General features: G+C 39.3%; 1 protein-coding gene and 1 pseudogene across 1 annotated transcript; both read left to right on the forward strand.

The window, feature by feature from the left end:
• The first annotated feature begins 21243 nt into the window (after nucleotides 1-21243).
• On the forward strand, nucleotides 21244-45112 carry Lpl (lipoprotein lipase). The gene is made up of 10 exons (XM_074055121.1): nucleotides 21244-21531; nucleotides 28856-29016; nucleotides 32181-32360; nucleotides 33760-33871; nucleotides 34803-35036; nucleotides 36217-36459; nucleotides 39014-39134; nucleotides 40531-40713; nucleotides 41399-41503; nucleotides 43591-45112. Coding segments are annotated over exons 1-10 (1425 nt in total). The 5' UTR covers nucleotides 21244-21446; the 3' UTR covers nucleotides 43592-45112.
• Nucleotides 45113-50200: 5088 nt separating this feature from the next.
• Nucleotides 50201-51229, forward strand: LOC109695305 (T-complex protein 1 subunit zeta pseudogene; annotated as a pseudogene).
• The last annotated feature ends 20860 nt before the right edge of the window (nucleotides 51230-72089 follow it).

Raw genomic sequence — 72089 nt, forward strand, 5'->3', positions numbered from 1 at the left:
CATACGATTTTTGGTCTTTTGAGCCAGGCTAACCTCACTCAGAATGATGTTCTCCAATTCCATCCATTTACCAGCGAATGATAACATTTCGTTCTTCTTCATGGCTGCATAAAATTCCATTGTGTATAGATACCACATTTTCTTAATCCATTCGTCAGTGCTGGGGCATCTTGGCTGTTTCCATAACTTGGCTATTGTGAATAGTGCCGCAATAAACATGGGTGTGCAGGTGCCTCTGGAGTAACAGTCTTTTGGGTATATCCCCAAGAGTGGTATTGCTGGATCAAATGGTAGATCGATGTCCAGCTTTTTAAGTAGCCTCCAAATTTTTTTCCAGAGTGGTTGTACTAGTCTACATTCCCACCAACAGTGTAAGAGGGTTCCTTTTTCCCCGCATCCTCGCCAACACCTGTTGTTGGTGGTGTTGCTGATGATGGCTATTCTAACAGGGGTGAGGTGGAATCTTAGTGTGGTTTTAATTTGCATTTCCTTTATTGCTAGAGATGGTGAGCAGTTTTTCATGTGTTTTCTGGCCATTTGAATTTCTTCTTTTGAGAAAGTTCTGTTTAGTTCACCTGCCCATTTCTTTATTGGTTCATTAGTTTTGGGAGAATTTAGTTTTTTAAGTTCCCTGTATATTCTGGTTATCAGTCCTTTGTCTGATGTATAGTTGGCAAATATTTTCTCCCACTCTGTGGGTGTTCTCTTCAGTTTAGAGACCATTTCTTTTGATGAACAGAAGCTTTTTAGTTTTATGAGGTCCCATTTATCTATGCTATCTCTTAGTTGCTGTGCTGCTGGGGTTTCATTGAGAAAGTTCTTACCTATACCTACTAACTCCAGAGTATTTCCTACTCTTTCTTGTATCAACTTAAGAGTTTGGGGTCTGATATTAAGATCCTTGATCCATTTTGAGTTAATCTTGGTATAGGGTGATATACATGGATCTAGTTTCAGTTTTTTGCAGACTGCTAACCAGTTTTCCCAGCAGTTTTTGTTGAAGAGGCTGCTATTTCTCCATCGTATATTTTTAGCTCCTTTGTCAAAGATAAGTTGCTTATAGTTGTGTGGCTTCATATCTGGATCCTCTATTCTGTTCCACTGGTCTTCATGTCTGTTTTTGTGCCAGTACCATGCTGTTTTTATTATTATTGCTTTGTAATATAGTTTGAAGTCAGGTATTGTGATACCTCCTGCATTGTTCTTTTGACTGAGTATTGCCTTGGCTATTCGTGGCCTCTTGTGTTTCCATATAAATTTAACAGTAGATTTTTCAATCTCTTTGATGAATGTCATTGGAATTTTGATGGGAATTGCATTAAACATGTAGATTACTTTTGGGAGTATAGACATTTTTACTATGTTGATTCTACCAGTCCATGAGCATGGGAGATCTCTCCACTTTCTATAGTCTTCCTCAATCTCTTTCTTCAGAAGTGTATAGTTTTCCTTGTAGAGGTCTTTCACATCTTTTGTTAGGTTTACACCTAGGTATTTGGGTTTTTTTGAGGCTATTGTAAATGGAATTGTTTTCATACATTCTTTTTCCGTTTGCTCATTGTTAGTGTATAGAAATGCTAATGATTTTTCTATGTTGATTTTATATCCTGCTACCTTGCTATAGCTATTGAGGATGTCTAGAAGCTTCTGAGTAGAGTTTTTTGGGTCTTTAAGGTATAGGATCATGTCGTCTGCAAATAGGGATATTTTGACAGTTTCTTTACCTATTTGTATTCCTTTTATTCCTTCTTCTTGCCTAATTGCTCTGGCTAGGAATTCCAGTACTATGTTGAATAGGAGTGGAGCTAGTGGGCATCCTTGTCTGGTTCCTGATTTTAGAGGGAATGGTTTTAATTTTTCTCCGTTAAGTATAATGCTGGCTGTAGGTTTGTCATATATAGCTTTTATAATGTTGAGGAACTTTCCTTCTATTCCTAGTTTTCTTAGAGCTTTTATCATGAAATGATGTTGGATCTTATCAAAGGCTTTTTCTGCATCTATTGAGATGATCAAGTGGTTTTTGTCTTTGCTTCTGTTAATGTGGTTTATTACGTTTATTGATTTTCGTATGTTGAACCACCCCTGCATCCCTGGGATGAAGCCTACCTGGTCGTGGTGAATAATCTTTTTGATGTGTTGCTGAATTCGATTTGCCATTATTTTATTGAGGATTTTTGCATCAATGTTCATTAAGGAGATTGGCCTATAGTTCTCCTTTTTGGAGGAGTCTTTGCCTGGTTTTGGGATAAGTGTAATAGTGGCTTCATAAAATGTGTTTGGCAGTTTTCCTTCCCTTTCTATTTCATGGAACAGTTTAAGGAGGGTTGGTATCAGTTCTTCTTTAAAGGCCTGATAGAATTCAGCAGAGAATCCATCAGGTCCTGGACTTTTCTTTTTGGGGAGACTCTTGATTGCTGCTTCAATTTCATTTTGTGTTATAGGTCTATTCAGGTGATTAATTTCCTCTTGGTTCAGTTTTGGATGATCATATGTATCTAGAAATTTGTCCATTTCTTTTAGATTTTCAAATTTATTTGAATATAGGTTCTCAAAGTAGTCTCTGATGATTTCCTGGACTTCCATGGTGTTTGTTGTTATCTCCCCTTTTGCATTCCTGATTCTACTAATTTGGGTTTTTTCTCTCCTCATTTTAGTCAGGTTTGCCAGGGGTCTATCGATCTTGTTTATTTTTTCAAAGAACCAACTTTTTGTTTCATTAATTCTTTGTATGGTTTTTTTGGTTTCTATTTCGTTGATTTCAGCTCTTATTTTTATTATTTCTCTCCTTCTATTTGTTTTGGGATTTGCTTGTTCTTGTTTTTCTAGGAGTTTGAGATGTATCATTAGGTCATTGATTTGGGATCTTTCAATCTTTTTAATATATGCACTCATGGCTATAAACTTTCCTCTCAAGACTGCCTTAGCTGTGTCCCGTAGGTTCTGGTAGGTTGTGTTTTCATTTTCATTGACTTCTAGGAACTTTTTAATTTCCTCTTTTATTGCATTGATGATCCATTCTTCATTAAGTAATGAGTTATTTAGTTTCCAGCTGTTTGCATGTTTTTTGTCTTTACTTTTGTTGTTGAGTTCTACTTTTACTGCATTGTGGTCAGATAGTATGCATGGTATTATTTCTATTTTCTTATATTTGCTGAGGCTTGCTTTGTGCCCTAGGATATGATCTATTTTGGAGAAGGTTCCATGGGCTGCTGAGAAGAATGTATATTGTGTAGAGGTTGGATGAAATGTTCTGTAGACATCTACTAGGTCCACTTGATCTATTGCATATTTTAGATCTTGGATTTCTTTATTGAGTTTTTGTTTGGATGACCTATCTATTGATGATAATGGAGTGTTAAAGTCTCCCACAACCACTGTGTTGGCGTTTATATATGCTTTTAGGTCTTTCAGGGTATGTTTGATGAAATTGGGTGCGTTGACATTGGGTGCGTACAGATTGATGATTATTATTTCCTTTTGGTCTATTTCCCCTTTTATTAGTATGGAATGTCCTTCTTTATCTCGTTTGATCAATGTAGGTTTGAAGTCTACTTTGTCAGAGATAAGTATTGCTACTCCTGCTTGTTTTCGGGGGCCATTGGCTTGGTAAATCTTCTTCCAGCCTTTCATCCTAAGCATATGCTTATTTTTGTCGGTGAGATGAGTCTCCTGTAAGCAACAAATTGTTGGGTCTTCTTTTTTAATCCATTTTGTCAAACGGTGTCTTTTGATGGGTGAATTAAGTCCATTAACATTAAGTGTTAGTACTGATAGGTATGTGGTGATTCCTGCCATTTAGTTATCTTAGTTGTTTGAAGGTTTGATTGTGTGTACCTAACTTGATGTTACTCTCTACTGTCTTGCTTTTTCTTATCCTGTGGTTTGGTGCTGCCTGCCTTTTCATGGTTAAGTTGGGTGTCACTTTCTGTGTGCAGGATCCCTTGCAGAATCTTTTGTAATGGTGGCTTTGTGGTCACATATTGTTTTAGTTTCTGCTTATCATGGAAGACTTTTATTGCTCCATCTATTTTGAATGATAGCTTTGCTGGGTAGAGTATCCTGGGGTTGAAGTTATTTTCATTCAGTGCCCGGAAGATCTCACCCCACGCTCTTCTTGCTTTTAATGTTTCTGTTGAGAAGTCTGCTGTGATTTTGATGGGTTTACCTTAGTATGTTACTTGTTTTTTCTCTCTTGCAGCCTTCAATATTCTTTCCTTAGTTTCTGAACTTGTTGTTTTAATGATGATATGTCGTGGAGTAGTTCTATTTTGATCTGGTCTGTTTGGTGTCCTGGAGGCCTCTTGCATTTGTATGGGAATATCTTTCTCTAGATTTGGGAAATTTTCCGTTATTATTTTGTTGAATATATTACGCATTCCCTTTGCTTGCACCTCTTCTCCTTCTTCGATGCCCATGATTCTCAAGTTTGGTCTTTTGATGGAGTCGGTGAGTTCTTGCATTTTCTTTTCACAGGTCTTGAGTTGTTTAATTAGTAGTTCTTCAGTTTTTCCTTTAATTACCATTTCATCTTCAAGTTCTGAGATTCTGTCTTCTGTTTGTTCTATTCTGCTGGATTGGCCTTCTGTTTTGTTTTGCAGTTCTGTTTCGTTCTTTTTTCTGAGGTTTTCCATATCCTAGCTGTTTTCTTCTTTATTGTTGTCTATTTTTGTCCTGAGTTCATTTATCCATTTATTCATTGTGTTCTCTCTTTCATTTTGGTGTTTATACAGTGCTTCTATGGTTTCCTTTATTTCTTCTTTTGCTTTTTCAAATTCTCTATTTTTTTTGTCTTGGAATTTCTTGAGTGTCTCCTGTACATTTTGGTTGACCCTATCCAGTATCATCTCTATAAAGTTCTCATTGAGTACTTGTAGTATGTCTTCTTTTAAATTATTCTTGTAGGCTTCATTGGGTCCTTTGGCATAGTTTATCTTCATTTTGTTGGAGTCTGGCTCTGAGTTTCTGTTCTCTTCATTCCCCTCTGGTTCCTGTACTAATTTTTTGCTGTGGGGAAACTGGTTTCCTTGTTTTTTCTGTCTTCCTGTCATTGTCCTTGGTGTTGTTACTGTCCCTGTACTGTGTGTAATTGAGTATTTTCTAGCTTGTAATAATAACAATGGTAATATTGAGAATGGAAGAGTGAGCTGAGATGGAAAGCAAGAAGTTAAAGAAAAGGGGAAAACAAATATACAGACAAGAGGGAGAAAGCAGAACAAGGTATCAGACAAGAGAGTTTCAAAGGTATAAACAGGGAGTGTTAGTGTACTAATCGACAGTAAGCTGAACAGACAATAGAGTGACAGAGAGAGGATTGAAAATCAAAGATAAAAAAAATAAAAAATAAGTATATGAAAGTAATATCTATTTATAAAAATGAATTAAAATAAAATGGAAAATAGAAAATTAAAAAAAACAAAAAAACCCAAAAAACCAAAAAACTTCCAAGTTTATATGCAATGCAATTTCAGTCTTAATAATTTGGATGTCCGTCTCAATCTCCAGTCCTGGAGTTGATGCCTCAGATGTTGTTCTGTAGTTGTCTCATCAAAGGGGATGCATAAAGTAGAACAAAACTACACTCACACACACACAGAAGAAAAAAAAAAAAGCCCCACCAAGTGTCCCCAGTTCAAATGCAATACAGTTTCAGTAAGTTTTTCGGCTTGCAGGTGTAATTCGGTTGTTCTCTCATCAAAGGTAGGGAGAAAAAGAAAAAAAAAGCGTCTGGAGGCAGTTCTGAGAGTGGTATCTGCAACTGTGGCTTGCCTGCCTGCTGCTCTCAGCCTGTAGCTGGCGGCGTTATTTATGCAGATCTCTGGGGTGAGCTTAGCACTCACCTGGTCCCACAGGCTTTGTTTGCTCAGAGTTCTCCTGTGCGGGGGAGGGGGGCCTCTGCTACAGGCTTTTCCCTTTCCAAGCACTGGGAAAGGCGACACTGCCCCGCGTTGTCAGGCCTGCGTGTTTATTTACAGTTCACGTGGGAAGTGGGTCTTCCCTCCTCTCACAAGTGTCCCCGCTCCTGGTTGCTGGCGTGCCCCGCTCCCGCCAGAGCCTCTCTGGCCCGCCCGGCTCGTTTATTTACAGTCCCGGGAAGGATTCCCTTCCCCCAATCTTCAGCGCTCAGGGCGCCCCACCCTCTTTCCAGCGTGTCTTAACTGTTCTTATTGCTTAGTACTCAGTTTCTCTTTTTTTCCCAGGTGGAGGTCAGTCTGTCCAGGGGGCTATGCTGCTCTGGCCCAGGCTTGTCTGTGGGGGAACCGCGGTACCGCGAAGCTCACCTGGTCCGCGTCTTCCCAAGCCGTATGGGTGCCGGGCACTGGCGGCCCGGGGGCCTCCTCGGTTCTCCGTTTAACGTGAAGTGGAGATTCTCTGCGCCGGCTGGAGATGTGGAGGAGTCAAAGTTATGCCTTTTCTCGGTGATTATGCCTGCAAAGTGTGTCTCCAGCGTCTCTCCAAGATTTCACTATAGGAGGGTTGCTTTCTGCTTCCTACCTCTAGCCGCCATCTTGGAATTCTCCTAATAATTCTTTTATGAATCTATTTTTCCAATTTGCTAGTTTTTGTCATTTTCTTGCTATATCTGGCCAGCTGTTTATAACAAAGTGAAATTTTAACATTCCCTGTCCCAAAGGGTCTTCTAAGTCTAGCCCAGCATACTTTCTTCTCCAATCCTTGCAATGGCTCATGAACTCAGTCAGTCCCTCATCCTCCTTGTTGGACACTAAAGGCTTTAGAGAGGTTTTTTGACCTTGGCACTGATTCCTGAATTCCCTTTATTATTAAATCTCTTAAGTCCCTCATATTTTCTCAGTGTCCTGGGGTGTTGTTTTCCCATTGGGGATCTTGGTTAGGAAACTTAACATCAGCCGCCAGGACATTCTGTCCCAGGGGATGTTCATGTTCCCAGATAGCTATTGCTTCTCTACAGATCATGGCTCTTTTCTCCCCCAAGAAGAGAATTCCCAAAATGGACATTAACTCAGCCCAAGTATATATCTGTGGTCCCAAAGATTGATCTATCTGTTCTGAAACCCTGAAGGGATCCTCAAGAAGGGGTTGCAACTCCTTTTTAAAGTTTCAGACCTCAGAGCTGGTAAAAGAGGCATTTACAAACCCAATTTCACCCCCTCTGAGGGGGACCTCCCTGAGAGGAAGGAGAGAGTATGATCTTTCCCCTTGGGACAGATGGAAAGGTAGACTTTCACTGTCCTCACTGTCCCCACAACATTGCTCTAATCCTTTTGGAGTCATGGTAGGGACAGGTTTCGGATAAGGAGTGTGCGGGGAGAGCAGGGACTTGAAGGAGGGTGGAGGTGGAGAGGTGAAAGCCTGGAGGGCAGGGAGTTGAAAGAGGGCAAAGGTGAAAGAATTGGGAGGGGGAGGGGAGAGACAGAAGCCTGGGGTGGCAGCATGGGGGGGGGGCTACTCTGGCACCTGAGCTGGAGGAACAGCAGGGTTATAAGGGGGGGGAAGGGAGAACAGTAAATCCCAGTTAGAAGGGGTTTTGGGATTTTTTCTTTTTTGTCTTTTTTTTTCTTTTCTTTAACTGGAAACAGGACTACAGGACTCTGTCTCCAACAGAGGGCATATTCCATCTCCTCTTGAGTGACTGAGCTCTTGTCATTGACACGCACAATTAATAGTTGACAGACCCAGTCCTCATCAGACCCAAATTTTGGCCAAAAATCCTAAGGCTTTAAGATCGGTTCTTGAGTCTAGATAAAACAACAGTATTTAAACATTCTTTGTTTCTTTTTCCCTATAGTACAGGTGCTATCATCCCAATATTTTAACATCTTCCCTAGAGGGCTCCCAGAAGATATTTTATCCTGTGCCTTTGTTTTCTAGCCCAGCTCTTTGCTGCTTTTATTTCCCATTTCTCCCTTCTGACTGACTGTGCTCTATCAGGAGCTCAACCCCGCCCCCCCCCCCTTTGCCTTGGAGGTTTCTTGCACTCTGATTCTTTTCACTTTGTCTGTCTCCACCCACGTCCTTTGTTGGAGTTTGAAGCAACTTTTGGTAGCTTGCGAGTCAGTATAAACTCCTGACCTGGATTAGATTTAAAAATATAATCCACCTTAAATAGTATGAGGTCGCCTTGGAACTATGAATCAGGACTTCACTTTCTCCACATGTCACCCAACATGTCTCATACACACATCAGACAGCCTCAATATCCCGAACTCCAAGACATTACTTGGCCACCCCCATGACATTTCTTGTCTTGGTTTATGCACAAAACTCAGGTGGTCACCACAGTTCCTGTCTTCAGAGCTCTTTTACCTGCATTGTCAAGAAATTCTGTAATTCAAATTCATTCTCATATCTGGAAAATTGTCTCTGTTAGCCAAATCTCAGGGCTGCCGCAACCAGGCAGAAGGACGCATCTATCCGGGAAAAGACTGGGCCCACCGTCCCAGATGGAATGTAATATCCTGGACCAAACCCCAAATTGTTGGAATTAAAGGCCCTCCAGTGCAGACACACAAGAGACAGAAAATCTTGACAAGGCAATTTCTCTTGATCAAGAGGATGCAAGCATGTGCTCACTCCAGCTAAGCAAACACGCAAGCACAAAATGGCCAACCATGGCTCTTCCTTATATCCCTGACACAGTTGTACCTGCCCCTAACCCAGGATTTGTCCAGGTCAAAAGTTCACAATCTCCCTTGATTGGCTAAAAGGCCTGGGGGAGGGTTAGGGCATGCAGTGTTTTGGGCAATGGAGTCATACAGCAATCTGGAAGAAGAAGCAAGGACCCTTTAAACATGTAAGTCACTTATGATGGCAACCTGAGGAATTTTTAAGTAATCTAAGAGGGTAACAAATACTTTGATAGAAAAGATCATTTTTCTTACATAATAAATATTGGTATAAAACTTCAATAAATACTAGCAAACTGAATTTATCAGCACATTAAAAGGATTATACATCATGGCCAACTGGGATTGATCTTTGGGATCTAAGGATGGCTTAACATACACAAATCAACAAATGTGATACATTAGTAGAACAAATGATAGAAACCACAAGATCATCTCAATAGATGCAGGGAAAGAAAGCACTTGACAAAATTCAACAACCATTTGAAAACACTAAATAAAATAGGTACAGGAGAAACTTACCTTATCACTATATAAGCCATGTATGAAAAGCCTACAAATAACATCACAATCAGTGGGAAACCTGGAAACTTTTGCTCTAGGATCAAGCAAAGCAAAGATCTGACTTACCACTTCCATTCAACATAGTACTGGAAGGCTTATCCAGAGAAATTAGATAAGAAAAAGAAATAAAAGGCTTCCAAACAGAAGTAAATTATTTTTCTTTGCAGATAACATGAACAAATATATAGAAAACCTTACTTAAGAGCAGCAGCAGTAACAATGATGAACTGTTAAAATCATTAAACAAATTCAGTAATGTTCCAGAATAATGGAAATCAACATAAAAAATCAGTGGCATTTCTACCCATTAACAATGAGCTATCCAAAAATGAAACTAAGAAAACAATCCCATTTTTAATAACAACAAAAAAGAAGAAAATACTCAACCAAAGAATAAACTTAACCGAAGAAGTGAAACACTTGTATTCAGGGAACTATGAAACACTGATGAAGTAAAATAAGGAAGACATGGGTAAATGCAAAGACTTCTTGTGTTAATGAGTTGTTAAAACAATCATACAACTTGTGTTAGTTTGTCTTCTGTTGCTATAACAAAATACCTGATGCTAGGTTATATATAAAGAAAAGTTTATTTAGTTCACAACTTTGGAGGCTGAAAGTGCAAGATTATGTGGTCCCATCAGTTTGGCCTCTGGTAAGGGCTTCATTGTGGAGTAGTCTGTGCAGAAGAGATCACATGGTAAGAGAAGAAGCCAGAGGGATTCAGAGACCATGTTTGTTCTTTTCATAAGAACGCACTTTCACAGGAAATATCCAGGGTCCTGAAAGAACTAAACTAGTCCCTTCCGAGAGCAGCACAAAATGACCTAACCCTCTTCCACTGGACTCTTAAGGGTTCTAACACCATAACACCACCCCTCTGGGGACCAAGGTTCCAGCACATGAACCTGTAGGGAACCAATGAAACAATATCCACATAATAGCATCCTGCCCCAATGTTATGTCCATGTCAAAACACACTTAATCAATTCCCTATAATCCAAATGGATTGGGTGTCACCCAAAGTCTCACCTGGGATTCCAGGCAAACTCCTTTTAGCTGTCAGACTGTGAAAGTAAAAACTAGTTACTTAGTTCTAAAATTAAAATATTAGCAGAACAGAACAACGATAGGATGTGCGTTCCTGCTCCAAAAAGAGGAAACAGGAAGTTAGAAAAGGGTGAAAAGTGCAAAGAAAGACTGAAACCCAGCAAGGAAGACACTAATGCTAAAAGTTCCAAGCCTGGACTCCTGTGCACACTGTAGTGTGAGTGGACCCCAGGTCCTCAGGATGCTGCACACCCATGACCATTGGTTGTAGCCAACATGCTGTGGCATCCTTAGGCTGCACACTGATGCCTGTGACTTTCCCAGGCTGGCATTACACACTGCTGGCGGCTCTACCTTCCTGGGGTCTCAAGTGACAGTCCCACTCTCCTGGCTTCACATGGCACCCTAATGAAGAATTTACATACAGCTCTGCTCTTGCAACAGACCTCTGCCTATCCTTGTAGGCTTTCTTTTGAAATCTCCCTGGAAGTCACTCTGACCCCGTAACTCTTGCATTCTCTATGCCTGCAGCATCAGCATACCCAGATGCCAAAGTGTGGGGTCTATTCCCTTTGGAGCAGTAACTCCAGCCACCCTGGAGTAGCCATGCAGGGCTTTGCCTGAAAGAAAGCTGCTGACTAAATCCCCGGGTGGCCCTGGGCAGTGGGCTTGTGGAGAGTACCCCAGGTCTGAGATGGAAGAAGCAGCCTCATGGGTTTGGAGATGCTCTCTGGACCTCTTTTCCCTGAATTCTGAAGCATCTATTTAGCAAACAATGGCTGGGCTACACCTTTTTCTTCACAACTTATGTTTTTGCTCTTTTCTGGACGGACTGTGGATTTTCTAAGTCTTTGTGCTCAGCTTCCTTTTTAATGATGCATTCTGCCTTAGGGCATGCCATTACTCCAAACCCTACTGCACTAAAGAAAAAGTAAGTAGGAAGCCATTGAAATGCTTTGATGTCCAGAAATTTCATTCACTAGCATTTCATCATTCTTCAATTTTATCTTCTATGGGCATGTACAAACTCAGCTACATGTTTTGCTTCATTGTTACAAGGATTATTTTCCCTCCAATTTCTGTTCCATTACTAGTCTTTGTGCTGAATGGGTCAAGTGGTAAGAGTGCCTGCCTAGCAAGAAGCAAATGTGAGGCCCTGAGTTAAAACCCTAGAGCTACCAAAAAAAAAAAAGTTTTATCACCATTCCTACTTTTATCTTTCAAGCCTCCAACCAGAATCATCCATAAGGTTCCATTTATAGTAAATAATAGTACAGGCCTTTCAAAGCCTGCTTCTCCAAATTCTTCCAAACCCTGACCATTATCTAGCTCCCAAACTGCTTCTACCTTTTCAGGTATCACTACTGCAAAGATACCACTCTTGATATGAATGTTCTGTTTAATCCATTTCCTATTGCTCTAACAAAATATTTGATGCTGGGTAACATATAAAGGAGAAAGGTTTATTCAAGTCACAGTATTAGAGCCTAAAAGTCCAAGATTGGGCAGTCCCATTTGTAAGGCCTCTGGTGAAGTCTTTACGGCAGATAACATCACAGTGATGGAGTGTATGTGGTAGAGAACATATGCCCTCATAAAAACATTAATCTTTTGTGAGGGTGGCACTCCTAGTGACCCAATTACCTCTACTAGGCCTAACCTTTTAAAGGTTCTATGACTTCAACACTGCCACTTGGAAGAGTTTCTAGCACATGAACCTTTGGGGGACTGCACTCAAACCACATAACTAGACATAGTGACTTATATTTAGTGACTAGTCTATCAAAATCTCTATGGCATTCATAGAGAACCTGAAATTCATGTGGAGCCATAAATAACCCAAATGACCAAAGCAATCTTGAGAAATAACAAAGCTGGAGGCTATACACTTTCTGATTTCATAACATATTACAAAGCTATTAGATTCCAGAAGTATGGAACTGGAATAAAAACTGACAATGGACAGATCAATAGACCTGAACAGGGAGCCCAGAAAGAAATCCACACATTTACAGTCAACTGATCTTCAACAAGGGTGCTAAGAACACAGTGCAGAGAAACAGTCTCTTTAATAAATGGCATTGGAAAATTGGAGGTCCACATGTAGAAGGATGAAATTGAACCCTTATCTCATACCAAATGAAATTCAATTAAAAATAGATGAAAGAATTTCACTGTGAAGCCTGAGACTGTAAAACTACATATGGAAAACAAGTTTTTGAAATTGGTGTTGGCAAAGATTTTTGGTCCCCACACTAGAAGCATAGGTAATAGAAGTAAAAATGGACAGGTGGGCTTGCATCAAACTGAAGAGGTTCTGCACAGCAAAGAAAGCAACCAGCAGAATGAAAAGGCAACCTGTAGACAGGAGGAAAATTCAAAAACGTGTGCACAATGAGGAGTCAACAGCCAGAATAAATAAGGAATGCCTACAGCTCAATAACAAAAATCAGACAAACAAAAACAAAACAAGACAAAAAACTCTGTAACAAGTATGTAAAAGCTGCTTTTTTTTTTTTTTTTTGACTAATGATCTGGGCCCACAGAGTAACAAGAAGCGGAGTGAAAATTAGGCACCCAGCCTCCATGTTGTATCTTGTACTGTTCACCATTAAGAGTTCAGGTGTGAAGCACCTGCCAGGTTAACTTCTAACGACAGGAGCTTCAACAATGTTTGCAAAGTGGTCACCTGAGCATTTCATGGGGAAGGAGAGACTAATTAGAAGGACATCTTAGTCAGTCACTGGGAATCTGTTTTAGTCTTAATGAGTAAGGCCCATCAGGAAGCTTTCCTTTCTCCAGGATTACTCCAAAGTTTCTCAGCCTTAGTCCTGTGACATTTGGGACTGAATACTTCTTATTCTTTGTCATGTGGGGTTGTGGTGATGTTAGTGACATCTCTGCCCTGTGCCCTCCAGGTACCAGTAGCAATCCCTTCCCTCAATTTTGACCAAGAATTGTGTCTCCAGACATTGCAAAATGTCATCTGGGTTCCCAAATCACCTCTGGTTAAGAACCACTGGTTTATATCTAGGTTTTTATAAGCATGAATCAGTGGCTTACTGTAACATTTGAATAGCCAGTTGTCTTCGGGGAGAAAGTTTTTGTACTTTTTGTTGATTTCCATGGTGTAATTTCTCCCTCAGTGTCTTATTTCAAACTATCTATGCTGTCAACTTGCTTTCAAAATTCACAGAAATTTAACAATCAACTTGCGCCAGCAATATAAGCCAACTCCAGTACATTACAGATAAGGATTACAGCGCTTGAGTGGACAGGACGTTCCATCTTAAGGCATCTGAGACTGTTGATGTCAATGTGATCCCTACAGCCAGGATCCTGGAAGCCAGAAATAGGCCCAGAGCTCCAACCTCCATGGTCTCCATTCATTGTGCTCCTTGCCAGTGACTCTTAGCCTGCTTCTCTCACAGGTTCTAATGCGATTTGCTTTCATTGGAACTTTTCTCCACCAAAGCTGCCAGAGCTGAAGTTTAAGAAGGAAAAGTCCCTCATTTGGGCAGGACTGAGCTTCTGAGACTGCTTACTTTCTCCTGGCGAGTCAAGCAGACAAATTGGGTTCAAGGCCTCTAGAGAAAGCCCTTAATAATGTAGGTTCAAGGTCTGGCAGGCTTCTGTCCCTCTTACATGGCTATTAAGTAATGAGTCAACTGGGTTGACCTTCTGTAGCATGGAATGGCCCAAAGAATAGGTCCAGGGGAGAGTGTGAGCTGTAAGCTTGGGATGGCTTTGTTGAATTTTGGACCTGGGTCAATCTGATCCCTGAGTCCCAAGTGCAAATGTAGTGATTGATGTGCAAGTCACAGAGCCGAGGTTTTAGACTTAATTCTGAAAATCCATTTGTGAGGAGAATCAAGGTCGTCCCAGGTAAAGGTTCAGGTCTGAGCATGACATTGTCTTTGCAGCTGTGAGGCCTGCTCACCTGCAACACCATGTATTATTAGAATATTCAAATATCTTTCGTGAAAGGTTTTGGAATTGTGACTGAACAGCATAAAATATTTTTTGGTAAAACTGTATTCTATCAGTGATGACAAAAAATTCGTAAACATAGAAATGGCACTAGTTTTACACCAAAATACCAATTGAAGTAGGTGAAAAAAGGAACCTGTGCAACTATGTTAGTTGTAACTCATTCAAGTCACCTAATAAAAGTAAAATGTACCACCTGTATAGTCACAAATGTCTATAACCAGGTAAGGACCAGAGCAGAGTCCTTTTTATTTGGTTCTGTTTTTTATATTTTGTCATTATATTATTGTTGTATTGGTGGTACATTGTGACATGGACAAAAATTCTTACAATATGTCACCCTCTCCATCATTCTCCCTTATACTCCTTCCTCCATTCCTGGAATAGTTTCAACAGGTCTCATTTTTCCATTTTTAGATGAGTACATAGCATTTCCACTACATGCACCCCTTACACCTTTTCCTTACATCTCCTGCATTTGGTTCTGACTGCTCGCATTTGCTTGGTTTATAAATAAGGCCACTCTGTCAAGTTCACTCTTCTAAACTTTTTTTAGGCTACTAAGAGTTTAAGTTGTCCTTTTAATCCTACCTTTTTTATTTAACCATTTTGCCAAAGAAGCTAGATAGTACTTTTTAAAGATTATCTTGCAATGTATACCTATTTTCACCTTTTGAACTTTTACTTCTTTTCTCTATTCAATCATTTGTTCACATCAATGCTAAGTGAAAACAGTTATCTTACCCTGATTCCCTTACTTGGGTACCAGATCTATGGTGATAAGGATATGGGGGCTAAATGAAATTTCATCCACAACTTTTGGAAGGCTACAATTTCATGAAATAGAAATGCAAAAGATAATACTATATCTTAATAATCAAGAAATGAACACTACTTTGCAACACAAGGAGGTGATAACAAACTCTCAGAGGGAAATCCTGGAAATTCCATGGGGAAAGACACTTAAAGGTCTTAAACATGGAGTTAGTTTCCATATGGCACAGCAATTCCACGCTTACACATATACCCACAAGAAATGCAAACACATTGTTCACACCAAAACCTGTACACAAATAGCAGCATTACTCAAGCAGCCAAAACAGTGGGAACAACCCAATAGTTCATCAACTGATAAGCAAATAAATAAACTGTAGTAAACTCATACAATAATAGAGTATTATTTGGCAATAAAAAGGAATGAAGTACTGATACATGAAAATAACATGCTAAGTAAAAGAAGCCACTTACAAAGACCACATATTCTATGACTCCATGAGTATGAAGTGTCTAAAATAAGCAAATCCATAGAGACAATGTAGTTTACAGCTACAAGATAGGAACGGAGGGGTTGGGTGAAATGATAACTAAGGTGTATAGAGCTTTTTGGAAGTGTCTAATATCTGCTAAAGCTGGTGACAGTTACACATCTCTGTGAATATGCAGTATTTTTTGAGACAGGGTCTTGCTTAGTTGCCCAGGCAAGTCTCAAACTCACAGTCCTTCCACCTCAGCCTCCCAAGTTGTTGGGATTACAAACTCATGCCATCATGCCTAGTTCCTTAATTATACACTCTAAATGGGTGAATGGTATATGTGAATTATACCTTAATATATAAGCTATTGCATATTAAATTAGCTCATAAATATAAAATCTTGGAACAATGCCTGACACACAGGAAGTGCTGGGCAGTGGTTAGTTATTTTTATTGTTGTGTTATATAAAATACAAACCAAAGCAAGGGACCATTTTTCACTTGCAAAATTAGTAGAGATTAAATAGTTAAATAATATATGGTAATATATGAATGGCCAGAATGGTTATAATCACTCACTCTCTTACACTCTGGGTAGAAATATAAACTTATGCAACTTTATGGAAGGACAAGTGACTTTACTTTTTAAAGTAATAAATATTCACATTTTTATTTACTAATTTCAAAGATTCTATGTTTGCTTATTCTAGCATGGTCTATGTTGCCAAACGACAACTACTAATAAGCATCTGATTAAATAAATGATGGTATAGCCATATAAGGAAATCTTCTGAGACTGTAAAAAGAAAGAAAAAAGAGATAGTTCTGTAATGAGCTTATCTTAAGACATATTATTAAGGAAAAAAAAGCCTTGCAGAACAGAGCTCTTGGTGAGCTGACATTACTGTAAAAAACAAAGTATATATGTATAGACGAATGTGCGCGTACATGCACATGTTTACATACATATTAGTGCTGCACTTGCAAAGGCTTTTCTAGAAGGATACATAAGGGAGCTAGCTGCTCATGGAGAAGAACTAGGGGATTGGAAGTTTGAGGCCTGAGAAAAAGATTTGCTTGGTTGTACACACTTTTGTGTTACTTGAAATTTTACTTTTTGGTTTTGGTCAATAATAAATAACTTTTTAAACTGAAGAGTTAATTAGAAGAAAGGAGCGAAAGGGTTGAAGGCAGTAATGTTTCCAATCAATGAAGCTGGGCCTCCATTTCCCTGACCCAAATTTGACCTATGTAGTCTCGATTGTGGCAAGATACGTGTGTGCGTGCACACGCAGTGTGTCCTTAGTTGAAGTTTCATAATTAATAAATCTAGTGAATAGTTAAACTAAAGAATCCTGTTTTCTCCCCCTTTCACATTGATCACCTTTTTTTTCAATGTCACTGATTCACCCATTGACTAAGAAGCCCATAATTTCCCAACACCACTAGATGCTACAGAAGTACCCCACCAAAGGGGTTTCGCTTCATATTATTTGTCCCCTAACAAAAGGGACAAAAAGGCTCAAGTAATAATACCAGAGCCTAATAATCAATCAAGTCAATTCAGTTTCAAGTTTCTTAAAACTGCCTTTTTGAGATGTGACAGTATCACCAGGAAGTCAGCAGGGGGCACCTCAAATACATCCTGTGCTAAGTGGGGCTGAGCTCTGCCAGGCCAGGGCTTTGCTGTTGGGTCTGAAGTTATCTCTACTGTGAAATCCTCAGCAAAAAGGCATTCATGAATTTGCATATTCAAGTGATTGACTAGGTCTCACAGAAAGTCTTTTTTTATGTCCTATATGGACTTAAATTTTTGTTTTGTGTTTAACTTTTTTTGGAAAAGGGAAAACCTACTTATAAATGAACGTGGGTTCTAAACTTGGTGTGTAATTTGTGAGACATTCTTTTCAGTTTTTAGAGCTGTCTTCTAGGAAAGGCCTGTGTCCTGTCCCCTTGGCCCTACGGTCCTTTGTGACAGCATCTGTCTGGAATGTTCTGTCCTTTTCCCCTCACCATAAAGACTTGTTTTGGACATACCCTAGGAATGGGTTTTTGGGGCTTTTTTTTTTTAATGCTTTCTTTTTAAAAGCTGTCTTTTATTTTCTTAACTTTATTCAAACAAGTCTTAACACTTATATTCTTCACATATATTTATATATTCTCATATGTAAAAATACGTAAGCATACGTTGTTGTTGTTGTTGGCTTTTCATTGTTTTTGGAAGGGGAAAATTGCACGACTATCCCCAACTCAAGAAAAGTAAAATCCTTATATAACCTTATGATTTTCCTGATACCTCACAACCCTCACCCTGCCTCAAGGAAACAAAATAACCCTGATTACTTAATGCAGTCCTGGTGGGAGAAGAAATTGGTAGGAAATTGACCAAATACAATATTTACTTATATTTTTAACTTTTCCACGCTACAAGAAACTCTTCACTTTGCCAAAAGAACTGTATTTTATTTGAGTTAACTATTTCTGAAAAAGTCATTTGGCGTTCTTTAACACAGCTTTATTGGGTAGTGGATTAGAGAAGAGTTCTTGGAGTGAATAATATCGAGGTACATTTTGTCTACATGTGAAGATAGCGGAATGAATCCCACTAAAGACTGTTGAAAAGCAGGAGAAATAGGGAAAAGAAAGAATAATAAAGGATTAGTGTAGTCAAAGTACACCATATGCACTTATGGAATACCATGGTGAAATCCCTTTGTACATTTACTATGCAGTAATTAAAAGAAAAGTGTCTGCAATACCAGTATCCCTACTCATCAGCTGCTCAGTAGGGAGCTCCACCCTCAGCACCAGGTCCAGAGCTGCTGACCTCTCTTCACCCCACCCTTGCCAACATGTCATCCATCTTTGCAGCTCAGATCAGTTCATGTTCCTCTGTCTGCAATGCTACTTAGGACGTGGGTGGGCAGTGGTGGAAAAACCCTTAGGACAATGTTTAGTAAGCATCTTTGTTTGTTTTCTTATTTAAAAAAAATTAACAGACTTTAAAATATTTTTTACATTCATAATTTTTTATTTGTAAATTTTATGTGTATCAACCATTATTTTTTCCTACATAAAAATAGGAGTATTTTATGACAGAAACCAGATCCACCCCAAAACTTAGTTGTTCCATCATATTTTGTTTAGTAAAGAAGCCACAAAATAAAATCTACATGTACAAAAACATCTGCTTCCCAGCTCTTTCTGGTTTGCAATTACAGTTACATTAAAATTTAACACAGCAAATACATTTTTTTTCTCTCCTGAGATTGTCAAGGAAAAAACAATGATTTACGTTATTGCTATTTAATCTTTTTGAAGTTTCATGTTCCCTCATCTGCAGAATGGAAGTATTACTCAATTTTGAACAGTTTGTAATGGTTGAATGTACAAAGGAATTAGAACAACAGGCAGTCAAAAGTAATAGAGAGAAAGAAAGAAAGGAAGGAAGGAGGGAGAGATATAAGAAGGGACGGAGGGAGAGAGAGAGGAAAGGAAAGAAAGAAAAACAGAAGGAAAGAAAGGGATGGAAGAAGGAAAGAAAGAAAAAGAAAAGGGAAAGAAAAAAGAAAAGAAAGAAATGCTTCTGTACACCTGTAATTTCAGTTGTTTCTTAGGTATGCACATTTGGCCTTGTACGTTTTCTTCTGCAAGGTAGAAGAGTCCTGTCCTAAAGATGGCTTGGTTAAACATATGAAAAACGTTTAGCTTCTTTTAACCTAAAGCGTTTTTAGTTTGTCAAAAGGAAATGTCTATTCCAGAAAAGGCCAAGCCTCAAGCTATCCGTGGCCAAATAACCTTGTCGAAGCTTGGACACGAGGCGCTGGTCTAACGCATAGGCACCCGGCCCTGGTGCTCCTGTGAGCTGCTGCACCTGACCGCTCCCAGCGCAGCCAATCAGGACAGAGCGTGACCGCCACGCCCACCTACCCGACGCTTGTCTGCGGGAGAGGAGCCAATCAGTCTGCTTTGCTACCAGGCAGAGCTGTCGGTTCTTCCTGGTAATCTCTGCAACTCTAACAGACGTGGAGCAGAAGAGCACAGGCCAATCCAAAGCAGGATTCACATTTAACAGCAAAAAGTGTACCCCAACCCTTGAGTGCTTTGATTTTGTTATATGTTAACCTGGTAAATCATTTTAAAATGCACTATCAGAAGGCATGAGACTTCCTATAGTAACTTAGTACCCTGAGAGGCACAGAAGTGCAGTTTGGTTTGATTGTCTTACCAAACGACATTTATGCAGGAAAAATAGGCTTCCTGAGTAGTCTCTATAAGACAGTAGGCATTTTGCACTTCTGTGTGCATGTGTTTTAATACCATGGCACATTGTCACTTTTTAAAATTAGAGTTTATGATTTTTGGAAGATGGCCATGTCAGTTACCCATCCCTGATGTCTGTTCTGGCACTTCTAAAGTTGTTCTGTGGGGTTTCATTCTTGGCAGGGTTTAAGATTTTCTGCAGGCTTTATAGAATGGAGTGTGGGTAGAATGAATATGGACGATACATTGTTTCATATTTACAAGAGAGGATGCAGGTTGTGACATTGGTGCACTTAAAGATAGAACTCTTCCATAGAATAGCAAATTTCAGGCATTAGCAGCTTTTATTTATTTATTTTTTAAAGAAATTTTTTAAAGTGAGCCTAGTTTAAATTGTAAAATTTTTTGTTCCTCTAACTTACAAGTAAGTGTGTGTATTGTGAACAGAAGGACATATTAAAGATATTCAGACCAGTAAAGACAGCCAGTTGGAGGTTTGGATTTTGTGAGCCAGTTTCTCAGCAATAAGGCAGGAAGAATAGAGTTAATTGTCCTTCCTTGTTAATGTAAATAAGTTCCATTTTAAAAGATACTTGAAAGCATTCTGAGCATTTTGACAGAAAGGGACAGTATCCAATGGGATTTTGTTTTTCTTATTTTATGTGCATGCCCCAATCCACTTCTAAAAATAGCTTAGTGTACACTCATTTAAAGTGTACAATTCAGTATTTTTGTACTACATGGACAGAGTTGTGCAACCAACATCATCATAATCATTAATTTTAGAACATCTTCATCAACATTCCCCTCCCCACATCTCTCCAGTATTCCTTAGTCCCAGGCAACCACCAATCTACTTTATATATCAACTTGGGACCATATAATATATAGCTTTTGTAGCCGGCTTCTTTCACTTATAACTCAGTATAGTTTTACATTATTTTCCTCTGAAGATAAAAAGTTATTCTTGCATTTCTTGACGATTTTGAGGTTTGAGTATAATTTGCATGAGACAAAAATTAGAAAGTAGTTAGAGCAAGTGGGCTTTTCTCCACCACATAAACTACTCCATATTGCCAATGTTAAAATACCAGATTGTGCAAGCAAACACCAGCAGAGCAATTTGTGTCCTTGAGTCCCTACATCGACTTTTTTGGGGGAGGGGGCACTGCAGGTTAACAAACAGGACCCATCAAAAGTGTTTGGATCTGTGTTAACCAAATATAGTTTAAGAGCAACACTTCCTGTCCTTGGAAAACTGGTGATTGTGGGGTATTTAACATAAATTGATGCAAATCTGTGTTTGGTTGTCTATACAGGGGGCAGAGGGGAATAGACCCCTCAGATAAACAAACAGGAAAAGCAAATTTTCCCTTTTGCCCTTTCCCCCTCTTCTCGTTGGCAGAGTGGATTCTCGTTACAGTTTGCTCAAATATTTGGAAGTGAACTTAGGGCCCTCCCCCCAACTTATGATTTTATAGCCAATAGGTGATGAGGTTTATTTGCATATTTCCAGTCACAAAAGCAGCCGTGGAGTGGAAACAGTGTCAGACTCAATTCCTCCTCCTCTTCTCCACCTCCTGGAGGATATCTGCCACTTCTAGCTGCCCTGCCCTCCCTTTAAAGGGCGACCTGCCCAGCTCGCGACCGCGCTCCAGCCCTCTCCCGCCTACAGATCAGCCTCACCAGCCCGTGCAGTTACTACAGAGGGACGCGCCCTGAGATGGACAGCAGAGCCCTGCTCCTGGTGGTCCTGGGCGTGTGGCTCCAGAGTCTGACCGCCTCCCGCGGAGGGGTGGCCGCCGCCGGTATGTTTTGCGCTCAAACTCCCCTTCACCTGAGGAGTCGGCCCGGGGGCCATTGCCAAGCGATCTGAGGATGGGAAGGAGAAAGTTGGAAGGGGCTGCTGCGGACGCGCACTTGACTCCCACCCGGAGCGCTGGTCCGACAAGGGTTACCAGGGTGGGATTCTGGAGGCGCAGGGAAGCGGTCTGCCGCCTAGTTCCCGCTTTTTCTCTCCCGGGTTCCCGCGCTGTCCCCTGCACTCACTGCAGTCCTGGGCGCACCAGCTCACCCTGGGAGGATCTGGGGTGTGACGCGCGGATCCAGAGAGGCGGAGAGGAAGGACGCAGTGGCGGTGACCTGCAGTAACCTCTCCATGACGGTGGTGGAGTGAGGGGTTGGAATGAAAGGCACGCGGGCCAAGGTGACCCCGCGGGTCAGCCCTCGCCCAAGCCAGGCAGCACGAGCGGGCAGACAGTGGCCCCTTCTGGGGAGGCCGGCCAGGGTGGGGAGGCGATGTCCCGGTCTTGGCTGCACAGGGCGCTGTCGCTCGCGCTAGGCTGTGGGAGTGTGAGTACGGGTGGGAGCGGACAGGGACGCGTGGCGCAGAGTCGTGGGACCCTGGTCCTGCACGTGTTGGTGCCCGGGAGGAGCGCTCCACTTTTCTCAGTGCTGAGAAAACCTACCACAAGGCTGACCCTCCTGAAAACGTGGCGCAGCGACCAGCAATCTGTGGTCGCTGACTTGGGTTTGCCACCTCATACATTTGGCCACCTTTCTGCCTTTGGAACCCAGGCTCGCCCCGGGACGCCCGGCTGCAGGCACTTGGGGTTTGCAGGCGCCGAGGGAAGGTTGCCGGCAGAACCTCGGTCACCGCCAGGGCGACGAGCGCTCTCCAGAGTGAAGGAATCCCGAACCAAATGCGAATTCCCTTATTACAGACAAGCAGAGAGCCCGGTCCGAGACATGCCCACAAATGAGAGCATGTGTAACTTGAACCTGGGTTCAGCCAACACAGTGCAGCAACTCGAAAAGCACTGAAGCTGAAGCAAGCCATAAAAGGAAGCCACATTTCATTTCCCTTTTGCATGGGGTGGTGGAATTGTCACTAGGATAGTGTCCCTTTGGATGTGCTTTTAGGCGACCAGTTCCAGCCTGTCAGTGATTGTAGCCGAACGCTGGTTTTATTTCTGCACGAAGTTGTGAACATTTTTGTTAGGTTAAAAAAAAAAAACAAAACAGAGATGCCATCAAAACAGAATTTGATTTAAGAAAAAAAAAAAACTGTGCGACTCTGGCCAAGAAAACGGCAGTGATAAACTCCAAATTCTTATTTCAGAAAGTGCACTACAGCATGGTGTGACTTTTACTGTAAAACACGCACGGAAATGCGTCTTCCACATGTCAAATTTTTGCTGGGCTTCCTTAGAAATTCATGACCCTAATTGGTGGGCTAGTTGGTGTCAACCTCTATGGGTTTAGCTTCCTCAACTCTAAAATCAGGAGTTGGCAAGACTAAAAATTCTCCAGGCTTTCTCATTTTCATTCTTTGATTTCAATGGACACTTAAGCGATTACTTAATTGAATTGGATCTTAACCAACCTGTGCTTTTCTTAACTGTAAAGCGAATTAGGGAGGATAATTTCTAAGTTGACTTGAAATGAATCCCTGTCATCTTTTCCACTTTTGTTCTACCAACCCCTTATAAATGAAGTCTCTCTCATGACAGCACCTTCTAGCTCATTCTCTTCCAGGTGAATTCACCTAGAAATATAAGAATGTCTAGAAGAAAGGTGCAGCTTGGAACATCCATAGCTCTCCTCTGGGCTCTGGGTTTATTTATTAACTCTGGATTTCTTTCTAGGAACAATATGAGGCTAGAAGGCATTGACCTCAGGTCCTTTCTTCTTGGAGATATTACAGTCTCTGCATGACCCCAATCAGGACACCTGTTCAGCTAGAGAGGGATTCTGTGGGTGCTCCTACAGTGAATTTCCAGGCCGACATCTGAGTTAAACACGATCTGATGAGAGAAAACGAGCAAATGTCACAAGAGAGAGCTCAGCAAGAGAGAGATTGATTAATAGCTGCATTGAAAGGTGGGAGTAAGGTGGGGGAAGAGTTGCAACGGAAAATGTTCACTTTTTTTAAGCAGTGTATTTTTAGCTCAGCTCTCCACTCTTGCTTTATTATGGAGGAGAAATTGGGCTATACAGTTTGCGCTATCTGTTCTCAGATTCATTAAGAAAATCTCTGAAACATGCCACATTGGACTGTTCCTTTTTTTCTCTGACTACCATGTTTCCACATTATTACCACCAATGCTACATTGCCTTAGATGGGGGAGACATTCTGCCCATCTAACTGGTGGCCAATGATGACACGAGGTAGGGAAGACAGTATCATTTTTTTAGGTCTGGAGGGTGATACCATTTGAATTTATTCGTGTATTTTCCAACTTACGGCAACAATAACAACCATCATCAGAGTAAAATTGTGGTGTAGCTCTGTTCACTAAGTATAGTTTGTCACCACAGTGAACTAGATACTTTTTAAATCAAAAGTGAGTACTTTTAAAACTTTTGTCAAAAGTGAGTTTTGTCACATTTTTAATTTGCAAAAGCTGAAGGCTTTGTTAGTGTGTGAAGGAGTAATATAATCGGATTCAATCTTACTCAAACACTAAGAGTTTGAATTCTACTGTGAGGAGTGTCTGTGCACTGATGTGACCTCCCATTGCTACCTCAAGACCATTTTGAGAATGTCTGTCTGTATGGAGTGACACCACTGGAGTGCTCAACAAATTCTAGTTCATTCTTGTAGAGGAAATAAATAACCTACTAGGATGGGTTATCTCAGGCAATTTTATTTATCTAACATAATACTCTTATATTATGTATAATATAATATAATGTATATAATATAGAATTATATATAATTATTATATATATTATATAATCTTATATGATATACTTAAATTTCTACTGAAAATGTGCCTATTAAACTTGTGCCAACTTATTCTTTTTGCTTAGAATGATCAAATTCTATCCTAGGTAACTTAGTGATTTTGAGTTTTAAAGGAATAAAGAAGTGTCCCCTGTGCTAACAAAGATGGCCCAGTTGGCATGACACACTTGGTCTCATCCAGTCACCGTGTTCATGGCACACAATGCTTTAGAGTGTGCTTGTCTGTGTGTTTTTCTTAGATGGAGAGGTATATTTCTATGCAGTACCATTCTGGCTTGAGTTAATTTAAACTTGATATGCAAATTTACAGAAGCTTTTACATAGCATGAAAAGCCTGATTCTTAGAGGGATTGGAGGTAAATGGGTAAGAATCTAGTGTTTCTCTGTGGCCCACATTTTAGATACAGCTGGCTCAGAAGTTTACTTTTTTTTAAAGTTGGTTTATAAAGTTAATCATGATTTTTAAAAAGCAGGAGATAGCACTTACATTTTAATTAAAAGAATAGAGTCCTACCCTTTATCCAGCCTTCCTTCAAATGAAAAAATTTTTAACAAGATAATCACTGATTTTCACTGTGTTAGTTTGAGACAGTTGGATATTTCCACTTGCCATCTGTACCAACAAGGAGATTAATTTCAGATTTACAATGCAAGAAATTTGTATTTCGATTAAAAAATCTTGATTAAAATATGCCTTCTTGATGACACTCAACAAAAATATTTCATTAACCAGTCCACAAGACTGGGTTATAATGGCTTACAGTAAGACATACTGGATGGTCTAATTCAACTGGACACTTTTAACACACATCACTCAACCTCATTTGATTTGTCACTTTTCTTTTTGGTAGGTAGAAGTTTTATGCTAAGTTGGGAGAAAATTTAACACAAAATTCAGGTAGTAAGAGCAGGGTTCCTTTTTACAACTCAATTAATAAAGCAAGCATTTTTTTTGTAAAAAGGAAAAGTTGACTTGCTTATTAGATAAGTCAAGAATGGTGTCTACATTGGAATACCCTAACAGATCAAATAATTCAGTCACATGGAAATATTGATATTTCCTTTGCCAAACTGACCAATTCAGAAATTTAGATTTTTTTTGCATCCTATGTCAATAACTATGACCGTCTATCTTAGCGAAGAATTTACTGGTGAAGACCTGTAGGGGTGTATGTGTTTGTGTGTGTATGAGAGAAATTTCATCTGATAACCTGTTCATCGGATAACCCCAATCTGCCTTCAGAATGTCACCTGTTAATTCCTAGGATGCTCAGTGTCCCTCCTTTTCTAGCAACACTAATGTCCCCTCTCTTAAAACTTTACCTTTCTCTGAGTGCTTTGACTTAGCCTGATTTCACCTCTCTGAATTAGTATCCACGTTAAGATAAATTTCTTTGCTTTGTTTATACACTCAGATTTTGAGCTATCTATTTAGCAATAAAGATTATATAGTAAGGAAATTAACTTGTAACTTTCCTGGGACTCAAAATTCTCCCTTAGTGCTTAATAAGGACATGTCTGAGGGCCCTGGTTGGCAGGGTAGTGTTGATGTGCTAAGTCAAATTCAGGATGGAGGCTCTTACCAAGGGATTCACTCCAACTACCCCCTTCCTTCCTTTATTCAAAAATGGCCTGATTTCTAAGGAACTCAGTGAAAATGACCTTGTACTTAGATAAGTGCGGAGTCACTCGTGGTACTTGCACGTGTGGAAAACAGTAGTATCCTTAGTAACAGTCATATCAGATCAGCTTATCTGCCACCCCAGTAGCAATCAATCCCAGAGTTCCTGGGACACTCTGATGGAGCCACCTGGAGTCTATCCTGCCACCTGTCTCCATGGTTTCAGCCAGTTCCATGAGGGATGATGGAGGTTTGGAGAAGGTACATAGCCTCCCTGAGGTGTTTCAAACACAGGCAATGTGAAAAATTCCTATCAGAATACCAAAGAGAAGAGAAGATTGGCTAAGAGGCAGTAAGATTTATGACTCATGTCTGACATAGTTGAAACCATCACACAGCACATACAATGATATCATTTTCCTCCCAAAACTTGAAATGAAAAATCCTTTAAAAGTGAAATGAAAGTCTCCATGTGCAAACTTGCATGAGAGGGTGTGGATTTCCTGGTAGTTTTTTGTACCTACACTGAACCCGTTTTCTGAACCCAATAAATGAACGTTGTTGGTTGCAGGAAGCTGAAGCTGTCAGTGAGCCATAAGTACAATCTGGTACAGGATCTATAGACTGAACAGACCTTTTTTTCATGGAAATATACAAAGCCAACCTTAGTGATTTCAGAGAATATTCATGGTCATTTCAAAATCACCAGCAATACAAGGGCCACCAGGTTGCATAATTCTAGGAAAATGGACTAAAATGAGTGGCGTCCTGGGTGTTGTACAAGGCAATCGTCTCAAATGACAGTGTGACAAAACTAGATGGCAAGTGAGATCTGCCTGCTAGGTTGCTCAGATTCTCTGCTGTAAAAAGACAGATAATTGAATGTGTTAAAATAAGATTGTTAGCGAGGAAGTATGAGCTATTTCAGGTAGAGAGATGTGGGAGCAAGTGAAATTAATTTAGTTTTACATCTTCTAAAACACTTTCCAAAAATAAAAGGACTTCTTCTGCACTGAAGGCAGAATTAGATTAAAAATGTGCAATATTCTTTTTCACTGACTAATAAAGCGAGTATTGTTTTCTGGTTACAAAGGAAGATAGAGCCCTGGATCTTCAAATTAGATGAGGTGGGTGGAGGGATCCAGTGAGTTTACTATGTGGCAATAAAAAAAGCTATAAAGACCAGTAGTTTAAACCAGGTGTGCTAGTGCACACCTGCAATCCCAGCACTCAGGAGGATGAGAAAAGAGGATCCGTGTTAAGAGGCCAGCCTGGTCTACACAGAAAAACCCTGTACCCCTACCCCTCACACACACACACACACACACACACACACACACACACAAAAGAATCAGTGTTTTAGCACAGTCCATTATTTGAATAAATGGTGTTAGAGTGTTTAGAAACTGTTGCCAAAACTCACTTCTTTCTCATAAATATCATCATTAAGAAATTTATACTTTTGTTCTACAATAATGTCCTTGATTTTTCTGAGGAAAAGAATGTGCCAATGCATGCTATCTCAATTTTTGAAGCAATTTTTGACTCTAGCCTGTTCATCTAGTTCTATAATATACATCATCTTATATGTGATCAATAAATAATGGAGTGCTGTTAGGATAACATGAAAATAAAATTATTCATTCAATTATTCAAAAAAAGAAATGCATCCTATGTTTTAGGTAGTAGAAATGTGTGTGTGTTATCAAGTTATTGCATATAATGAATCACTTAGCAATAACCAGAATATTGCATGAGGAATTTTGGAAAGTAACCGTTCAAAAGGAAACATTGGCTTGTCCTTAGACAAGCCTGATTCAGTGTCTGTGTTTTCACTGCCCCTGTGTCATTCTTATTTTTCCTCCTGGCCTGATTTTTGCAATGTTATTTTGAAATTACAGGTTCCAAATCTTGAATTGTGAAAAAAAAAGAGTAAATTCAGATTAACAAGAAGTTTTCTTAGTAACTTCATTTATTTTTCACCTGAAAGTTTTGGATAACAAAATTGATGATCTAGGTTATAAATTTTTAGAGTAGCTAGGTAGGGTTTTCTTAAACTTTTATTTTACCTGATGAAGAATTAAATAATCTTCCCCAGTACAGGTTCCCTTTACCTGTTCTCTGCTTTGTGAAAAGAGTCTGCTTGTACTGGCAGTACAGTTTACTTCAAATGCCCTCTGAGATTAATACATATTGTGTGCAAGCACCCACAAAGACTGATCACCAGTTACGCTTTCTGCCCACAGTCTCAAAAGCAAGGTTCTTTTTCTGTCTTTATCTAGTTTGGGATTGACTATGAGGAATAGAAGTGGACTCCATCACAACCAGCATTGCTGTGGTTGGCAAGCTCGGCTTTGTGTGGAAGATTGTAAGGACACGAGTAGGAAAAGAACTGTCTAGGGAAGGTTCTAGCCATGGTTCATACAAAGCACGCTTGTATAACATTCTTTCTGAATAATCCATGAGTGATTTCTCAAAGCATTTTGAGCTAGTGAATCTTGGCAGGGGAGTGGGAACAATTCCATATCAAAACTTTCATATGTTTCCAACTTTTCTTCTTGCTAATATTTTTTAAACTTCTGCTAATGAGTAGCTGGGATTATAGACATATACTGCCACACCCTGCTCACACTGGTTCTTTAAAAAAAAACTTTAGGAGCAAAAATAGCATTGGTAGTGGTTGCTTATGAACTCAAAACCTACCCTCACAGCAAATAACCCTTGTAGCTCATCTCTGATTCAATTTTTCCTTTTCCTATAGGACGAAAGGATTTTATGGACATTGAAAGTAAATTTGCCCTCAGGACCCCTGAAGACACAGTTGAGGACACTTGTCTCCTCATTCCTGGAATAGCAGAATCTGTGGCTAACTGCCACTTCAACCACAGCAGCAAGACCTTTGTGGTGATCCATGGCTGGACGGTAAGAGTGGCTCTGTAGGAAATGGTAGTTTGGGGTAGACCAGACCCTTAGTTTTTTGGTATCCAGTGGTGGGTCCACATCACTTACTTCTGCTTGCTTTCTGAAGGCTTTGTTTTAAACTTGATTAAAGGCATTCTGGGCTTGGGGTGGCATTTGAAGTCCCAGGTTCTGGAGCATGCCTGTAATCCTAGGTACTTACTTGGGAGGATGAGGTAGGAGGATCACAGTCCAAAGTTAGCCTGTGACCCTATGAAAAAACTGAAGCCAAAAGGGCTGGGGTTCAAACTGGCTCAAGTGTGCAAACTGTGGTTAAATCTACTTATTTAAATATTAATAAAGTCGTGTGTTTCAAATATGCAAGAAACTTTCTATAAGGCAGTTCTTGCTTAAATATTTTAGTTTAGTCTGCTTTAACATTCTCCAATCCCTAGCAAGTAGATTATGTTAGTTATTTTTAAAGATTTATGTAAAACAAATTATTAAACCTGTATTTTCTTTCCATTATGTCAAAATTTGTGAATATTATAGCAGATGCTAAATTCCAATCAGAAGAATCAGCTTAAGAAAAGTAAAATACATCTAGTCCCAATTTCTTCTTTCTTTTTTTTAGATAGGGTCTCTCACTTTTGCCTAGGCCAGACTCAGACTGTGATCCTCCTACCTTCACCTCTGAAATAGCTGGGATTACAGGTATACACCACCACACCAGGCCTCTGGTCCAGACTTCTTTTTCTATAAACTAAAGTGGCATTGTTATTGACATTATAGGACAATTGCTCTAGCATTTATGGAGATAAAGGCAACTAGTAACAGAGCTCACACTGGTGTTTATTTTGATTCAACACATCCATTTCTGGAGTTAATACAGTAAAAAAAAAAAGAGTACATTATATGCCTTATGATAAAAGTTCAAATTTCTAACAAATCCTTTTATATTTTAAAAGGTTTAAATAGGACAAGGGTTTTGGCACTTTGGAGACATTTTGGACATATACAATGCGGCTTTTAATACTTTTCAAAAAGTTTAAGCTCATTAGCATATTTCTGGAACAAGAATAAACTGGATATCCAAGGAATCTCAGTTATAACTCTGAAAGAATTTTGTATTAGGAATTTTTGCAAATATATTTCCTTCTCATAGAGTCTTCACCATATGTCCTGATATTTTGAGGGCCTGGGCTCTGAGGCCATGAGGACTGAGTTTTGCTATCATTCGGGGCTCTTTGGTCTAGAATGATAACCAAGCCAGCCAGTCCTGGCTTACGGTCTCATCTTATCTCAGAACTCAGTGTCGGGTTCAGTTGGATCACCTGGTACAGGTTGCAGGGTGGACATTGGATCAGTAGTATGTCTGATAATCAAAGGCCTACAAAGTGATACTGACCTCAAGAAGCCCAGAAGAAAAACCTAGAAAATAAGACCTTTCCTGAGTTGAGGAAAGTGGAAGCTTGTGTTTCTTACTCCCTTTTATATGTATTTTATATTTAATCAAAAAGGAAAGGATTAGGTAAGTTGCTACCTAATTAATAAAAAATATCAGCCACTGTAGGAAAGTCAATTACTTGCCCGTTTACAGGTTATCTGACTTGGAAACGTTGATTGGCTAGAGAAACTTAGCAAGAGACCTAGAACAAACACCCTGCCTGAGATAAGCCGTCTGGCCACTCAAGGACATAGGCTAAGGGAAGTCAGGACACGCTTCTGCCTGGCCAGGAAAGAGCCCGAAATATGCTTATCATGTAGCATGCACAGGGTGCAACCCAGCAGGCCACCCAGACACAGCTAGCCTGAAGCTTGCCACTTGCTGGGATTTACTTGTTTAAGTACAGAGTTCTTTGTAAAGCAGGTCCTCGGTGCTGGCTCAAAGAAGGATGCTTTAACATTACTTTCTGAAGAAATGACACCATCCTCTCTTGATCTTGAGAGGCAGCTATGATAGGTGGGCAGCGCCCTTGCTGGGAAGGGGGGCAAAGGAGGAGGGGTAGGACAAGTTCGTTAGGGTTTCACCCTCAGGGAGTATCCAGCTTGTTCCCTCAGAAACCCACTCTGCACCCTGACTCACTGAGCATGTTTTCAGAGGAGATTTACAAATGTTCCTAGTGGACTAACATCACCTTTGCACCTTGTCTTTGTTCTCTCCGTGCTGGAAATAGTTGTAGAGCTGACATTTGTAGACTGGGAACCAGAACGGTCACAAGTAGAAATTTATGAGGTGGAGAACATTGAGGTCATCTGAGTGGAGCCCCTCTGTTTTACAGGTGGTCTGAGAAAGTAAGTTTTTTATGGAAATCACTAGTGAAGAGGTGGAATTACCTCTCCTGAGTCTTGAACCAGCTTTTTTTTTCCACCACAGGGCACAGCAACTTGGTGAAAAGTTGCATAGTTTGATAAGTGTCAGAAATGACCCTAGAACTCATGTTTTAGTAAAACATGTTTAGTAAACATGTTTTAGTAAACTCATGTTTAGTTTTAGTTTAGTAGATAGTTAAACAATAAAACGTAAGTCTGAAAGAACTTACCTTATAAGATTAAAGTTCCAAATGACCTCACTCGTTTGGGGAATCCAAGACTCCTAATTTCTGTTGGAATTGCACTAAGTATAATCTAGTTTTCACAGGTCTTCCATTAAAATCTGCCTTAAACATGACTTTTAGAATCTTTTTTGTTCAGTATACAATTGAGCAACCTTCACGGAGGCTGCAATATGACCTGCTTTTTCATGTAATTAGTACATCAGTGTACGGAAATGATTCTTTGTGAGAAAACATGCATTTATATTCCCTAAAATAATTCCATCAGGAAACATTTACTAGCTTAATTAAAGGCAATTAAACCAAACTTCTTTAAAAACAGACTGCAATTCTATCAGAAAATTTCATTCACATTGACTTTTCTCTTTCATAGTGTAATTATTGACGTTTTACTGAATTTACAAAACACATTTTTGAAATTGAAAGTGTGATAAACTCAGTGTGACGTTCCTGAGCTCAACATGTATCTTTTGGTACACTCAGCGTTGTCTTGGAGGGGCAGGCATGGGACTTGGAAGACTCTTGAGGTTCGATTTTCTTGTCTGAGTCAACAGGCTTTCTTGAACACTCATATGTCTCATTTAATGTAGGTGTGTTAGTGTTTCACACGAATGCTTGTCTCACCCTCTTTAGGTGACAGGAATGTATGAGAGTTGGGTGCCAAAACTTGTGGCCGCCCTGTACAAGAGGGAACCAGACTCCAATGTCATTGTGGTGGACTGGCTTTTGCGGGCCCAGCAACATTACCCAGTGTCCGCAGGCTACACCAAGCTGGTGGGAAAGGACGTGGCCAGGTTTATCAACTGGATGGAGGTAAGGCCAGGAGAGGAGCTTAGGTGTCTAAAATAGAGCTTTTGGCCAGAACTGGATAAGTGTTTGGCCTTATTTCCTTTTCACTTTGCTACAGATATTTTCTGGGACAATTTAGTTTTCAGAGTGCGTGTGGGCATTATTTTTTTGCCAAAAGCAGATTTTACGATAAGAATGATGACTATAAAGTCAATAAATAGTTCTGCCCTCCCCTGTCCTTTGAAATTTTCAGTGAATAAATCTGTTGAGGCCAAGAACTAAGTGGGCAGACCAAACAAAAGCCTGTTATGTTATTTTAGGACAAAGGGAAGATGGCATGTTCAGCCAACTCCTCCCCCCCCAGCTGACTAGACGTAGACATTTTATTCTCACTTTGTCTCCTGTGAGAATATCATGCTCTTGGATAAAAATATTAACAGCATTTGGTCAAGCATGGTGGTACACAATTGTAATCCCAGGATTTGGGAGGCTGAGGTAGGAGGATTGAAAGTTTGAGGCCAGCTTGGACTACATAGTAAGACCTTATCTCAAAAAACCAAACCAACCAAACAAAAGTATCAGTGGTATTTATTTTTTAGTGTGGATTAAGGATCAGGTTCTTGTTGAGATACAGATGGTCCAGCCTCCTGGTTTGGAAGAGATGAATTGAGCTAGGAGGACAGGGCTTGAAAGGTATGTAGGATGTGTGGAGCTCTGACTTAGCTACAGGTTTTACCCACTTCCAGAGAACAGCTGACTTTCAGGCCATGCTATGAAAATTTTGTAAAGCATTTTGAGGTTGGAAGGAAGCTAAAACTCTGACAGGACCAAATTATTTAAACCAGTTAATTGGTAGTTAAAAAAAAAAAGCTGAGTTTGTTGGACCACCCATCAAAACACAAAAGTTCTTTTCTTGGCTCTTTTGCGAAACAGGTGAACTTGGAAAAAATCAGGTCACCTCCCTGGGCCTCAGACTTCTCACCTGTTGAGTGAAAAGGCACGACCTCATATGTTTCCCATCTCTTTCCATACTTTCTAATTATAAGTCATTGTTTGGCTAAACTTAGAGAATAAAGTGATACAGGAATAATGTGTGAAAATTTATATATGCATGCATACGTGTATATACACCTATATTATATATACATCGTCATATGTAACATACATGTATATGTATAAATAATACAGGTTAAGGTATGTGGAAAAACTTTCTAATTTATACCTGTTGTTAAAGAAAGAGAAAAATCTCAATACTAGAGAATACATTTCTCTCATACCTGTACCACAAAACTAAAATAAGTAAATTTAATTTATAGTACTGCTCATATTGCAAAAATGATATTTACATTCAATTTTTTTTTTTTTTTAGTTTTGACCTTTGGCAAAGAGCTTTAAGAAGTTCTTTTCTTTTTTTCCCCCACAGGAGGAATTTAACTACCCTCTGGACAATGTCCATCTCTTGGGATACAGCCTTGGAGCCCATGCTGCTGGTATTGCAGGAAGTCTGACCAATAAGAAGGTCAACAGAATTACTGGTAAGAACACACTTTCATTCATCTTGTCACAGAGTTGGGTGCTGTCCTTCTGAAAGAGAGTCAGGGCAATGTGTGTTAGATACCCATAAGCGTATGGTGTTCTTTTGGGGCAGATGCCTGGCGCTGGGCATCTCATGGCCAGGCTCTTTTTCAGGAGTATGAAGAAGTATGGATGCTTGTGCTCTTGGCTTACCTTCTACTGACCAACCATGGCACTGGAGTAAGGCAGAGTTCAGCATAGAAGGTCCATGCATTGCTCCGAGAAGCATTCCCCTCCTCCCTCTGTTCTGAGCTTTGGTAGTAGATTATACACATGTTGTTCCCTCTCACATCAGTACAGGGAAAATGACAAAGGGCCAATTCCAGAGGCCATGTGGAAAGAAGACAGTTGTCTAGTCAGTGGAAACAGATGGCCTGACATACAGAGAGAGAGAGGAAAAGAACCCACCATCATTTAAAGATTTCTCCACATTCAGAAATAACTTACAAAAGCACACCCAGTCATCTTGAATCAAAATCACATAAGGACAGTTTAAGAAACTCAAAGTCTAGTGGGTGTGGTGTCACATGCTCCTTAAGGCAGGAGAATTGTGAGTTTGAAGCCAGTATGGGCTACACAGTAAGACCCTTTCTCATGAAACAACAATGAGGGAGGGAGAAAAGCAGGGAGAGAAAGAGAGACACACAGAGAAAGAGAGAGAGAGAGAGACTGAGACTCAAATTCCATTTTAGAAGGGCCATGCCTACTTTTCTGAGTGTCTTAGTAATTGAAAGATCTGATTCCTGGGATCTGGGAAAGAGCCTATTCCTAATGGAATTAAGCAGCTGCCAGTTACGTTCAAATGCTGAGCAGTGGAATGTTAATGTGAATTCAGTTGGGACTAAAATTAACAGAGATTTAAAAGTCTGTGGGACCTTTTTTCCCCTCAAGGCTTGGATCCAGCGGGACCTAACTTTGAGTATGCAGAAGCTCCCAGTCGCCTTTCTCCGGATGATGCAGAGTTTGTAGATGTCTTACACACATTCACTAGAGGGTCACCTGGCCGGAGTATTGGAATCCAGAAACCAGTAGGGCACGTTGACATTTACCCTAATGGAGGCACTTTCCAGCCAGGCTGTAACATTGGGGAAGCCATCCGTGTGATTGCAGAGAGGGGCCTGGGTGGTAAGTACGATTTAGAAGTTGGAACCTTGCTTCTTAAGCCTTATTGATCTCATGTCGGGCTCACTGTCCCCCCGTGTCTGTAACTTCAATGTACACACTTGTCCAATATGTCTCTGAAAAATTCTATCTGTTCTGCATGATCACCTTAAAGCCAGCTGGCCCTTTATCTTCTGTTTATTATATTGTGATTACATTGAATACTGGTCTGGCAGTCGCAAAAGGAAGGAAAGGTGAGATTTAGACAGGAACACTCCACTGGCCTCCATTACAGCATCATCAGATGTTATCTGGCTATGGTTGCCAACATTCAAAAGCAATTGCAAAGTCATTGAAGGTTGAGTTTTCCTGAAAGCAAAGTAAGTGTTAATTATCTGAATTTCTTTTCTTGACCTTTTTAAGATCCAGGCAAGTTAGAAACAAACCACCACCACCTGAAGTAAAGCTCCCACAATGAAAGAAGAAAAGATCACTTAATATTAGCTTAGTATTTGCTTTAATAATCATGTTAGCATGTGGTGAGTTGATTTTTAAGAGCCTCTGCACACTTTATGGAATTTGGGATTTACCTGTGGTCACTGTGTTCTGTACTTTCACGCACACATTGCAGAACTTACAGCATAGTGTTACTGTTTTCATTTTTATTATAAAAGCTTTTTGGAATAAATCTATTGTTATGACATTAGTGATTATTCTTAGGATTCATTTGATGTTAAAAAGCGTAAGTAGGGTGCAATCTTCCATCCTTTGTCATAAGTATGATAAAATATTATTCATTTAACAAGTAGGCCCTCCACGATGTGGTTTCTAGAAGCACTAGACATTTTCAATACAGCAAAAGGTGTAATAAACTGGGAAGAATCAACTTCTAGCTTTGATGCCTTTTTATGGCTTTATAAGCATACTTATAAATGTAAGACAGCAGAAAAGTCAAAAGTCACCCATGAACTTGCATCTTTGACAATCTTGAAGGTAGGGGGGAACAGCTGCTATCAAGAATATCCCCTAAAACAGGACCTACAACCATAGATTCATGGACTGGAACCTAAGGTCATGTTTTTGTACCACCATGCCCACCCTGTTTTAAACAAGCAAAATGAAGCACTGTGGATTTCATTGTGGATGAAATCATTGTGGATTTCTGCTTACCTGAAATTTCCCACGCATCTCTTTTTTTCCTCAGATGTGGATCAACTAGTGAAGTGCTCCCATGAGCGCTCCATCCATCTCTTCATCGACTCCTTGTTGAACGAAGAAAACCCAAGTAAGGCATACAGGTGCAATTCCAAGGAAGCCTTTGAGAAAGGGCTCTGCCTGAGTTGCAGAAAGAACCGTTGCAACAATGTGGGCTATGAGATCAACAAGGTCCGAGCCAAAAGAAGCAGCAAGATGTACCTGAAGACCCGTTCTCAGATGCCCTACAAAGGTAGGCTGGAGACTGCTCCAAGTGAGGAAACTCAATTAGTCCCACTTTTATCATTGTCTGCTCTGTCCCATGGATTGAGTCTGTTAACGAAGTGATGTTACTAAAGCATGAACCCTCATTTGTGTTTCTACTGCTATAGAGGAGGTTTCACCCATCCATTTCAAGGATGCTCCCAGTTCCTATGGCCAGCAGGAGCCCAGTACTCAGCCTGGGATTCACAGCCTTGCTTGCTGCTCTCCTGGTAACTGTGCCCATTAGCATGGGCCAGCCGTCAACAGGCTCAGAGCTAATTTGAAACCATCATTCTGGGATCCACAAACTATGGCCTTTGGGTCAAATCCAGCTTGCCATCTGCTTTTGTAAATAAGGTTTTATTGGAACACAGTCACATACATTCATTTCCATATTGTTTAAGGCTGCTATCATGACACCAGGGCAGAGGTGAGTAGTTGAGACAAAGACCGTGCAGCCCCCAAAGCCTAAAATATTGACTCTGACTCTATAGAAAGCTTGCCACTTCTAAATTTTGCTTTATGTGAAGACAAGAATGATCTGTATTCTAAAATCCAAGGGGCTGGGCATGGTGGTTAGGGCCTATAATTCCAGCTATTTAGGAAGTAGAGATCAGGACGATTATAGTTGGAGGTCTGCCCAGGCAAAAGTTAGCAAGACCACATCTCAACCAGTAAGCCAGGCATGTAAAACATGCCTGTGTTCCCAGTTGCAGGGAGGCATAGCTGGGAGAATTGTATTCTGAGGCTAGCCCAGGACAGAAACATAAGATCCTATCTGAAAAACAAAACAAGACAAACATAAAAGTGCTAAGGTTATAGCTCAACTGGTAGAGTACCTGCCTTGCAAGCTCAAGGTTCTGAGTTCAATTCCTAGTACTGCCAAGAATAAATGAATGAATGAATACATGAATAAATAAATAAAAGAAAATAAAATCCACATATCCCTGGAAGGCAAGAATATACCACACCTGCTAAGGTACTTCCATTTTGTCATGAACTCATTTCACACTTGAACTTGAAGCTTGATGTCTTGCTCAGAGCTAGACCTAAATTAGGAATGGAAGAGAAATGGGAGGTGAGGAGGGGACTGTTTTCAGAAAGTCTGGCTTCTGTGAGTCTGGGCAGAAGTCTGAGGGAGGGGCAGATATTAAATCGTGATTTGCTGTGTAAGGCAGTTTGTTTAGACTCTGTAGGGGCATACTTGGTGTCATTCAAAGAAACCTTTCAGATGATGAGGGACCCCTCAGAGACCCCAACTTCAGAGCAGAGGAAAGTGTGAGGGAAGGAGGAGGGTGTAATCTGAAGACACACGGCACAGGCTCACTCATCCCCGCTTCCTGCACCCATCTGCTCAGCCCTCCATCAGTGTCCCCAGTGGGCACATGGGCACACCTGGCCTTGCCTGCTGTTGTCTGGGAGCTGACCTTGGTTAGCCCCAAACTCCATTTCTCTTTACTTTCTAGTAGTTATGGGGTTTGGTTGCTTTGTCTGGCTACTTGTTTTATTACAAAAACAGATGTATCTTAAACAAAAGTGCACATAAAAAGTTTACAATAAACTATACCGAATTGTTTTTCATTAAAATAACTGTCCAAAGTACTATTAACATATAGCTTGGCACATACTATACCATTAATGTTTAAAGAAAAATCTGTTCCTAACTTAAAAGACATGCCTTAAAAGGCAATTAATAGCACAGATAAGAAAAAATCTGATCAGGATTTGGGGATACAAAAGAAAAAGCATGATAATAATTTCCTCCCACCCAGCATAGTAGCTGTATTTTAGATCTGTTGCCTTCTTATCCTCTTGGCCTCTCCCTGCTCACATTTACTCAAGTGTTTTGGTACGAGATGGGGAGAAAAGTAGGAAGGAGATGTAGAAGTTAAGCTCCTGCCTTCTGAGGCTCTCTCACATCAGAATACTTTAGGGACTGGCCTTGTAAGAGTCCTCACAGCCTTGCTGATATTTCGGTGTAATGAATATTGTTGTGAAAATCCATGCACTGCCCTCTGCTATTTGGTGGGGGAATGGAGGATGAATGTGACCCCATGACCTGAAGCAGTTTATGTTCAGGGTAGGGAGGACAGACATACCCATGAAATGAGGAGAGAAGACATGGCCTTACACAGTGACACTGTGACAGATGCCAAGTATGTTTGGTGCAAACGTTAAGAGGCCAGATGGTCAAGGGAGAGTCACGGAGAAACCTCATGGATTTGGGGCCTTTGATTTGATCAGACAGTGCTCCATCAAAGATGGCTGCCTTCTAGGACTGCTTGGCAATTCAGATACCCTTGGTTTTTTTCCCAACCACTGCAACCACACTTTTCTCAAAAGGAGCAGCATCCAAGGTCTGCTCTGTCAAGGTGTGAACACTGACAGGAATGCTTCCAAGGCACATCCATGGTGCAATATGTGTACACTTCCTGTTTGGTCACTAGTGGGACCTGTTCTCTGGGTCTGAATTGCCTGATTGTTTGGGGGATACTGTGTTTCCACCAAGACTGATCAGCCCTTGTCCCAATTTCCTCCTCCAGTCTTCCATTACCAAGTAAAGATTCATTTTTCTGGGACTGAAAGTGACACTCAGGTCAACCAGCCCTTCGAGATCTCTTTGTATGGCACCGTGGCAGAGAGTGAGAACATTCCCTTCACCTTGTGAGTATTTCAGGATCACCTCCCGCCTGTGGGTTGGTTGAGGCATTGCTTTCTATTATAGACCTTAGTCTGAGAAAGAGAAATGGAGTCACACCTAGTAAATAAGTCTAGTCTAAGAAATTATAACTTCAAAACTGAGTCCTTACTCTCTACTGAGACAATATTGTTTTTCCAATTGGTCATTTTTAAAATTTGCTATCCATGTTTCTTCTGTCTGATCATTTTAGATCTGCTTATTTCTTTTATACAAAGAAACAAAGCAAAGTCATTAAATTCCCTCCAAAGGTTGACATTCAGGGTTGGGATGTGGCTGACTGGAGAGAGCTTGTCTAGCCCTGGATTCAATCTCTATAGCACTGCAAAAACAAACAAGTAAGCAAAAACATTTTAGGCCAGGTGTGGTGCGACACCCCTGGAATTCCAGCACTTGGGAGGCTGAGGCAGCCTGGGCTACATAGTGAGACCCTGTCTCCAAAATAAATAAGTAAATAAAAAATAAAGAGTTGACATTAGAGGAAATGAACCATAGTAACAGGAAACCACTTTACAGATGTTAATGAAACAAACAGAGAAGATATAAAAGGGAAAAGCCCATGGGAAAGTGTTATCCCTTACTATTGATTAAAGAAATGCAAAGTTAAGGAAACTTTATGATATCCTTTAATAATTCCTAAATCCTTTAAAATACCCAGCACTAGTGACACAGTGAAACAGGACAGATACCCACACTGGAATGTCACTCATTACTAGAACCTTCTTCCAAATAAGGAAGGCAGTGAGGAGATAACTTTGCATAGCTGTAAAACGTACTTGCAATAACAGAATATTCTCTTCTAAGGTGTTTATCCTAAAGAAATAGTCAACAAAAAATTTAAAAAATTTTTTTCAAGTATGGCACATTTATTATACTGCAATAAATTAGAAAGTGTCCAACATTAAATCAAAGGTTAAGTGAATTGTGGTTTATCAAATCAATAAAATCAATTTAGCCTTTAAAAATTACAGCTAGTGTGTGAGATAACATATGAAGAACAAAGAGAAAGTAGAGAATTATATTTATACTTTGATTATTATTAAGTAGAAATATACTTACATATCAATACAAATGGAAAAGGAGTACCTGAAAATGAAAATGTCTCTGAATGGTTAGTTAATGGATCTTCCCTTCTTAAGAATTGTATTCAGTAGTTTATATTATTGGATAAATGCAGGAGTACACAAAAGGAATGTGAATATCTTTTAGAATACATTAAATGCCATTGACATTCATCTTAAGTATTTTGTTGGACATCTTTTGCATTTTTCAAATATTGCCCCAACAATAAATCTATTTACATATTGAGAGGAGAAAAGCCTGATTTCCACAACCAACCAGATTTGCTAACTTCTTATCCAGGCCTGAGATCTCCACAAATAAGACCTACTCCTTTCTGATTTACACGGAGGTGGACATTGGAGAACTGCTAATGATGAAACTGAAATGGAAGAGCGATTCTTACTTCAGCTGGTCAGACTGGTGGAGCAGCCCTGGTTTTGCTATTGAGAAGATCAGAGTAAAAGCCGGAGAGACTCAGAAAAAGTAATTACATTGCATTTTCTCCATTCACTTCAGACTCTCCCTAATGTCACTAGAGAGGTAACAGAGATGTTACCTTGACATTCAAAGACTAAAAGCAATCTTTTTAAGAAGGATGATATTCCAAAATAATCTCATCTTGTCTCTACAGCCCCTTTCAAGTTTCTATAGAATGAATTATATAAAGAGCCCCATAGGACTTAAAATGTTTATACTGAATATGTATGGGTTTTGTAAACTATAGTATGCTATTATCTTTAATAAAAACAACTCTTCAAGTTAGAATGGAGAAATTATTTCTCCTTCGTCATTTGCTTTTATATCCAAAAGAAATGCTATGGATAGAAAAGCTATGCAGAACCTCTCTTTCTCCACCAGCACCAGCTAAAAGCTCATTCTTTAATTCCCTGCCACAATACTAAGAGGTGGTAAAGTTGACCTTGTGTCATCTCTTGGTGAAAGCGCTATGATCTGAAAGCTGCCCTAGAATGTCTGTAAACCTGTCTAGATTAAGTAGCTCTTTTACTGAACACTAGGTTTGGCCTTCTGAGTGACATGTGACCCGGTGACTGTTGGAAATATTAGCACAATTAACAGATTTAAACAGCTCTGGCGAAAAGCATAGTTTTGAACAGTCACTCTTATTCCTCCACATGGTGTATTCACACACACCCATTTTCTTCCACAGGGTGATCTTCTGTTCCAGGGAGAAAGTGTCTCATTTGCAGAAAGGAAAGGGCTCTGCGGTGTTTGTGAAATGCCACGACAAGTCTCTGAATAAGAAGTCTGGCTGGTGAGCACCTTGGACCATTGGCTCTCTGAGCATCCATGGGAGGTGGCCTCGGGCATTGCTCCTCACCCCGTAGCCAATGACTCACAGTGACTCTTGCGATCAGAACCTTCAGGCCACTGCTCTTAGCCTTTCTGCTTAATGTCACATGGGTGCACGTGCTTTTTGCGATACTGTTTCTTTTTCTTTCTCTCAGTCTTGACCTTCATCCAGGTACACAAGGTAGGATTCACTTTATTTTTTGAACTAACCCCACTTCTTCACTTCTGTGTTTCCCTCTCCTGAGCCTCTGCTACCTTTTAGGTGCTGACTGTGAGTGTGCACTGCAGGCTTAGTCCTTGCCATCATAGCTGTGGGTACAGCTCTTCTAAGAATGTATCCAGGGACAAAAATGTCTTGTCGCCTCAGCTGCAACTATGTAGTCTGATACTCCAAGTACCATGGACTTCAGGACACAGAACCATAGGGCAGACTCATGCACCCACCTCAAAACCCCAAAGATTGGGAGCTAATGGAGTGAGAGTATGGGAAACCGTTCTCCTTTTGATCTCAGAACAACTGCTGGCTCACTCCTACCTGACCTTTAAGGCTAATCCACATAGCAGCTGTCAGCGGAATCTTTCCAGAACGTCAGTGCTAAGTGGACACCAAGCATGTGACCGTCCCCACTCCCCTCCTGAGTTCTTAAGATAAGCTGTTTTCATTCCTCCCCTCAATGTGTTACAAGTATAAAGGGGAGAAATGTTAGGTCATGTCATACAAGTCAGTGACATAAGAAACAGTGGCATAGGCTGGTCACTATGTCACCTGGAAATAGAAAAAACAATTGCTTTTAGTCCATCCCCTTTTATAGGTTACATTTACAGACAACAGTACAGAATAAGAATTGCTTCTTTAGAAAAAGTATATTAAAGACGGTATGTGAAACTTCTCTCATTTTAACTCTACTTTCTAATAATTTCTACATGCCCACTATGAATGAATTAATGAAAATAGACAAAAACAAAACCTATCACCCAATTAACATTTTGACTTATATCCTTTCACACTTTGTAAATATATAATATTTCTATTTATCTTTTACGTAACTGGAATTATGAGACTGGGGATGTGGCCCAAGTGGTAGAACCACTTGCCTAGCAAGCATGAGACCTTGAGTTCAATCTCCAGTACTATCAAAAAATAGAATGAAATTATGGCATATACATTTTGAGTGACAAGATGAGGCATCTGTATCAAATGCATTAACTTAAGGATACTAAAGATAAACTCAGTGGAGGGCAGCCAGATAAAATAACTTTTCTTAACTAAGTGAAGACCTTTTCTTCTAAGAGGTTCATTGCTTTGTTTTCACTCATCACACATGTGAGGCAATTTCACATTTGCTTCCACTCTTAGAAAGATACCCCCCATGTGGAATTTTATACAAGCATACAAATAACACACACATGCACATTTACAAATCATCTGCAACTTGGATATATAGGTGAATGTAAAAACAAAGTCCCCTAAATCAGGAAATAACTGCAGGCATTTTATAAAGCACTCTGGTCACACTGTTTATGTAAGTTATAAGAAATTATCAGAGAAAGTAATGATGGATCCCTGGTTTGATTAGAGGATCACCAAGACAACAAATATTTAGACAGATTTTTAAAAAATGCATTTAATTATAAACCAGACTAATAATTATATGCAGTTTCTTTCCTCTGAGACTGAAATCAAACAAACAAAACACTCCCTTTCTAGCATCCTCTGTTAACTCTTCACAAGAACAGAATGAAATAGTCTTTTCATTTGGTAGATTGTGGAAGTAGGAAATCCTCCAACTTTTGAAACCTGTCTTAATCAGGACACCCAGATCTGGACATCTGGATACCCAGATGATAGTGGTTCTGTTACTTCCAGTCGCATGGTACCTTCTCTGTCCCATTGTCTCCATCTCCATGGGTTACTCTCACAGCCTATGTTCTGAATTTTCAATTGAATACTTTTTCATACTAACAGTGGTGGAGAAAGGAGAGAAAGGGTTTGTAAACCACTAAGCAGATAACAAATTGCCTTTCTTCCTGTGTTTTTTTTTTCCTCAGACACTGGGTAAATGTCCAGAAAGAAGAACAGCACACGAGTTCTATGAAGATAGAAATGAAAGAAGCAAATTTTACAAAAGATGCCCAATGCTTTGGGTGTTTAAAAGGGGTTTTCCTGAGTATTAATCCCAGCTATATTCTTGTTAGTTAAATTAGGAGACAGTCTCAAATACTAAAAAGTGGCTAATTCAATGTGAGGAGTCAGTGGCCAAATATCACAGCCTCCAGCATTAAAAGACAGCAGATATCAGAAGCACTGCAGTTTTTGTCCTTTGAGAAAGAAATCATTGTGCCCACAGTAAATTAAGACTCCTTCAGGAGGCGTGTTCAGCCAAAGTGTAAAATTAGTTAGAACCGCCTTTTTTAATTAGAATTCTGGAGCTTTTAGACTGAGGCCTTCTCAAAGTTATCTCCAAGTCTGAATGTAGAAGATGATTTTTTATGGCATGAGTCACATTCATTTATTTAGCAGTCAAAACACCTGATCTTTTTAAATGGTTCTCTTGCTATTGGATGTGGCCTAGCAGTTAACCCTAGATGTGTGACTTGGAGAGAGGAACAGAGGATGGGGCTGATAAAGAATTGAGCCTTGTTTCCATTGTTGGCTTGCATGCCAACACAGTTACACGTGGAAAGAAACAAGATGTAGATCAATTAATTCTGAATAGACTTTACATTTTATTGCTTAATCCCTCTCTTTTTTCCCCCTTTGTCTTAATAGTGTATTTTAACAATGGTCTGGGTGGATGATGAAAATAAGCCCAGAATTCTGAGCTAACACACAATTTGAATGGTGCAGAAAGAAAATGATACCATAATTTCATTTTCAGATTTTTCTAATTATTTTTCTCAATTTAAAATCATTGAATACTGTTTAGTTTTAGGCTTACTTCAGCTTGTCTCAGTCATACTTCAAGCATGTCTATTTCACGTATGGTTTGGATGTGTTCAAATTTTGCATCATGTGAACTACAAATTTTAGGTAAAAGGACCATTTTTACTTAAGTAGAAGGGTAGAAAAGCAACTGGGATGTAACGTAAGCAGTGCTTGTAAACCCCGGTGTGCAGGGAGAAGCGTTTTCAGTAGCCGTAGCCACAGGAAGTGCCAAGAGGGTTGTCACTGTTGTTTTAACAACTAATCAAGAGAGAGTGAACAGTTATTTATAAACTAGATCTCATATTTCCAGAATGCTTTTCTACATATTAATATAAAATTATACAGAAGTCAAATATCTCAGGCTACTGCTGGAAACCCAAACTGTGAAAGTGTGTGGGTACCTGGACATCTGCTCACACGTAAAGCACCACATGTACACTTGTCATTCAGCATGATTTGGGAGGGTGACAATCAAGGGATGTTTTGGAACATGTTGAACTAGAAATAGTTACATACACACCATAATGTCAGCCCTTCATCAGAAAAAGATGGCTGTGCCTCTGTACTGTTGGACAAGGGTTGTGGTTGACTCCATCGGGCTTGGAATGCATTCTGTCTAACAATAAAATGATGTGTGATTTGTCATTGGCATCCCCTTTTTTGCTAATTCATTGATCTGTGGATGTGGGTTTTGATCAAGGGTGCTAAACTTAAGATTCAGCAAATCAGTGCATGGTGCTGGGAACTCTGACTTCTGAAGACTTCGCTATATATATCTATTGCAATGGTGCTTTGGCTTCAGGTTTTATTTATTAGCTGTAAATATGTGTGGGCTTGTAAGGGAGCTTGTACATACTGGAAGGGTCGTTTTGGCTATCTGCATTTATAGATATGTGGTGATAACTGTGTACGTGTTTTAATCAGTGATGGGCTCACTGAGCAAACGTTCATGAAATAATGCAATGGGCTTTGAAAAAAATGAAAGAAACTAACGTAACTATGTGAAGAAATGGAATGAGCTTTTTAATAAAACTGACAACATTTTATTGCAACACTAAGTTATTATTTTGTATCATTTTAGCCTCCTAGAAAAACTAAATTTATTCTTAGGGGAGATTTAGTCAGCAAAGTTTGACTGAGTAACCACTATACTTGGTAAGGAATAGAGCTTCTAAAAATTGCAGTATACATTTTCTATGTTTACATTTGTGTAAAGTTATCCAAAACCTTAGCTATCCCTTAAGTTAACTATAGAGGAAAATGATACTGAATATTTTTCTGAATAAAGTATCCACAGGTTTCAGGAGTAAAGTGTTAGGTTAATATAAAATATCTTTGGCCATTTCCTAGGAGACATTTTCTCTATTTCTGAGGTCTCATTATTAGCTACAAGGCAAGTGGCACATGTGCAATAAAATGAACTATTTGGAATGAGAGTATGCATTTTTTTTAGGACTTGACATTGGGTTGCCTTGGTAATGAAAAAGAACAGTCAATCCATGCGACTAAGCAGGGATTGCTTCTTAGTACAGTTAGGAAGAACTTAGCCCAGAAAAGTTGTTTCAGTAGCCATTGACTGAAACTTTTACTGTCAGAGTTAGGGTCTTCTGGAGCTTGGGTCCCCCCAACAGGAAGGGACTCTGTAGTTTGCAGTTTACTGCTTCCCATTGATACCTGTTGATAGAATTGAAAAGATAAGCAATTCCAAGTGTTGTTCAGGAGTGTTGCGGAGAAACTGAGTCTGCATGTGTTGCTAATGGAAGTGTGAAATGGTATAGCAACTCAGGAAAACACCAGCAGCTTTTTGTAAAGTTAAGCACAGAGTCTAACCTGTATGACCCAGCAACTCCATACTAAGTGCAGAACCAACAAAAATGCAGTCAATGGTCCACAAAGATTGGTACACCATGTTTGTAGCAGTCTTGTTCATAATTATGACTAAAGTGGGCAACCCAAATGTCCATTAGCTAGGGAAGAGACAAGAAATTTGTCATATTCATACAATGGAGTAGTATTTACAAGCAAAAAGAACTCCTGACACATACTACAACACCGATGCAAGGTGAAACCTTTTGATATGGGAGAGAAGCCAGATGCAAAAGAACACATCTTGTATATTTCCACTAATACAAAATTTCCAATGGAGGAATCTTTTGGGGAAATTAGAGTGTAGTGACGATGTACAACTCTGTAAATTTACTAAAAGCCATTGAATTACACCCTTTGACATATAATAGGTGAATTGTGTGACATGCAAATTGCACCTCAGTAAGGCTCTTAAAAATGCATACACACGAGATACAGAGCCAAGACATAGCCAAGAGCTTCAGACATGATCTCAAAACAACTATACTTTCAGGACAGCCCCTCCTTTTCTTGTCCCTAAGTGTGAACTCTCTGTGGGGATTAGCCACCACCTCCAACCTAGGCCTGTTTGTACCATGGACCCAGCACATGGCAGTGTGCCATAAGCCAATGCTGTTACAACCTCACTCGATTTCAAATGTCTTTTTTAGCCCTGACTCAGTTGGACAACAGGCCCACTTGTGAGGCATTTGTCTTAGAATGTAGAAGGTAATTACACAGATAATTGTCCTTATAATCTCATTGGGAATGCTCTATTATAATTAGACTATCATCAAATAAACATTTTTTAGAACTAGCAATATTAGAAGTCACTGAATATCGAGGTTTCACTTTATAGATGATACGATAGGAGAGCAACTCACCTGATCTTGTATAGCTAGTCAAAACACACATGAAACTAGTGGTCCTTGTTAATTAATGATTCAGTGTCTCTTTCTTGTTGACATTATCTTGCCTCCCAAAAACATTACAAACTACTTGTCTACTTATGAGTTTGCTTCATAAAGAAACACAGTTTACCACTAGATGACATGTGCCTTGGTCTTCTGCTAAGATAAAATGAATTTGTATCAATGTCGCTGGGTGAATTTGATCAAAGTACATTAGAATCATGTATGGAAACATCACAACAACACACCTTTGTACAATACACTAATAAAAAAGGGGAAGATGTCATCTCCCCTCTGGGACTATGGCCCAGTACCTGTGGTATCCAGGTTCCCAATAAGTCTGTTCCGAACTGCGGGTACCCAAGAGTTCATCACATCTCAGAGCTTTTATTCTTACAGTGTCCTACAGAAGGGCTCTCTGTCAGTAGTCCAAACATGGATGCAAATAATCCAGATAGTGTAGTAAGCAGCTGCCAGCTTGCTTCTGTGATTCCTGCTTCCTGTGTCTCACTCTCTTACATAGGCCCTCCCACACTGATCTGTAAAACCAACAGCCTAGGACAGAAGCCATGCTACTCATTCCAAAAATTAGGTAATGAAGGGCTGCACCTTCCATTGTGGTTCCCATCTTGTGCTGTCTTTTTGTCTTGGGTCATTCACCTGGGGGAAGCCAAGTGAGTGACACTGTGGAGAGGCCCATGTGGCACAGAACTGGAGCCTCTAAGCTTGCCCCAGCCATATGAGTGAGATACATGGCAGGTCTCCTGACTGAGGAAAGCTGCAGGGAGAGAAGCCTACTCAACATCTTGGCTGCAACCTTAGGAGGGACCTTGACCCATCTCAGTACTTACAGATTCTTGATCCACAGAATCTGCAATAATGAATGTTTATTTTTTTTACGTGCCAAATTTGGAGGCATTTATTAAGGAGCCATAAATAAGTAAGGCACATTGTTCACTTTACTTGGTACATGAGTCCTCAATTATGTCTTATAAATTCTTTTATTTCTTATAAATCAAACATTTAGAAAACCATACTTTGTCTGAGTATAATGGTGCACACCTGTGATCCCAGCACTCAGGAGACTGAGGTGGGAAAATGATGAGTTCAAGGCCATCCTGGACTACATAGTGACACCCTATCTCAAAAAAAATAAAACTAAACAGATGAGGAAGGAGAGGGGGGAGAGAGAAAAGGAGAAGGAGGAAAACAGAAGAAGGAGGAAGAGGAGAAGAAAAGGAAGAAGGAGAAGAAGAGGATGAGGAAGAAAAGAACCAGAGAAGTTTACATTTTGAAGGAGCATCCTCATTTCTGTATCCTTCCTTCCTTACAATGAAAGATGATGGATAGTCAATTCCATATTTTTTAGTTTTATAATTTTCATTTTTTGCATTTATAAATAGTACACTTCTTCCACAAAATAGTATTTTTATAGAGTTACCCATCCAATAAGATTTGGGGCTAAGAATAACCAACCAATTTACAAACTAAATTCTTTCCTCCCTTGCTACCCATAGCATTGCCATCCAGAAAACTGAGACTACACACAGAACCTCATGAGACTCCTGTGGTTTGGAAGTTCCTGGTGTATGAGTTGACCCTCATCCCCCCGCCATCCCAGGCCATATACAGGAGCGTAACTGCAATCAGTAGGTGGTCTCCCTTTTAGCATTGAAGGCCTACAGTCAATTGCCCATCAACTCAGGGGCGGGGAGCTTTCTAAGAACCTTTGTAAATGCCACAAATGTACCCCCACCCAGCACAACAATAAAGGGAAAAAGATTAAAAGTAAGTTGCACACACATAAAAAGAGGTAAGTAGAGCTCTCGTGGACTCTCTGCACACTGTCTAGGCAATGCTGCAGAAGTGCTCATCATGCTTACTGAATATCCCCACGTTCCAGGCACTATGTGATGTGTGGGAAATACTCTATCTCACTTAGCCTGGTTGCGTCAGAGATAAGGGGCAACCTAGAGGAGGCAGAGCTGGTTCTCAAGCTCCCTGCTCCCTAGAGTCCTGTAAGACTTGGGATGTAAGGATGTGAGAAGAAATCAGGTGGTTTTCCTCTATCACGCACATGTTTGCTTACAAATGACTCCACAAACTGATTTCTGTGCCACTAAAGAACTCTGTGCCACTGATGCTGGTGCCCTGTTGCTAAGCATAGTACAGATGACTAACTCCTACGAGGTCTTGTAGACTAGTGCTTTCTCTCCTGGGTTGCCAAGTGGCTTATTGGTAGTTTGATTTCACAGCTTCATCTTCTTCCCTTGAAGTGTCATGGACTGTATATTTTTTCTTTTTTTTTTTCCTGAAGAACTGGGGATTGAACTCAGGATCCCATGCCAGGCAAGTGCTCTATCACTGAGCTACATTCCAAGCCCATTTTCATTTTTCTTTTCTACATGGGGCTAAACCCAGAGCCTTGTATATGCTAAGCATACACTTCCCCACTGAGCTGCATCTCAAGCCATTGCATATTTTATTCTCCTGCTTATCTTAAATTAAAATAAATGGTTTTATAAAATATATAAAGACTTCTTAAGATATCTTTGAGATAAGTCACTAATGTTCTGGACACGACTTCTATTTTGTTCACTAGGGAAAGATTTTTTGGAACTCACAGTTATAGATTAGTGACAACATAGAATATGTTATTCTTTCCAGCACTCCTGGCAACCAAGCCTCCTGCCACCTTGTCAGCATTCAACCAGACCTACTAGATGAAAGAAATACAGTATTTGTGCCTGGATGTCCTCAACACCACTCTACAAACCTCTTGCAGTTGCTTTAATATACTACTTCATTCTGATCTGGGATACTGGAATTTGGTTAAGGCTTGTGATACATCCCCAAAACAGGGTTTCAACAGAAAAAAAAAATCATCCAATTGCATTTCTCAGTCTTCTCATCAGAGAATGTGCTCTAATAAGCCTTTGGATGGAGAGCTGCTCTCTCCAGATATAATTATGGATGAAAGTTGTCTCTAGAAAGAGCTGTTTTTGGAAGGGCTTTACACCCAGGCTTGAAACACAACCCTTCCCAGCTGGGCTCCTTCAAAGGAAGAGCATTTCACTTTTTGAAACAAGTTAAAGTAAGCAAAGAGATGGGCAGAAAACACTTAAGATGTGGCCAGAACATCTCTACATACTAAAGTTCATGCTGAACTTGCTGTAACAGAGCTGTAGTGGACTTCATTTTGGTCATTGAAATATATCACAAATGTATTAACATCTTCCTGATAGAGATCATGGAGATGAAACATAAACCAGGGGCTGGTTTTGAACTATGAAGAATGGCGTCATCCTTTCATGTAAAAGAAAATGGAAGATGTTTTATATCTTCACATGCAATGTGGCATTAGAATATGAAAAAGTAGACATGAGTCCTGCTTTTTCTTGTTAGAGTGCAGAAGAGAAGGAAACCATTAAGAACTAAAGAAAACTCATTGAGGATAGAGCTTAAAATGGTAGAACTGGCAGAGAAAGTCTGTGTTGAGGATAGAGCTTAAAATGGTAGAACTGGCAGAGAAAGTCTGTGTTGCTTCAGATAAAAGGAACCAACCCTTTTTTCTTAGATGCTCCTGCAGAAGAAGCACAGTAGCAATAGGAGAGCTAAAAGGAAAAATTTGGAGAGGCTGACTTTTGCTTATGTTGGAAGCTCTAAATTCTTTTGCTCACCTAAATATTCACTGTTGGGGACAGAGAAATTGTTGGAACTTATAGGCTATGAGTCTATGAGTATACATTGATAGAAGAGAAGTTCACGTTTATTGAGAAAATTTAATGGTCCAAGGAACACTCAAATTAAAGATGCAATCAGTAATGGCTTGAGGGTGCAGGGAAAGTACCAATGGAAATGGCAGAAGCCCTGTATAAAGGATGGGGCCCACGCATTTGCTGAGGCATTTCTCCTTATCCCCAAGATTCTTTCTGTTACTTGTTTGATCTTCATGAAACAGCTATCAAAGCTCAAACAAAACATTCAAGACCAGGTGAACTTGTGAGTACGAACTTCAATACAGGTAGGCCATCAGTGGCAGAGAAGTAGGCATATGGGTTAACCATTGTGCAAAGCAACAGACTTGTCACTCTTGCTTTGTGATTGCCACCAACGGTCTCCTGGTTGATGAGGTCGTGTAGGCTGGATCTTCCCTCAAAGGCTGGATCATAGCTTCCCTGGTACGGTTGAATCGGGAAGACTCTACAGAATGATCCTTAGACTATGGGTAGTGCTTTTGTCTACCCCTCAAATGATTTTCAAAAAGTTTTCTTTTCCCAAATGAAGAAAAAAAAGACAGAACATTTACATCTATTCAAATTCTGAAGCTCTGAAATGTTACAACATTTAAAAAATCACATTGAAGTGTACCATATAATGGAGGTCACTTTTTGACCCAATAAACAGGATGTTTTGAGTTAGCTGCCATGATATAAAATTACATAAGCATATGTTTCTGCTGATTATTAATTTTTTTTTGAGGACTGGAAGCATGGCTGAAATGATAAAGTGCCTGGTTAGCAAGTTCAAGACCCCGAGTTCAAACCCCAGTACTGTTAAAAAAATAATATTTTTTGAAAAACAAATTTTAATGATTAAATTTTTCTTTTGAATGTATATTAATTCATACAATTCTCTATTGTTAAGTATTCAAGTTTTAGATTTTTGCAATAATTAAGTAGCAAGCATCCCTGCTTGCTTAGTCCTATGATTCCCTAATGCAAAAGCCAGAGAAGCACACACAAGAAAAGAAAACTATCAGCCAATATCCACAATGAACATAGATGCAAAAATTCTCAACAAAATACAAGCAAACCCAATTCAAATGTGAAGTAAGAGGATCATTCATCATGGTCAAGTTGAATTCATTCTGGAGATGCAAAGTTGGTGCAACATATGCAAATCAATAAATCTGACACACAATGGTAACAGAATAATGAGCAAGAGATTTATTATGATTGCAACAAATGCAAAAAAAAGCAACTGATAAAATATAACATTGCTTCATAATAGACAAATAGGGTTGGATAAAACTTAAAAGTTTTTGCACAGAAAAGAAAATAGTCATCAAATTGAAGAGGCAATCTACAGAAAGCAAGAAATATTTGCAAAGTACACATTTAGTAAGTTTGATATCCAAAATTTATAAGGAACTCAATAGGAAAAAGCAAATAATCCAATTAAAAATTGGCAAAAGACTTGAATAGAAATTTGTCAAAAGAAGACAAATGGTCAAAAGGTATACAAAATGAAAATCTAAACCAAAATCAGATGATTGCCCTTAAAATGGTGATTACCAAAAAGACAAAAGATAACAAATGTTGGAGAAGATGTGAAGGAAAGGGAATCCTTGCTCATTGTTGAAATGTCAGTCAATACAGTCATTGTGGAAAACAGTATGGAGGTTCCTGAAAATAATAAAAATAGAATTCTCATGTGATCCAGTAATCCTTCTTCTGATCAGAAGATAACTGCACTTCAATGTTTATTGCAGCACTATTCATAATAACCGAGATTTGGAATCAACCTAAGTGTTCAAAGATGAATGGATAAAGAAAATGTGAGATTTTTTTTTCTCTCTCTCTCTCTCCATCTCTGTCTCTGTCTCTCTCTCTCTCTCTCACACATAAATACTTTTTTGTCATTAAAATAGAATGAAATACTGCCATTTGTGACAATGTGGATAAACCTGGAGGTACTACATTAAGTGAAATAAGTAAGGCACAAAAAAGACAAATAAATGCCTCATGATACCACTCGTGAGGAATCTAAAAATAAGTTGATCTCATACAGTAGGGAGTAGAGTGGTCATGACTAGAGTCTCGAGTGGTAGAGGAAAAGGGGAGGCAGGGTGATGCTGCTCAGAGTTCATAGTCACAGGAGGTGAGTTCATGAGACCTACTGTGCAGCCTGGTGACTGTAGCTAACCGTGACATTACTAGAAAAATGCAGACAGTAGATACATGTCAGGTGTCTCGTCACAAAAATGATAACTATGTGAGATAATGCGTTTGTTAATTAGCTGGATTTAACCATTTCACAACGTGTACTCTAAACACCATGCTGTACATAATGAATATGTATGATTTTATCTGATGATTTTTTAAAAATTAAAATTAAATAAAGTAAATTCCTGCAAGTAGAATATTGGGGTGGCTGAAATTTTCACACCTCTGAAATAGCTTTACTAAAATGCTTTTCCAAAAAAAGTTACAGAGAGTAAAACCCATCATTACTCAGGCTGAGACATAGCTGTCCCTTGGGGACACCTCTTTCCCTCAGCCTTCTCAAATGGTAGCTACTTTCTCTCCTCTTGTATCACTTGGCTTAAGAGTGGGGTGGGGAGTCTTTTTGTTCCTCCCTTGCCACTTTTACACCATTGTCCTTTTCTCCTTCTTTTAACCCTTAGCTTGTTGAAGCTCATGTTGACAAGGTTATTATCTTTTATTTTGCCTTGTCGTAAATTTCTATAAAACCTCTGAGTTTTCTTTGTAATCATTATTTTGGCACCTGGTTCACCCTCTCTTCCTCCAACTCTAGTCCTGTCATTATTCTTACTGATTTCAAAATCCATGCTGTGACAGATTTTTACTTTCCAAGGATGGTCCCAACAATATCTTTCATTCCATATGTGTTTCTGTGGTGTTGCCTGGCAACACCATCAAGAGTTGGAATCTATCTCCCCAGTCCTTTGAGTGGGTCCTAAGGTCAGTTTACTGATAGAATATGGCCTGAGCCAGTTTGGAGTGCAGACCTTAACTAGCTTGAGTTTCTGCTTTCTGCTTCTTGAAACACTCACTCTTGGGATAATTCCCTTTGGAACCTAGCACTTATAATACCAGTAGTTCAAGCCACATGGAAAGAGCATATATTGGCACTCTGATCCAAAGTCTCATTGAACTCCCACTCAATAGCCAACATTGACTGTCAGCCTATGAGCCAGCCATCTTGGACTGCCAGCCATCTTGGACCTCCAGCTGGGAGCATTCAGAAGACTGCAGCTCCAGCTGGCATCTGGATGCCACCAAATGAGGGACCCAAAGGAGAGCGGCACAGTTTAAGTCCAGTCAATTCACAATGCCCAGAGAGATAATAATAAGTTGTTTTAATTAAGATTCAAGGAAATTTGCTATGCAAAAATGGGTGGTTGGGATATATGCAAAGAACACTTCCAATATTCTGGCCTCACAATTCCTTTTCCTCCTCTTCCTCTGTGATCTTTTCTTGTACTTTTACATAGAATCCTTCAGTCATGACCTACGTTGTACCATTATTAGCTCTTAAACTCAATTTCAAGTTCTCCCTTCTTTGACTACTACTTCCTAGCTTTCTACTTCAATCAATCTAGTGTTTCTACTCCAGCAGTACCTCACTTGCCCTGGGACTTTCAAATCATTGACTATTCATCTCTCTTTCCTTTCATATTCTCCCTTTGATCCTTACTCAGTTTAGATTTCAAAGCCCAAAGACTAAAGCGATTATTAGTCTATTGTCAAAACTCCCAAGCGTCTTGCTGTCCTCTTCCTGGATTGAACTCTCTAGGGCAAGTGTAAAACTCAGAATGAATTCAAATCACCACATCTACATGACTGCATGTGAGCAGCAGAATGCAATGAGAAACACATGCACACAGTTCTGCTGGCTCTCTCACATCACCACCTTTCTCAGATGGTCCTGTGGAGCTGTTCAGATACCTACCCCATTTCCCAAGTCCAAACATACCTTCACTTTCCCAGACAATTATTTAACCTCAGACCTCTAACTTCTTGCCTCTCCTCAATCTCAGCTGATGAACTAGTTTCTCATATTTCTGAGGCTACAGAGGCAATCATAAAGAGACCTATGTGTTTTACTTTTAATTCTCTCCTTCTCCCTGATACTAGCTAGGCCCATATGCTCTCTTTTCCCTCCCAACATAAAAGAGGTTTCCCCTGTTCCTATACACAACAAATTCTTGTACAAAGAATGGGCAAGAACCCCCTTTTCCTGCTCAAAGACCTTACTACTGTAGTGGGTCAGTCCATCGTGACATGATTATGTCCACTTCTCACTTAAAAATGAACCAGACCTCCCTTAATTCCATGGCCATCTCCAGCTACCATTTGACTGCTGTGTTCCCTTTATAGCAAAACACTGCTTCTGTTTTCCATCCCAATTAGCAGAATGATAGGGCTGTGACTTTCACTCCACCAACTTTCGTTAAGGTTACTAACACATACTGTCATGCTGTTAGAATTTTTTATTTTTAATGTACACATAGTGATAGGATACATTTATGGGACATAGAGTGACATTTCAATGCTTGTATGCAAAGTGTAATTGGCATCAGGGTAATCGGAGTACTTATCACCTTAGACACTTACCATTTCAAAATCCTCTCTACTAGCTGTTTTCAAACATTCAATTAACTGTTGTCAAGCAGAACTAGTCCTCCTATCCAGCTGCACCCTTGTACCCCATCCTCTCTTCAACCTTCCCTTCCCACACCCTCTCCAGGTCTGGTAACCACAACTATATTCTATTCTTCTATGAATTCAACTTTTAAGCTGACTTCTCCAATTCCTCTGACCATTCCTCCTACAATTCTACACTCTTTTTCAGGTTTAGCAATCTCTTGATTACTAAGCTGAGACAATTCCTCCTTCACCAAACATGAGACATAAGATTTCACAGTCTAAATGAAACTCATTCTTAGGATGCAACTGGAGAAATTTCATAAAGGTATAATATCAATAAAAAAGATTTGCAAAATTTGGCTGTATAAGCCAAGGATGGTGAAGTTCCTCTTAGTTTTTGTGTCCCCAGGTGAGTCTGGTACAACAGCAAATCACATTATGGATGAAGCACTGAACACTGGCACGTGATCTGCACCTGAGATTCAGAGGCTACCTTACCAGGCTCTCATGACCATCTTCTTTTCTACTCCTTGTTATAATCCTATGAGGTCAGAGTCATTGCTCTGATAGAGATGAGAAGTGTTTATGTGCAAAGTCAAGCTCACACTGCAAGAACATGGTTGCCATAAATGTAACTCCAAGATCATTTCTTGAGTCAGGCTGAGATGAGTCAAATTTAGGGGCTCTTTTTTTTTTCTTGAGAGTACTGGGGGAGTTTGAATTCAGGGCCTCATGCTTGCTAGGCAGAAGCTCTACTGTTACTAGTAAATTGGTTCCCTGACCTCAATGCCAATTCACAACTTACAAATAACGAGGGAAGGGTTTTGAGGAAACAAGGTTTGTTATTCATCAGATGAAGAGGACTGAGAGAGTCAACTACTCAAAGCACTGTCGTTCTACTTCTGAGAGAAAATGTCCATCTTTTAAAGGAGAGTTAAGGGACTTAGCTTAACTGTGTGAACAGATGCATGTTCACCATGGCTGCTGGTCTTGGGGTCCGGTTCCACTTTCCTGAAGCTGAATGTCTTGACTGGCAGATTCATTGCTCTGGTGGTCAGAGAGAGATAAGGGATAGAGAACTGCCTCATCTAATTGAAGAGCAAAGGGAGTTAACCTTGGATTCTCCAGCATTTAGACAAACAGGGAAAGAATGTCAGTTTAATCAACAAACAGAGTAAACTGACCAGCAGATAAGCTGGTTATACGAAAAGTTTTTTCCTTTTGTGGTCCCAGTTACATTTTCCCCACTGTCAATTTATTCCTTCTATTTCTATGGAAAAGAGGCAGTGCAATCATCTAACTGCTTTCTGCCTTTAGTTCATTCTTGGGCCCAAGTAACGAGTCAGTGCTCCTCAGCAAAAGCAGCTTTTAAGCCCCTGTTACACTACCACTTGTGCCACTCCACCAGCCCTTTTTGATTTGGTTATTTTTGAGAAAGGGCCTTGCTTTATTTCCAAGCTATTCTTGAACCATGATCCTCCCAATCTCTGCCTCCTAAGTAGCTAGTGTTACAGACTTCAGTCACGGTGCCTGGTTCTGGAGATTCTTAATGGTGACCAAATGGTACAAGTTGCAAGCAAAGAGTAGTAGTTAAGTAGAGAGACAATAGAAACAATACAATCACTGCGCTCAGATTATTTTTCATCAATCTGACATGGAAACTCTGCCCCAGTCTTCCTGGCCTCTTACTCTTTCGTTTAACAAGGTTTTCCCACTCTGGCCTCTACATTTTTGCTCGTGTGGTTCACCTGCCTAGAACAACTACCCTATCTTCTGGGCACCTTTAATGATGACATCACTCTTCTAAGCTGCTTCCCTCAGCCTTCTTTCTTCCATTGCTGCACTGCCACGAGGATCCATCAACCTTTGTTCAGATGTTGCCTTAATGAAATCAATAGCTACCATTTTTCCTGTATGCATAAACTACTAAGCATGGCACTGTATTTACATTTGTTTTATTGTCAAAACAGCCCTCTAAGATAGATGTTTTTACCCTTCCTTAATTGCTGAATAAATTGAGGTGCAGACAAATTAAGTAGCTTAGAAGTTAAAGACTCAGAACTTAGAAGTTAAAAACTCCAGTTAAAAACTCTTTAACTAGAGTTTCTAGCTCTAGTTAAAGCTAGAAAGTGGGATACAGACATTCAAATCCATGTCTGACTTCAAAGTCACCACTGGTTTTTTTGTTTGTTTGTTTTTTTCTTCCTCTAAATTTTAAGCCTGTTTGAACTTACATGGGGTACTTATAGATGGTCCTCCAGAAATCTATTGTCAGCAAAACTGTCTCCTAAGGGAAGAAAGGGCAGAGCATACGAGAATGACACATGGGTGAGGGACCAGGATAGAGAAGAGAGACAACACATATGACCATGTGTCTGTTTTTCCTGTTGGTTTGCAGCCCAGCCCCTATGGAGGCATGCCTGAGGAACTTTGATAATCAATGAATGAATAGATTCAGCATCCATGGTGTATAGCATGGAGGCCTAATATTTTCCCTGCAAAGTTTTAGAACATTGAAGTCTCTGGTGGGTTTTATAAGTGGCAGTGACTTCAGGAGTGAATGTGTCAGTCAGCAAACCTTGACATCTCTGGCACATAAGCCATCCATGGGTGGTGGGTGATGACAAGTACTATTATTTTCAACTTCAGGAACAAAGGAAAGAAAGCACAGAATTAGTTAAATTAGCAAATGCTGGGTGCCTACTAAGTGCAGATCATTTTGTAAAGTGCCAGGGTCATGGTGCCTCTAAGTAAGAGTGGGCTGACATATGAGAGTAGACAGCAGAGCTGGCATGGAGTGGGTCTTCATATGCTTCTTGTGCTCAGAGGAAGGCCTTTTGATAATTCATTTGCCAAGAATGGCATCTTTGGTGATTCATGCAAAGTTACTGTGCATGTTAACATTGGCTTTCCTTACAGTCCTCCCTCACCTAAATTAGCTAGTTAGGCAAGATTTAAAGATGCTGAAGGTATCTGTGCTATTATTTTAGCTATAGTTGCCTTACAATTCTGTTTCCCAGAACTTGATTTCTGTTATTTTTTTGTCTTGCCTTCTCAGATGGACATCAAGTTTCTTTGATGACAATGTTTATTATCCACCTACTTCTTCCAAAGAATTCAAAAAGCATAAAGATGAATGTACTTGCACTTATTTTAACAATTTATTAAATAAATGCATAAATAAATGAATGGTGATTATCATAAATAAATACTTTTAAATGCTGACCAATAACATAAATAAATGAAATTTTGTCTTTACTCTGTGTCTCTTCCTTCTGTAGGTTTCTACAAGTTGTGGGTGTACTTGAAATTGACCAGTACACTCATCCTTCCTGGAACAGGACATATAGGATGCTCAAAAAATACATTCAATTTCCCAAGAATGTAACAAACATGAATATTATTAGATGTAGGAAGAATTTGTTCCTTATGTTTTAGGAGGAAGAAGACAAAAAGGAACTGAGATATTGACACCCCCTAAAAAGCAAAGCCATTAGGAAAGAGTGGGTGTGTTAAACTGGGGTTAAAAAAAAACTAAAGCAATGGAAAACAGAAGTTGGAGAAGAGGAAGGAAGATATTCATGCCATGGTGCCACATCATTTTAATAGCTTGATACTGACTTTTAAAGAAAAATTCACTTTCTTTATAATAACATTGTACTAATGTCATGTGAGATCATGTCATGTATTGAGGACAATGACTATATTAGTTAAATAAAGAGTAGGTTAAAGGGCTTGGATAACATTCTGAACTCAGCACTTTGATATTCAATTAAGAGACAGAATGTTAGAAATTAAGCGCTTAGATGTCTCCAGGGTGGAGGTGACCCTGGGTTGTAACATGAGGTCCCAGGACTCCTCTGCTACCACCTACGATTTGGCTAAGATGTCAATGATGAATTTTCCCTCAGGTGTACAGAACAGTCTATCTGAGATGAGGTCACTAATTATTTCAAGGTGACCTTGAGTCCAAGAGTACATCTTATCTCTATATGCCACAAGTAGCATCACCTCACTTATTTGTTTTACTGCTCTACTCATGTCATAAGGGATGATGTGAGGGAGTGAGGGTGATGCCTTTTATCCCCATTAGCAAAAGAAAAAGCATTGATGTTATATGGTATAATCTTTGTGAGAAATTAGCAGAAATCAGCACCACATATGTATATAAAACATTCACCACCTGTGGACATCTTTCCACCAGGTGATTTGTCAAAGGAATTGATAAAACTATAGTACTTCCTGCATTTCCTCAAAACATCACATTCCTAAAAATAACCTATCAGAAATACTAATGAAAAAGACGACCATTTAAGATAAGCCGAAATGTGCCTTTTACACACACAAAAATAAAGTGAAAAGACACCATTGCCCTTCCCATTGATACCTTTTTTTAAAGTTCTTAAAAGTCAATAAGAAAATCTCTCCCCCACATACCAAAGGGCAAAAGTAAATGTGAGATGACCCTTAAACATGTGAAAAGAGTCATTGTCACTCAAAATATGAGATGGAATTTAATATGCTAAAATGCCATTTTAAAATCAATTTAGATTAGGAAAATCTCAAAGTTTAAAAAAATGCACTATGTTAGCAACTATAAAAGAAATAAGTTAGCAACTCTCACTTCACTGGAGAATGTATTGGTACAATCTCTATGAAAAACAATGGTAAAATCTATCAACGTGACAAATTCATATACTACTCTAATATTCTTGCTTCTTGGAATTTATCTTGAAAGTACACATCTACAAAAGGATATTAGTATATTGTAAGTCATTACAATTTTGTTTGTAATAGAAAATTTGTGAACAGTATGTATGTCCTTCGTTTAGGATTATATTTTATAACACAAATAAATTAAGAATGCAAAAGCATTCTTCAAAATCCAATATCCATTTATGATTTAAAAACATCTTTCAGAAAATTAGTAATAAAAAGTGTCTTCAGCCTGATAAAAGACATCTGCATATTAAAAAAAAAAACATAGCTAACATGTTTAATGGTGAAAGACCAGATGCTTTCCTCCTCAGGATGAAAATCAGGAAGAAGCAAAGGACGTCCACTTTCACTATTTCCATTCAACGTTGCTATTAATGGTTCTAATCAGGGAAATTGTGTTATCCTAAGAGGTAAAAGGCATCCACAGGAGAAGAAGAGGCAAATTGATCCAAATTCAAAAATGACACAATCTTCTACATAGAAAATACTAAGGAATCCACTTAAAAACTATCAATGAAAAAGATAGTCTTTTCAACTCCTGGTGCTAGAACAACTGGATAACCATATGCAAAAGAATGAATTTGTAAATGCCACAATGTACTCCCATGCAGCACAACAATAAAGGGAAAAAAATAATGAATTTGGACCCTCACCTTTCTTCATATACAAAAATTAAACTCTTAAAAGAAAATATAAAGGTAAATCTTCATGACTTTGGATTTGGCAAAGGATTCTTCTATTAAGTTCAGCAAGATACAAGATATAAGATGAATTTACAAAAACCAATTAAATTTCTATATACTTGTAATAATCTGAAAATAAAATTAGCAAACAGTACCATTTATGATCTCATCAAAACAAAAAAGTTTAGGAATAAATTTAACAAAAGAAATGCAAAATATATACTTGAAAACTATAAAACATGAAAGAAATTAAAAAGGATCTAGAGAATAAGTAAATGAAAAAACACCTTGTATTTATTGACTGGAAAACTTAACCATATGAAAATGACAGCATTGCTCAAATTCACGTACAGATTTAATGAAATTCCTATCAGAAGCCCAGACGTCTTCTTTGTAGAAATTGACAAGCTGATTTGAAAATTCATATGGAATGGAGCAGCCAAGAACAATCTTGAAAAAAGAATAAAGCAGGAGGGCTCACATTTCCTGGTTTCAAAACTTACTCCATGTAGAGGTAATCCAGACACCAGGACAGAAATATAGACCAATGCGGTGGAGTTAAGAGTCCACAAATACATCTATGTTCAACAAGGATTACAAGACCATTCAATGAAGAAAAGAATAATCTTGTAATCTTCACCCCTGGGTGAGCACAAAGTTGATCAGCAAAACCAGGAAATATGAGTGAACGCAGGTTTATTACTTGCAGGAAGTAAGGACAGCACTGGGAATAATTTCTGAAGTAGTGCCTCCCAGGACAAAGAAAACGAAGGTTTGCTTTCGTCAGGGAAATACATACATATTCACATAGGAAAGGCTCCTCGTCACTTGTAGAGGTGGGCATAAGGTCATGCTTCTTCATACATTGCATGTTTAAAAGGACATGGGCCAGGCACCTGTGAATCACAGCTATAATCCTAACTACTTGGGAGGCTGAAATTGGGAGGATTGAAGTGTGAGGCCAGCCCAGGTAAATCATTAGGAGACCTCCTTTCCAAAATAACTAGAGCAAAATGGACTGGAGGCCAGCCCAGGACTGGCAAAGTGCCTGTTTTGCAAGCAGGAAACCCTGAGTTGAAACTCCAGTCCCACAAAAAAAAAAAAAAAAAGGGAACACCTCTGGGTGGAGAGTTTAGTATTATAAAAATCTACACTTATTCTAGGTCCCTTAAAATGGATGGGGCAGGATGTCTCTGTGAGTTTGGCTGGTTTTTTTTTTTATAAGTTTCTCTGGAGGGATTATATGAACCAAACAAGGAAATAAAAACAACTTTGAAGAAAAATATCATTTACAGCTGTCACAGCTTCTTCATCCTCTCACAAATATAGGTGAGGTCCCCGAGAGTATCTGCCTAACAGCTAACATTTTAAACTCATGAATCTGGAGAAACTAGAGAGCTGCATGCAAAAGAATGAAGAATGAGCCTCATTTTACATCGTATATAAAAACTAACTTGAAAATATAAAAATATAAAACTCTTAGGGGAAAGCATAGGGATAAATCTTCATGGTTTTAGATTTGGCAAAAGATTCTGAGATATGAGCTAAAGGCACTTGAAGGCAAAAGACAAAATAAGATAAATTGAACTTTATCACAATTAAAACCTTTTCTGCTTCAACAACACTGTCAGGAAAATGGAAAGAAACCTCACAGAATATGAGACAATATTTGCAAATCATTTACTGGTAAAGGGAATATATAAGGAATTCTCGTACTCAATATTAAAAGAAAAAGAATCGAATTGAAAAATGAGCAAAAGCTATGGGTACATTTGTCTCCAAGGACGATGTACAGATAGACAATAAACACTTGAATGATGTTTGATATCATCAGTCATCAAGAACGCAATTGAAAACCACAAGGAGATAGCATTTCTGACTCACTAAAATGGCTACAATAATAAAGTCAGAGAATAACAAGTGTTGACAAGGAGACAGTGATAGCAAAATCCTCATGCACTGCTGCTAGGGAAGTAAAATGTTGCTAGCCTTTGAAAACCGCTAACAGTCACTCAATTTAACAGCATTACCAGGTGACCAAACACCCCACTCTGGGTATATCTAAGGGAAATGAAAACAAAATATGTATACATGGACATTTATAGAAGCTGCATTCATAACACAGAAAAGGTGAAACAACTCAGATGTCCATCAAATTCTCAGTGAAAAACAAATGTGTTACACCCATGCAGTGGAACAGTATTTAGCTGTAAGTAACAACGAAATACTCATATAAGCTATGACATGGTTCCACATAGATGAACCTTGAAAACCATATGCTAATGCAGGAAGCCAGTCACAAAAGACCACTGATATTATCTGATTGCTTTCATATGAAAGTCTAGAATAGGGGAATTTATAGAAATATAAAGTGATTGTTACCTAGGGTGGATGGTTGTGGTAGGAAACTACCTAAAAATGAACAAAAAATTTAGATCCTTCATAATCGATGTTTGTCTGAGAAACATGTAAAAAGATGCTATATGTCATATTAAATAGTTAAAAGAAAAAGACTGATTTTATTACATTCTGGCAAAGATGTAGAGCAACATATATTGTTGGTGGGAATACAAAATGGTACAGTCACTTTGAAAAACAGTTTTGAAACGTTAAGTAAAGTTAAATCTGCACATTTATGGGACCCAGATTTTTTCTATTTCTATGAGCTTATCCAAGAGAAATGAAAGCGTACGTCCTCATGAAGACCTGTGCAAATGTTCTCAGCAGCTGGATTCGTTTCCTATGGCTGCTGTAACAAGTGTCTCAACTTAGTGTCATAAAGCAATATAAATTTGTCATCTTACATTTCTGAGGCCAGAAGACCAAAATCACTGTAGTTAGCCCAAAATGAAGGCATCCACGGGGCTGTGTTTCTTCTGGAGGCTTACATCTCCAGAACCTGGTTCTTATCTATTTTGATTTTAGAGTCTGTCTTCATATCTGGCTTATGGCTTTCTTCTCCATCTTCAAAGCCAGCATCCTAATCCTAGCATCTCTCTCTCTCTTTCTCTCTCTCTCTCTCTCTCTCTCTCTCTCTCTCTCTCTCTGTCTCACACACACACACACACACACACACACACACACACACAAATGCACACACTTCTTCAGATCTCACATCTCCTTCTCTGACTCTTTTCTCCTCCTTTTTTACAAAGACTCTCTTTTGCCATTAACATATTCTGAGTTCCTGGGGGACTGGATGTGGAGGAGGCACCCCTCAAAGGCAGAATTTTCTTATAAGATAAGCACTTCTATTTCAGTTGTCAACTGATAACATTTATTGAAAGGCTGGAAATGTTTGGTAAAATGAATTACTCTGTATTTTGTGTATGACCAAATTCATCCTTGGTTACCAGTAAACAATAAAAGTGATGTTCTCTACCTACCCAAGGGAAGTGAGGATGGAACTGGTTTACTGTGAGGACTGTATCTCTGTCCATCTTGCCTATTCAAGGTCAGACCAGGCTTCAGAGACTGGGGGAGACAAGCAAGTCACAATAAGCTTCCTGGAGAGGGAGGCAAGATGGGCAGCATAGTGACACCTCATCAGTGGAGTGATGGAGCCAAGTTACACCTGACTCAAAAGATTACATTTTCAGGAATTTTGTAAGCCAGTTCTTAAATGGTTCTTTTCATTGTTGAAAATTAAGTTATATTAAATTGCAATAAAATAAAATGTATTAGAAACAAAGGTAAAAAAATAATGACCTTCTCAGTTCCTCATTACTATGTTTTTATTAATATCTGTGCTCTGAGGTTGCTTGCGTCTGCTGTATATAAAAAGGTATGGTACCTGAATCAATGACATCACGTTGGTAGCTTGAAATCTCCCTCATGGAAGAATCTACACCACAGAAACAACAAGCAATACAGTTCTGGAACTGATTTATTGTTTCATGGATTATCTAGAGTTAGAATGTGATGGGAAAATGCCAACAATACAGATTAAACTTAAAGGAAGTAGTGACATTGCCTTGCACTGTCAATGGCAAAATAATTGAGTAATTTTCTTCCAGTGGCTAGCTGATTTGGTAAATAATCCCATGTGTCATTTGAGAAACAAGTGAAGGTCTGATTTACATCTCTATTCTTTCACTTCATCTTATTGTTTAAGTAACCAAAAATGTCAACTGGTATTCATGGTAGCATTGTACTAGGAGAGTAAATTGTTAAACATTTGCTAACACCACAGTGGCCCAAATCTCTGCAGACCTCTTCGTAGGAGGGCTTTGCTCACAGACTCTTTTCAGAATGTTAAGTTATATTTAACTCTGGCACATCACACTATTTCCTCAGAGATGGTCCCTACTATTCAGCAAGCACTGGCAATTTTTAAAATGTGAATACCAGGGCTGGGCATGGTGGTGCAGGCTATAATCCCAGCTATGCGTGTCATAGAGGTCAGAGGATCACAGTCCAAAGCTGGCCCTGGCAAAAGTTCAAGACCCTATCTAAAAATAAACTAAAGCAAAAAGAAGGGCTGGAGGTGTGGCACAAGTGATAGAGTGCTTACCTAGCAAGAGCAAGACCTGAGTTCAAAACCCACATTAAAAAAAAAAAGGGAATACCAGCATCAAGCCATATACGTCTGAAACAAGAACTCCCCTTGGATTTTTCAGATGTGCAAACCAAGCCAACCCAAGGTAAATCTTAGGGGACACACCACAAATGTTAATCCATGATGCCTGACCTCAAAGAACTTACTGATTACATGATGGCGGTCAAAGTGTTCATGACAACGGTAAGAGGTTTGATGCCTCTTAAGAGGGAAGTGTTGGCTCCTAAGATCGGGTTAAGATATACTGGGTGGCATTTGTCACATGGTAGACTGAGAGAGAAGGAATCGAATGAGCAGCACTGAGCAGGTGCTATTTCAAATATGACGTGTACCTTTTGAAACTCATGTTGGAGTGTTGGGAGATGGGAACCTTAGGAGACAGTTAGGTTCCTAGGAGGGACTAATGCCTGTTCAAAGGAGTCAATTTACTCTCACAAATGGGTTGTTATGAAGTGAGACTACCCTTCATGTTTTGCCTTTTCTGTGGTGCCACTTGCCCCTTCTGACTTCTGCCATGTTATGAAGTTGCACAAGGCCTTCACTGGATGCAGTCACCCAATCTTGGACTTCTCAACTTCCAAAACTGTGAGCCTAAAGAAGCTTGTTCCCTTAAAACATTACCCAGTTCTGAGTATTTTTTCATCGCAACAGACAATGAACTAGGAGTGCAGGGTAGCAATCCATAGCAGAAAGACTCCCAAGATGTAAGCAAACTCATCTGATGGGTGTTCCGATGGGTATCCCCAGTCCCAGGGTCTGTTTTGAAAGTAGAGGGCTTTAGAAATGTTAGTTGTGTTAGATCAGTGTTAGATGTGGCCTAATATCAGGAGACATCTCAAGAGAACTGTAGTTTTAAATGAGATCTGATGATTGCTTTGGGAAAGTCTGCAAGGTCTCACACGTGAGGATGCTTTTCTTGACTTCCTGGTCTAGGCTCCTTGAGAAAATGTTATATTCATTGCAAAGAACCTAGATAAAGGAGGAGAGACGATGGTTGGCCTTGTCATGGAAGGTAGGTAAGAACACAAGGAATCAAAACACTAGACATCCTTGACCTTTTAAGGGATTTGACTTGTAGACATGGAACAACAGAAGACTACTTCTTGAACTTCACCAAGTGGAGCCAGACTGGCTGAGCTTCTTCAGTACTCAGGACAGACGGGGGCACAAGGCTCCCAGCTAGGTGTGAAGACCTTTCTGGATGCCAATACTCACAGCTGGGATAGATGTAGGACCCAGGCAGGAGTGAAAATAGTCATAAAGCAAGGTTGACCAAATGCAGCCTGCAAACCTTTACTGGGCTTGGGGCCTGATGGCACTGATTGCACTCACTTTCCCCAAGTCTTCTGAGGATCTTGGAGTTTTGAGATCTGCCTTTTATCTATCCTCCTGCCAAGTGGGCCATCATTAGACAGCATGTTAACAGAAAGCAGAATCTGATTCTCCCTCTAGTCTTTATACTAAGCAATATTCTGCGAAAAATATTTTACCTGTGAATTAATATTGGAAAGGGACAATATGCTTTTATGACTTTTGAGGGTTAACTTTGTTTTATTTATTTATTTATTTATCTATTTTATTCATATGTGCATACAATGTTTGGGTCATTTCTCCCCCCTTCCCCAACACCCTCCCATATTCCCTCACCATCTCCCGCTCCCCCCACCCCCTCAATACGTGGCAGAAATTATTCTGCCCTTATCTCTAATTTTGTTGTAGAGAGAGTATAAGCAATAATAGGAAGGAACAAGGGTTTTTGCTGGTTGAGATAAGGATAGCTATACAGGGACTTGACTCACATTAATTTCCTGTGCATGTGTATTACTTTATAGGTTAATTCTTTTTTACCTAACCTTTTCTTTAGTTCCTGGTCCCCTTATCCTATTGGCCTCAGTTGCTTTTAAGGTATCTGCTTTAGTTTCTCTGCGTTGAAGACAACAAATGCTATCTAGTTTTTTAGGTGTCTTACCTATCCTCATACCTCCCTTGTGTGCTCTCACTTAATCATGTAATCAAAGTCCAATCCCCATGTTGTGTTTGCCCTTGATCTAATGTCCGCATATGAGGGAGAACATACGATTTTTGGTCTTTTGGGCCAGGCTAACCTCACTCAGAATGATGTTCTCCAATTCCATCCATTTACCAGCGAATGATAAAATTTCATTCTTCTTTGTGGCTGCATAAAATTCCATTGTGTATAGATACCACATTTTCTTGATCCATTCGTCAGTAGTGGGGCATCTTGGCTGTTTCCAAAACTTGGCTATTGTGAATAGTGCCGCAATAAACATGGGTGTGCAGGTGCCTCTGGAGTAACCTGTGTCACAGTCTTTTGGGTATATCCCCAAGAGTGGTATTGCTGGATCAAATGCTAGATCAATGTTTAGCTTTTTAAGTAGCCTCCAAATTTTTTTCCATAGTGGTTGTACTAGTTTACATTCCCACCAACAGTGTAAGAGAGTTCCTTTTTCCCCGCATCCTTGCCAACACCTGTTGTTGGTGGTGTTGCTAATGATGGTTATTCTAACAGGGGTGAGGTGGAATCTTAGTGTGGTTTTAATTTGCATTTCCTTTATTGCTAGAGATGGTGAGCATTTTTTCATGTGTTTTTTGGCCATTTGAATTTCTTCTTTTGAGAAAGTTCTGTTTAGTTCACATGCCCATTTCTTTTTGGTTCATTAGTTTTGGGAGAATTTAGTTTTTTAAGTTCCCTGTATATTCTGGTTATCAGTCCTTTGTCTGATGTGTAGCTGGCAAATATTTTCTCCCACTCTGTGGGTGTTCTCTTCAGTTTAGAGACCATTTCTTTTGATGAACAGAAGCTTTTTAGTTTTATGAGGTCCCATTTTTCTATGCTATCTCTTAGTTGCTGTGCTGCTGGGGTTTCGTTGAGAAAGTTCTTACCTATACCTACTAACTCCAGAGTATTTCCTACTCTTTCCTGTATCAACTTTAGAGTCTGTGGTCTGATATTAAAATCGTTGATCCATTTTGAGTTAACATTGGTATAGGGTGATATACATGGATCTAGGTTCAGTTTTTTGCAGACTGCTAACCAGTTTTCCCAGTAGTTTTTGTTGAAGAGGCTGCTATTTCTCCATCGTATATTTTTAGCGCCTTTGTCAAAGATAAGTTGGTTATAGTTGTGTGGCTTCATATCTGGGTCCTCTATTCTGCTCCACTGGTCTTCATGTCTGTTTTTGTGCCAGTACCATGCTGTTTTTATTGTTATTGCTTTGTAATATAGTTTGAAGTCAGGTATTGTGATACCTCCTGCATTGTTCTTTTGACTGAGTATTGCCTTCACTATTCGTGGCCTCTTGTGTTTCCATATAAATTTAACAGTAGATTTTTCAATCTCTTTAATGAATGTCATTGGAATTTTGATGGGAATTGCATTAAACATGTAGATTACTTTTGGGAGTATCGACATTTTTACTATGTTGATTCTACCAATCCATGAGCATGGGAGATCTCTCCACTTTCTATAGTCTTCCTCAATCTCTTTCTTCAGAAGTGTATAGTTTTCCTTGTAGAGGTCTTTCACATCTTTTGTTAGGTTTACACCTAGGTATTTGATTTTTTTTGAGGCTATTGCAATTGGAATTGTTTTCATATATTCTTTCTCTGTTTGTTCATTATTAGTGTACAGAAATGCTAATGATTTTTCTGTGTTGATTATATCCTGCTAGATTGCTATAGCTGTTGATGGTGTCTATAAGCTTCTGAGTAGAATGCTTCTGAGTAGAGTTTTTTGGGTCTTTAAGGTATAGGATCATACCATCTGAAAATAGGGATATTTTGACAGTTTCTTTACCTATTTGTACTCCTTTTATTCCTTCTTCTTGCCTAATTGCTCTGATTAGGAATTCCAGTACTATGTTGAATAGGAGTGGAGATAGTGGGCATCCTTGTCTGGTTCCTGATTTTAGAGGGAATGGTTTCAGTTTTTCTCCATTAAGTATAATGCTGGTGTAGGTTTGTCATATATAGCTTTTATAATGTTGAGGAACTTTCCTTCTATTCCTAGTTTTCTTAGAGCTTTAATCATGAAATGGTGTTGGATCTTATCAAAGGCTTTTTCTGCATCTATTGAGATGATCAAGTGGTTTTTGTCTTTGCTTCTGTTAATGTGGTTTATTACGTTTATTGATTTTCATATGTTGAACCACCCCTGCATCCCTGGGATGAAGCCTCCTTGGTCATGGTGAATAATCTTTTTGATGTGTTGTTGAATTTGGTTTGCCATTATTTTATTGAGGATTTTTGCATCAATGTTCATTAAGGAGATTGGCCTATAGTTCTCCTTTTTGGAGGTGTCTTTGCCAGGTTTTGGGATAAGTGTAATACTGGCTTCATAAAATGTGTTTGGCAGTTTTCCTTCCCTTTCTATTTTGTGGAACAGTTTAAGGAGGGTTGGTATCAGTTCTTCTTTAAAGGTCTGATAGAATTCAGCAGAGAATCCATCAGGTCCTGGACTTTTCTTTTTTGGGGGAGACTCTAGATTGCTGCTTCAATTTCATTTTGTGTTATAGGTCTATTCAGGTTATTAATATTCTCTTGGTTCAGTTTTGGATGATAATATGTATCTAGAAATCTGTCCATTTCTTCAAGATTTTCGAATTTATTTGAATATAGGTTCTCGAAGTAGTTTCTGATGATTTCCTGGACTTCCATGATGTTTGTTGTTATCTCCCCTTTTGCATTCCTGATTCTACCAATTTGGGTTTTTTTCTCTCTTCATTTTAGTCAGGTTTGCCAGGGGTCTGTTGCTCTTGTTTATTTTTTCAAAGAAACAACTTTTTGTTTCATTGATTCTTTGTATGGTTTTTTTGGTTTCTATTTCGTTGATTTCAGCTCTTATTTTTATTATTTCTCTCCTTCTATTTGCTTTGGGATTTGCTTGTTCTTGTTTTTCTAGGAGTTTGAGATGTATCATTAGGTCATTGATTTTGGATCTTTCAGTCTTTTTAATATATGCACTCATGGCTATAAACTTCCCTCTCAGGACTGCCTTAGCTCGTCCCATATGTTCCGTTAGGTTGTGTTTTCATTTTCATTGACTTCCAGGAACTTTTTAATTTCCTCTTTTATTTCATCAATGACCCATTCTTCATTAAGTAATGAGTTATTCTGTTTCCAGCTGTTTGCATGTTTTTTGTCTTTACTTTTGTTGTTGAGTTCTACTTTTACTGCATTGTGGTCAGATAGTATACATGGTATTATTTCTATTTTCTTATATTTGCTGAGGCTTGCTTTGTGCCCTAGGATATGATCTATTTTGGAGAAGGTTCCATGGGCTGCTGAGAAGAATGTATATTGTGTAGAGGTTGGATGAAATGTTCTGTAGACATCTACTAGGTCCACTTGATCTATTGCATATTTTAGATCTTGGATTTCTTTATTGAGTTTTTGTTTGTATGACCTATCTATTGATGATAATGGGGTGTTAAAGTCTCCCACAACCACTGTGTTGGAGTTAATATATACTTTTAGGTCTTTCAGGGTATGCTTGATGAAACTGGGTGCATTGACATTGGGTGCATATAGGTTGATAATTATTATTTCCTTTTGGTCTATTTCCTCTTTTATTAGTATGGAATGTCCTTCTTTATCTCGTTTGATCAATGTAGGTTTGAAGTCTACTTTGTCAGAGAGAAGTATTGCTACTCCTGCCTGTTTTTGGGGGCCATTGGCTTGGTAAATCTTCTTCCAGCCTTTCATCCTAAGCCTATGCTTATTTCTGTCAGTGAGATGGGTCTCCTGTAAGCAACAAATTGTTGGAGTTTCCTTTTTTATCCATTTCATCAAACAGTGCCTTTTGATGGGGGAATTAAGTCCATTAACATTGTGTTAGTACTGATAGGTATGTGGTGATTCCTGTCATTTAGCTGTCTTAGTTGTTTGAAGTTTTGATTGTGTGTACCTAAGTTGAGGTTACTCTCTACTGTCTTGCTTTTTCTTTTCCTGTAGTTTGGTGCTGCCTGTCTTTTCATGTTAAGTTGGGTTTCACTTTCTGTGTGCAGGATCCCTTGCAGAATCTTTTGTAGTGATGGCTTTGTGGTCACATATTGTTTTAGTTTCTGCTTATCATGGAAGACTTTTATTGCTCCATCTATTTTGAATGATAGTTTTGCTGGGTAGAGTATCCTGGGGTTGAAATTATTTTCATTCAGTGCCCGGAAGATCTCATCCCACGCTCTTCTTGCTTTTAATGTTTCTGTTGAGAAGTCTGCTGTGATTTTGATGGGTTTACCTTTGTATGTTACTTGTTTTTTCTCTCTTGCAGCCTTCAATATTCTTTCCCTAGTTTCTGAACTTGTTTTAATGATGATATGTCGTAGAGTAGTTCTATTTTGATTTGGTCTGTTTGGTGTTCTGGAGGCCTCTTGCATCTGTATGGGAATATCTTTCTCTAGATTTGGGAAATTTTCCGTTATTATTTTGTTGAATATATTACGCATTCCCTTCGCTTGCACCTCTTCTCCTTCAATGCCCATGATTCTCAGG

Source organism: Castor canadensis, chromosome 14 (genome assembly GCF_047511655.1).
Source record: "Castor canadensis chromosome 14, mCasCan1.hap1v2, whole genome shotgun sequence".
NCBI lineage: Eukaryota > Metazoa > Chordata > Mammalia > Rodentia > Castoridae > Castor > Castor canadensis.

Excerpts from the sequence above, each read along its gene's own strand:
- Lpl (XM_074055121.1), top strand. The coding sequence starts at position 21,447 with ATGGACAGCAGAGCCCTGCTCCTGGTGGTCCTGGGCGTGTGGCTCCAG. Across the intron at positions 33,872-34,802 it reads GAAGGTCAACAGAATTACTG|GCTTGGATCCAGCGGGACCT; the intron begins GTAAGAACACAC and ends TTTCCCCTCAAG. Across the intron at positions 40,714-41,398 it reads GCCGGAGAGACTCAGAAAAA|GGTGATCTTCTGTTCCAGGG; the intron begins GTAATTACATTG and ends TTTCTTCCACAG.